The sequence below is a fragment of the Arachis ipaensis genome, chromosome B4 (assembly GCF_059453495.1).
Source record: "Arachis ipaensis isolate K30076 ecotype BB chromosome B4, ASM5945349v1, whole genome shotgun sequence".
Lineage (NCBI taxonomy): Eukaryota > Viridiplantae > Streptophyta > Magnoliopsida > Fabales > Fabaceae > Arachis > Arachis ipaensis.
Window position 1 is genome coordinate 140614932 of NC_142439.1, and position 72089 is coordinate 140687020.

Here is a 72089-nt window from a genome sequence, read left to right on the forward strand (position 1 = left end):
TTAGATGAGTAGTTCACATGACATAAATCAAAATTCTATATCTGAAAAATCTAAAGTTCAATTTTTGGTGAACTCTAAAAAAAAAAGAAAGTTTATGCAAAAATCAAGCAAATCTAAAAGAAACTCTTACTTGAAAGAGAGTATTAGAGATATAACTATTTATGTTATCTTCTCCTATCATATTAATCTTTTGGGAGGAGTGATTTTATGACAAATTACTACTCTAACTATATTAGATCTTGAAAGATCTATCTTAGAGTGCACAACAATAAACTTTGATGAACAAAGAGAAACTAGTGTAAATAAGAAAGAACAGAAGAGAGAAGAAGATTTCTTATTTTGGACTCATAAGTAAAATTGTATATTTTTAATTCATTTATCTATTACACACACACACACACATATATATATATATATATATATATATATATATATATATATAGCTCTGTAACACACAGCTAACTAACACATTAACCACCTGCAGTGTTAGTACTCCCAGTACTTCCAATACCCCTCTCAAAATGAAGGAGGGGTCACTAAGCACCCTCAATTTGTTTCGATGCTTAGTAAAAAATACTATAGAAAAGGGTTTGGTCAGGGTATCTGCTACCTGATCTTGAGAACAAATATGAACGTACAACATATAGATACTTAGTATTTGCCAAATCCTTTATAAAATGCAAATCTAGCTCTAGATATTTACATTGACTATGCAGAATTCGATTGGCTAATAGTAAAGAAGTGCTCTAATTGTCACAGTATATAGTAAGAGTTACTGGGTGAGGTATCTTGAGCTCTCTCAAAATTTTTGGATGGACATGACTCTACTTGTTCTGCTGCAACCGCTTGATATTCTGCCTCTATGCTGCTGCGACTCACCTTGGTTTGCTTCACACTCTTCCACGAGACTAAATTATAACCAAAGTAAACACAGTATCCAGTAATTAACTTGCGATCATCCAAATATCTACCCCAATCAACATCTGCAAATGCAAGGATACGAAGGTCAGTAGATTTTGACAATAAAATAACATAGCTTACTGTACCTTTGACGTATCTAAGTATACGATTGACACTTTTTCAATGTTGTATCATTGGACGATGCATATACTAAGACACTCGATTAACTGCAAACAAAATGTCAAGTTTGGTCATAGTCAAATACTGCAGTTCACCAACAATTGCTCAATATTCTTTCACATTGTGATACGCTTAAGAGTCATTGGTTGACAATTTGATGCTAGACATCATCGTTGTTGGTAGTGGGTGTGAATGTTCCATTCTTGACTTTTTCAGAAGCTCTTTGGCATATTTGGGTTGAGTAACCAGCAGTTGTCCCATAGGTAAATAGTTAGTTTCCAAGCCAAGAAAATAGCTAAATCTTCCCAATCCTTCAAAGAAAAAACTGCATTGAGTTCACGGATTAATAGAAAAAGTTCATTGGAATTGTTTCCCGTAACAATAATATCATCAACATAAACTAAGAGATACATAGCATAGGTGTTTGTGACTTTCATGAACAATGATACATCTGACTTAGCATTGGTAAACCTAAAATGGGTCAAAGTATTCGAAAGTGTATTAAACCAAGTTCGAGGAGCTTGTTTTAACCCATAAATAGCTTTGTTCATATCACACACAAGTGAAGAATTAGTAGCAACATAGCGCTTAGGTTGAACCATATAAACTTGTTCATCTAATTTACCATTTAAAAAGGCATTATCAAGTCAAATTATCTAATATCCTAGCCTAAAGACACTGATAAAGTTAATATAGTCCTAACTGTTATTGGTCTAATAACAGGACTAAATATCTGATCATAATCGATTCCCTTATTTTTGTGGAATCCCTTAGCCACCATCCTAGCTTTGTATCTGAACGAACTGAACTCTTGCGCGGTCTAAAATTTTCACAATTAAGTTCTCGTTGCAAGTATAGCTTCTAGACCAACAAGAAATCCTTTCGTGCAAAAGTTTTGGTTGTCACAAGTAACAAACCCCTAATAAATTTGATAACCGAAGTATTTAAACCTCGGGTCATCTCTCCAGGAATTGCAGGGAGGTGTATTTATTATTGATTATGGAAGATTATCTTTTTGGGGTTTTTGAATAATGAACAGGAAAAGTAAATTGCAAGAATTAAATTAATAACTAATAAAGCTCTTAGCAAGGTATGAAAACTGGAAATCCTATCCTAGTTATCCTTATCAATTGTGATGAGAATTGTTCATTACTCCCACTTAGTTAACCCTTACTAAATAAAGGAAAGTCAAGTGGACTAATTAATTTGATTTCTCAAGTCCTAGTCAACTCCTAAGAAAAGACTAGCTTTAGAGGGATCTAAATCAACCAGCAAATTCCAATTATCAATCAACAAGGAGTTTGATAACTCAAGTGTCACCAATTAATCAATTCAAGCTAAGAATGTAAAAAGCTAAATTAAAATCATAAACCTAAAATACCTCAAATTGTATTAAATATAAAATCAAATCTAACATTGGAAGATTCATAACCCAAATTGGGAAAATAAGTAATTAACAAGAGAAATAGATAAACCAAAGTACTAGAATAAATAAAAGTAGAAGAGAAATTAAATTAAAGGAACATTAAACCTGGAATGGAGAAGAATCAAACCTAAAACTAAGAGAAATCCTAAATCCTAAAACCTAGAGAGAAGAGAGAGCCTCTCTCTCTAGAAAACTACATCTAAAACCTAAATTGTGAATAATGAATGAATGATTGAATGAATGAATGGGTTCCCCCACTTTATAGCCTCTAATCTATGTTTTCTGGGCCAAAAACTGGGTCAGAAACAGCTCAGAAATCGCCCCCAGCGATTTCTGATACGTCCAGCATGCGGCAAAGTCAAGCGTACGCGTCGTCCATGCGTACGCGTTGATTGAATTTTCTCCAGGTCACGCGTGCGCGTGATCCACTCATACGCATTGCCTATCTTAGGGGCAGCTATGGCAAATTATATATCGTTGCGAATCCCCGGATGTTAGCTTTCCAATACAACTGGAACCGCCTCATTTGGACTTCTGTAGCTCAAGTTATGGTCGATTTAGTACGAAGAGATCAGGTTGGACAGCTTTAGCAGTTCCTTCAGTTTCTTGTATTCCTTCCACTTTTGCATGCTTCCTTTCCATCCTCTAAGCCATTCCTGCCCTATAAACCTTGAAAACATTTAACGCACATATCACGGCATCGAATGGTAATAAAGGATAATTAAAATTTGACAGTTTAAAGGCCTAGGAAACATGTTTTCAATTATATCACAGAATCAGGAAGGATTTGTAAAACCATGCAATTTATATGAATAAGTGAGTAAAGAAATGATAAAAACCACTCAAATGAGCACAAGATAAACCGTAAAATAGTGGTTTATCAGTATCTAAGAATTCTGCCCTAAGGGTCACTTTTAAATGCAAAGATCCATTTATTTCCTAAGACATTAGCATTTGGTGGGGCCTCTCTTAAATCCCAGTTTCCATATTTTAGAAGAGCTTTGTATTCTGAATCCATAGCAACCTTCCAATGTGGTGACTGTAAGGCCTATTTAACATTTTTAGGATTATCGTTAGCAAGATCAAGGACAGTAGTTGTAGAGGCAAGTAAGGCCGTGGAAGAGTTCTTTTTAGCTTTAGTTCTAGTTATCATTTGATGAGTGTTTTGGAGTGAAAGAGGAGGTGAAGGGAGTAATTGAATCTCAATACCCCTATTAGAATTATAGAACCTGGTGATGTGTGAGAACAAGACTGAAAGCTCCTGTCTGCTGATTTTGATGAACTGAGTGGGTGATCAGAGTCTAAAGACTCAATATGGATAGATCCTTCTGAAATTTGAGGAGGAGCAAAGGAGGGAAGGTGCTCTCCTGATGTAGTCATTGTATTAATATTTGTTAGGCCAAGAGGTGAAACCTGTGATAAAGGAGAGTTGGATGGAGTAGAGGTGCAGGAAAGCTGAAATATAGAGGTTGTAGATTGAGATGTAGTTAGTGTATGCTGAGTATCTATAGAATGATCAGTTGGAAATATTTTTGAGTATGGAAACAGCCTTTCATCAAATTTAACATGTTCGGCCATATACATTTTTCCATTTCTGGACAAGTAGTTATAGCCTTTGAAATCAGAATTAAATCCAAGAAAGAGGCAGAGTTCAGATTTATATTCAAACTTGGCCTTATTATAAGGCTGTAAAAATGGATAACAAATACATTCAAAGATCTTAAAGAAAATATGATCTGGCTTATGTTGAAATAACACTTCAAAAAGACTTATATTTCCCAATCTTATAGCTCGGAGTTTATCGATAATGTACACTGAACTTGCAAAAGCGTCCTCCCAAAATTGCATTGGGAGAGAGGTTGTTGCCAACAGAGAAAGCTCTATCTTAGTGATGTGATGGTGCTTTCTCTCAACTGAACCTTATTGATGGTGAGTGCAGGGGCCAGATTTGCGATGAACAATGCCTTCTACAGCTAAAAAAGTGTTAAAAGATTTTGAAAGAAACTCAACCCCCATATCAGTTTGGATGGATTTCAGCTTGCAACAAAGTTGTTTCTCCCTAACCAATTTATAATTTTGCAGGGCTGTTAATGCTTGACATTTGTTTCTTAGCTTGAAAATACTAGTAAATTTAGAATGAGCATCAACAAAACAAATGAAATACTTATAGCCATTTCTAGATGCATCAAGGGCAGGACCTTAAATGTCTGCAAAAGTGGTGATTTGTATGTAGTTTCAGTATTAGAAAAATGTAAATGATGCATTTTGTTCAAAGAAAAGGTTTCACACACATGATCAAGATTAGGATTAAAAGGTACAAGAAAAGGAACAATGTTTAAGAACAGTAGTGACCATTTTAATTGCATAATGACCTAATCTTTTATGCCACAATTCATTGTTTGATACTGAATTACAATTAAGAGCAGTAGCATTACAAGTAGATACAATATTACTATTTAAACTGGTAGGAGAAGTATGAAACCGATCGCTTTGATTATTCACTAAACTAGGTTAAGGTTTAAGAGAAGTAATTGAACAACACAAAGTAGTACATGATGAGGGAATAGACTTTGGCACAAAAAAATGATCAAAGGTATAGATGTCATCTCTAGCTACGCCTTGGAGGAGATGCTCCCGGGTAGCCTGATCACAAATTACAACAAAGTTAGGCCAGAATTCAAAGAAAACTCTATTATCAAAGGTAAATTTGGATACACTCAAAAGATTGTGTATTTCAAGGACAAGTAAGAGATTATTAAGTCTAAATGCAATCTTTTTATATGGATCATGAAGAATTGAAGATCCTTTATCAATTATACTAATACACATACCATTACCCACAAATAATTACTCAGAATCTACCTGACTTGAGAAAGATTTTATCAGATTTGAATCATTATTAGTGATATGGTGGCTTGCACCAGAATTTGGTCGCCATGCAGCCCCATAGATTGAAAAAGGTGTAGATATGTAAGCTTGGGGTTGATGGAAAGAAGATGATGTTGGTGGAGGTTGACAAGTTACATAAGGGATTTGAAGCTATGAATTATAGTTACTGGATGATGGAGTGAAAGAAGAATAAAAGCAATGGTAGCAATTGTAAACAACATGATCAAATTGGCCACAAAGATGGCATTAAGGGAGATTATTGATGAAACCAAATCTGCCTCCACCTTTTGAGTTGCGACCACCTCTGCCACGTTGCCCAAATACTCCTCGATTATAATTGAAGGTCATAGAAGATTGAGTAAGGTTTGCCATGTGCAAACTTGTTTTAGGTTTCTTGAAGAGATCCAACATGTCATATGCAAGAAGATAATTTTCAACTTTTACAACACGATATGACCCCAATTTTGACATCACAATAACAATATACACTGAATACTCATCTGGAAGACCATCCAAAATAGCTTGAATATGATCATTGATGCTCAATGTGGCAAATCCGAATGAGAATGAGTAAAGGAGAGTACTAGGCTCTTACTCTACTCCTACTGCAGATCTTTATGGAAAAAGCATTGTGGTGCCTCCTATAGCTGCAAACAACTTTGAGTTGAAACCACAATTGGTCACCCTAGTGCAACAAAGCTGCCAGTATCACGGTCTTCCCCACGAAGACCCAAATTAATTTATTTCTGATTTTCTGCAGATTTGTGATACTGTGAAGACAAATGGAGTGAACCCAGAGGTGTACAAACTCATGCTCTTCCCGTTTGCTCTGAGGGATAAAGCAAAGCTATGGCTAGATTCCCAACCCAAGGAGAGTTTGGATACTTGGGAAAAGGTTGTCACTGAATTTCTTACTAAATTTTTCCCACCAAAGAAGCTGACTAAGCTTAGGTTGGAAGTTCAAACCTTCAGGCAGAAGGATGGTGAAACTCTGTATGAAGCTTGGGAGAAGTACAAACTACTGACTAGGCAATGCCCTCCGGACATGTTCTCCAAATGGACCCAACTAGACATCTTTTATAAAGGCTTGGGTGAGATGTCCAAGATGAGCTTAGATACCTCTGCAGGTGGTTCACTACACAAGAAGAAGACACCAGAGGATACTATTGAGCTTATTGAATTGGTTGCAAGCAACCAATATTTATACTCTTCTAACAGGAATCCTGTGAATTCTGAGACCTCTCAGAAGAAAGGCGTGTTGGAAGTAGAAGCGGTGAATTCTCTTCTAGCTCAGAACAAGCTTATGTCTCAGCAAATAAATCTACTTACTCAGCAGATGGGTGGCATGCAAGTCTCAGCTATCAACACCCAAAATTGACCTCAAGAGGCCTCCTATGACATGGCAGATAATTTTGTGCAAAATAATAATTATGATTACACTCAATCCCCTTCTGAACAGGTCAATTACATAGGGAGTGTTCCTAGAAATCCCAATAATGATCTCTATTCTCAAACCTACAATCAAGGGTGGAGAAATCACCCAAATTTTGGGTAGAGAGACCAACCTCAGAGACCTCATAACTTCAACAATAATTCTCAGGGCGGCTTCTAACAGAACAATTACAATAACCGCCAATTTCAGTCTCAGCAGCAACAATCACCTCAGCAGGCAAACTCTAAATCCCAAGAAGATGCTAATTAGGAGATGATGAAGAGTTTTGTGCAGGAAACCAGAGCATCAATCAAGAATTTGGAGATTTAGATGGGTTAAATAGCCACAAGAGTTAATGAAATTGATCAGAGGACCACTAATAGCCTTTCTGGTAACACAATTCCAAATTCAAGAGAGGAATGTAAGGCTATCACCTTGATAGATGGACAAGTGGTGAGTATGAAAGCAAAAGTTAGTGAGGAACCCGTTGAAAAAGAAGCTCCAAAGGAGAAGAAGGAAGAAGTAGAGCATGTCCCTCCAAAGCGTGCAGACAACCCATTCCCAGACTATCTTGACACTTATCCTACATTGCCAAAGGCTCCTGAGTACAAGCCTAAAATGCCATATCCTCAGAGACTTCAAAAGGAGACCAAGGACAAGCAGTTTTCAAAGTTCTTGAAAGTCTTCAGAAAGTTGCAAATCAATATTCCTTTTGCTGAGGTTTTGGAGTAAATGCCTATTTATGTCAAGTTCATGAAGGAGTTGTTGTCAAAGAAGAAGCCTTTAAAGGGAGATGAGACAGTGGTCTTGACTAAAGAATGCAGCTCCATCATCCAGAATCAATTACCAAAGAAGATGCCATATCCAGGGAGCTTTCAAATTCCATGCACCATTAGGAGCACAACCTTTGAGAAAGCGTTATGTGATCTAGGAGCAAGCATCAATTTAATGCCCCTGTCTGTGATGAAGAAGCTGCGAATCCAAGAAGCACAACCTACGAAGATAGCATTACAGATGGCAGACAAAACTATGAAGCCTGCATACGGATTAGTGGAGAATATCTTAGTCAAAGTGGGTAAGTTCTTCCTCCTAGCAGATTTTGTGGTTCTTGATACAGGGGAGGATGAGAACACCTCTATAATTCTAGGAAGACCATTCCTAGCCACTGGAAGAGCTCTTATTGATGTAGAAGTGGGTGAATTAGTGCTTAGAGTGCATAATGAGCAACTGGTCTTTCATGTCTTCAAGGATATACATTCAATAGGTGAAGAAGAGAGGTGCATGCAGACTGAGCTTATTGATCCAAACCTTCAACAACCCCCTGATGACGGACAGCAGAATTTGCAACTCAACCCTCCTTTGGTGACAATCAATAAAATTTCTCCTGACATCAAACCTAAGTTTGGTGTTGGGAATTCATCATCCACCAAGGAGGAGGTTCCCAAAAAGAAGAAAATACCCAGGGGATGGAGAAACAAAAAGAACCCCACTGAAAGTTTCAGTAAACAGAATCCTCTCTCTAGAGCATATTGAGCTACTTTATGGAGACACAGGAAAGAAGTTCAAAGTAAGGGGTGAAGAGCTGAGCCCCTATGATCCTCCTCCTTAGAGGAGCTGACTGTCAAGCTAGTGACGGTAAAGAAGCGCTTGTCGGGAGGCAACCCGATGATTTCGTATTCTTAGTTATTTTTCCGTTGCGTTGATTATATTACTTGTTTGATTTTTATTGAGTTTCTACTGTTTTCTGTTGTTTTACTTGTGTTTTGATCATGCAGATATTTTAAAACAGGAACCAGACACTTAGAAAAATTTTTGAACACTCTGGAGGAGGTTGATTCTGCCAGTTCCACGCTGAACTTGGAATTTTCCAAGTTCAGCGTGGCATGTGCATGTAATTTGGAAGGAAGCCTCTGCCAAGTCCATGCTGAACTTGAAAAATTTTAAGTTCAGCGTGGCATACGACGTAACTTGTGTGATTTTGGTTGAAGACCCACGCTGAACTTGAAAAATTCCAAATTCAGCGTGGAGAACGACGTAAAGAAGAATAAAAAGACCAAGGTTCACGCTGAACTTAAAACCTCAAGTTCAGCGTGGGATTAAAAAAAAAAAAAAGAGCGTTAGCGCTGAACGTGGTATCTACCAAATTCAGCGTAGAGCATGCAATCCACACCTCAATTACCTATTTCCCCCCTCCTGATCCCATACAGCTTTCCACTCCCCCCTTCCCTTATATATATATATATAATAATTCAAAAAATAAAAATAAAAAAAATAAAAAAAGGATATATATATTTTAACCTCTCTTGTCCTTTTATCATTTTATTCATTTTTTATCATAATATTTGTTTTTACTCCTTTGCAAGTCTTATTCTGTCCCTTCCTGCTTTCAGTTCTTCTTTGCTTGAGGACAAGCAAACTTTTAAGTTTGGTGTTATCGCTTCGCTTGTGGTTTTTCTATTTATTTTAATGACACCAAAGGGAGGCGAATCATCTCCACGGAGGAGCACAGCCAGAAGACTGAGATGGCAACTCGGATAACTGAGGTGGTTAAGTTCCTTTCATTCTATATTTCCTCCTGTTCTTATTATGTTATATTCCAGTTTTTTGCTGTTTTGTTTTTGTTATTGCATGATCAATTTTTATTTCAATTTCTAAGTTCTAGTTTAATTTACTATTTATTTTGCTATTTGATTTTTATTCTGAAATGATGTCTCATGTATTACTCACTGAGTTTGAAATCGAGAAGAAAAGAAAAGAAGTGATGTATTGCTTGAGAAATTGAGTTTATATTAAAGAATAGTCTTATTTACTTAAATGTGGTGGTATTATTTGTGATTATGAATGAATGACATGAATAGTGCATATTTGAATTTGAATCAAAGGATGTTGATGTATAAGGAATGAGAATTTAGAGAACTATTATGACTTCTCTGAAATTAGTGAAAGCTTAATCCTTGAAGCAAAAGAAACAGCAAAAGAAAAATAAAAGCAAGGTCCAAGGCTCTGAGCATCAATGACTAAGGAGGTCAGACATGATTAAAAGCTCAAAGAGTTATTTCCTTAGTCATATGCTTGTGGTGTTCTTGTGTCAAGTAATCCTTGAGACAGAATATTTAGAGTCGAGACCAAATGCATTTGGCAGAGTATGCCCAAGGCTTTGAGCACCACTGTCTGAGAGTAACTGAAAGAAAAATCAGAACTTAAAGAGAGTTCCCCAGTTAAGTGCTTGTGGTGTTTTTGTGTCAAGTAACCCTTGAGACAAAACATTTAAAGTCACGGCTAGGCTCAAGGTGCAAAGCACCAAAGAAAAGAGAATTAAAGAAAATTTGTTGTGTTCAAGGATTAAACTGAAGTAGAAAGATCAGAGAATTCATAATATAATCCGGATTCTAATTCCGCATGACACTGACATTCCTCTGATTCAAAGGAGAGTGAGATGCTAAAACTGTTCAGAGTTACAATGAATAAACCCCACTTTAAGAATAGGCTTGAGCATAACTGAACTCTCACTTCTTATGCAAATTCACATCTTAATCATGCACTTATTTTGGTTGCTTGAGGACAAGCAACAATTCAAGTTTGGTGTTGTGATGCGTGAGCATCTTATCTATCTTTTTCTTATGAATTTGCACTTGAATTGCTAAGTTTGATCAAAATTTAAATATTTTTTGGCCATATAGATGCTACTTTTAGTTGTGCACAATTCTATTTATTTCAGGTAGCATTCGAATGGATTTGACGAAGTTTTGTAGCAGAGAAGGAAGAAAGCGAGTGATGCTGTCAACCCCGACCTCCTTGCACTCAAACAGAAATAACTTGAGCTATAGAGGTCCAATTGACATGATTCCAGCGGTATTAGAAAGCTAACTTCCGAGACTTTTCAACGATGTATAATAGTGCACACTTCTTCTTCAGAATTCTCGGCCTCCTCCACGTTGAACTTGAGCTTTCTCAAGTTCAGTGTGGAGTCCACGTACAAAGGAGGAATCACACATTATCCACGCTAAACTTGAGAATTCCCAAGTTCAGCGTGGAACTCAAGGAACTCACTCAAAGAGACACTGCCTCATCCACGTTGAACTTGAGAATTTTCAAGTTCAGCGTGGACTTTAATACACAAGTGATCCTAGCGTCCAAATTGAAGCCATTCAAAGATTTATTTTAATTTTGATTTAAGTTTATTTTATTTTTAAATAGAAAAAGATATTATTTTAGTTTTAGAAAATATATTTTACATTAATTAGGATTAGATATAAAAGAAAAAAAATCAGCCCTTCGGCTTCTCTTCTCCTCTAGCTCATTCCACAATTTACAGTTTTTCAGAATCCTTATTTTCTCTCTGAACCATGAGCAACTAAATCTCCATTGTTAAGATTAGGAGCTCTATCTATTGTATGGATTGATACTATTATTTTTTTATTTTAATTCATGTATTGATTTCTATTTCAAGAATTATTTTCGTTCTTTATCTTTTGAATTTGGGTGGAATGGAAGTATGACCCTTGTTCTAATTGAGTTCTTGTATAACTTGGAAAAGCTCTTTACTTGAACAACAGCTTGAAAATAATTTTTCCTAAACTTCTAATTATCTGGACTTAACGGGATACGTGACATATAATCCTCTTATATTTGGGTGATTAGGATTTTTGTGGCATATAAACTAGAATTGAACTTCATCCTCTAATTGGAATTAAGTGACCAAGGAATTGGCAGTTGATGAAAGTTAGAGTAGACTAAGAAGGTATAAGGAATTAGGGCTTAGTCATATATAGTTTTCCATGAATTGAATCTTGCATGATTAAAATAGTTAGTAAGAAAAGTCAATCCGGAAGATAGATATCTCTGAAATCTTAACTGTTTTCTCCATTTATATTTTACCTCAATTTACTGCTTGCTTTCTGAATTTTTGAATTTACTATTTATGTTTTTAAACTCTTAAAACATCATTCTCTGCTTGTCTAACTAAGTAAATTAATCAACCATTATTGCTTGGTTCATCAATCCTCGTGGGATCGACCCTCACTCACCTGAGGTATTACTTGGTACGACCCAGTGCACTTGCCGGTTAGTTTGTGGTTATAAATTCCGCACCAATCATCCTCCAGTATGACATAACCAATAGCAAAGAGAGAGTTAATAATGTTACGAATCTAAGCCAAATACTCAGATGCAGAGGCACCTTTCTTGATTGACCTCAATTGGGATTTTAGGGTTTGAACTCATCCATTTGATGCTCCTGTGAAGTAAGTATCAATCTTATCCCAAATTTCATAAAACCAGGCTGAACCAATTACTTTATTCTAAAAATTGACAGTCATCGATGCAACGATCCAAGAAGAGAGTGTTAGATCTTGGAGCTTCCAAGTCTTGAAAGATTCTGATTCAGCTTCTGTCTTCTTGGCTGGATGTGTAATGAATTGTTCTGGAACTTTGTCAGTATAGAGATGATCCTCCATGCTTATACTCTGAATAGTGAGAAGAGCCTGATATCTCCATGTTGTGTAGTCATTCTCGTTGAGCTTATCTAGGATAGGAGAAAATGCTTTCTTGTTGTTGGAATCTGATAAAGAAATTTTCATGATGGAAGAGAAAGAAATAGTGGTGATGGTGTGGGATGAAGGGAGGGATGAATTAGCCTTTAGATACCATATTAGATCTTGAAAGATCTATCACTATAAGAAAAATGCTGAGTACCATCGGATTTACCGTCAGACATTAGCAACGAGTTTTTCGTCGAATTTACCATCAGATTTGGCAATAAATTTGTCACCTTAAAATATTACTGTCAGAACAACAATTCCAACGGTAACGTCGACGGTAATATTTGGAGAAAAAAAAGAATTTTTGGCGCGCTTATTACCATTGGATTTATCATGCTGGTAGATCTAATCGTAACATTGTTTAGTGAAATATTGCGTTTTGGGCACACAATCTGATGGTAAATTTGGGGCTAAATTCAAAGGCAAAGCCATACTATGTTGGCCGGTTTGAGACCTCTAGGATATGAAAGGGAGCATAATTGGACTAAACAGAGTATATTTTAGGAGTTGTCTTATTGAAAAGATAACTTGGTTCGATATTGTCTTGATGTGATGTATATTAAAAAAAATGTGTTTGATAGCATCATGCACACAATAATGGATGATGAGCAAACAAAAGACAATGATAAGGTTAGGTTAGACATGATGGATATTTGCAGGTGGCCAGATCTAAACTTAAAGAGACTTGATTACAGGCGGTGGGATAAACCAAAGGCGGTGTTCTCTCTAACGAAGGAGCAGAGGCAAAATGTTTATAGGTGAATTAGAGGATTAAGATTTCCTGATGGTGACGCCTCTAACTTGGGCAGGTGTACAAATGTGTCAGAGGGTATGCTTACTAGGTTGAAGAGTCATGATTGTCATGTATTCATGGACTCTTTGCTTCCAGTCGCGTTCAGAGAACTTCTAACCAACATCTGGACACCCCTTACAGAAATAAGTGAGTTCTTTAGGGAGTTATGTGCTACCAAATTTAGTATTAATGACCTCATAGTCATAGACAAGAACATTCTCATCATACTTGTAAGCTAGAGAGGATATTCCCTACCTTCATCCTTTTTTGAGGTTATAGAACATTTAGCAGTCTACCTACTATACGAAGCAATACTATGTTGGCCGGTCCAATTTTGATGGATGTACCCATTTGAGAGGATGATTGATTTATTCAAACGCACCGTGAAGAACAAAGCTCAGATTGAGGGTAGCATCTACGAAGCATTCCTGGCTAAGGAAAGTTTCGCATTTTGCTCCTTCTATTTTCAGTCTCATGGTGAGTCACGTAGAACAAGGGTTCAAGGAACGATAAGAAGGGAGAATCCTCGACAAGTGAAACAACATTCCCAATCTTTTTGTTAGAAGGAGCTGCAATGGGTACGGGTAGTGACTACTGGTTAGAGCAGAAGGAGATCGACGCCACACATCTGCATGTGTTGCTTAACTGTGACCAAATTTTATCCTACCTCAGGTGAGTTTTTTAAGTCTTTGTAAATATTGTAATAAGTAACATACTAGATTCTTATTTTAATTAAAACTTCGTAATACATTCTATCATATAGGTTATTCCGAGAGGTGAATTCGGAGATCTCATTGAATAATTTTTCACGTTGGTTTCGAGAATACGTCAGCGTTGTATCTAATTGACATAACAGATTCAAAATTTGGGACCCAATGAATAAGTTCATTAGCTACCCAATTTACAATGTTAACGGATATCGGTTCCATACCTCACGATGGTCAATTGGAAAGAAAACAGATAACACCAGAGTTTGGGTTCATGGAAATTCAGGCGAGATCCATTTTGATTGGTTTGGTGTGTTGCATAATATAATTGAATTACAGTATTTTTGTTGCACTACATACAAGGTGTGCGTGTTTAAATGTGAATGGTATGATCCAAGTTCGTGACAAGAAACATGAAAGTACAAGGACTATGATATCACTGAAGTTAATATAACCAGAAAATATAGGCACTACGATCCTTTTATACTATCTTAAAATGTATGATATATATACTATTTGCCTTATCTGGATTCATGCAAGTTTAGTTGGGTGATTGTAGTTAAGACTAAGCCAAGAGGCCGCATCGAGTCTGGTGATACGGTAGAGGGTCAGGAATCTTATAAGATTAACTCCTTCGAAAATGGTGCTTGATATCGGTGAGCTAATCTCCCTTAGGTCTGCTGTTATGGATGATGACATCATTGACCTTGGATTAGATACCGACGCACTTCCACCAGAGGACGATAATCTTCAAGAAGAAGATGGGGTGGATGGCAACGAAGAAGAGGAAGACGAGTTCGATGATAATCAGAAAAATACATCGGAAAATGAGGATGGTGAACCAGATGAAGAAGATGATGAATCTGATTAGGGTTAATAAAACATAGTTCTGTAATATATATTTCAATGACTGTAAACATAGTTCTGTGGATGTAAATTAAAATAGTTAGCATTGTTTCAGATATTTCAATTACCATCATTCGGTATTTGTAATTTATATTTTTCGTACTTCACATCAAGTTTAAAGCACTATTTCAATTGTTAATTATTAGGGTACACTAGAGATGGACGGGAAAAGATAATTTAAAAAAAATGAAAACGCTACCGTCAGAATTTTTCGACGGTAACATTTTAAAAAAAAATTCAAAAAAATATTTCCGTCGGCATTACCGTCGAATGAATCCGTTGGTAATATAGTGGAAAAACGAATAATGTGGCGCCAATGTTAACATAAAAAATTTTCGACAGTAACATCCGATACGATCCGTTTTCATGCCAGCTATATTCCGTCGCAGAATCTGACGATAATTACCATCGGACTAAAAAAATCTGACAGTAAACATTTACCAGTGAGGTTTATCCGATTGTTTTTGACGGTAAATCCAACGGTAATTAATTTATTATCGAATTTTTTTCTATTTTCTGACGATAAATCAAACGGTACTCAACATTTTTCTTGTAATGTATTTTAGAGTGCACAACAATAAACTTTGATGAACAAAGAGAAGTTAGTGTAAGTAAAAAAGAACCGAAGAGAGAAAAGAATTTCTTGTTTTGGACTCACAAGTGAAATTGTATATTTTCAATTCTATTATCTATTATACACACAGTAGAGATACATAATTACATAACCACCTGCAGTGTTAGTACTCCCAGTACTCCTAATAAACTAAAAATAAGTGAGAACTACTCAAATAAAGACACTTAAAACATCTTTTTTTAAAGATGTTTTTTAAAAATTAAAATTTAACATATGTAATCAATTAGATCATGTTATTTCTGTCATAATTAGATCGGACAAACTAATTTAGTCAAAAAATTAGTGAACCAAATCTTAAACCGATCTAAATTAATATTTTTTTTATAAAAGATAACTACAATATTCTTATTATAGAAAATAACTAAAATACTCATATATATATATATATATATATATATATATATATATATATATATATATATATATATTAGAACATTAAATCTTAACTCTATGATGATGCAAAAAGAAGAAAAGGGTTAGAATTTAAGGTTCTCAAAAAAAAAAAAAATATATATATATATATATATATATATATATATATATATATATATATAATAAGAAGATTTTAGTTATTTTCTATAGTCATTTTCTATAAAAAAATTTTAATTTAGACCGATTTAAGATTTGGTTCATCGATTTTTTGGTCAAATTAATTTATTTGATAAAATTTTGACAAAAATAACACAGTTTAATCAGTTATATGTATTAAATTTTAATTACTAAAAAATATTTTTAAAAAAGATATTTTAGACATCTTTATTTGAGTGACTCCCAAAATAATTGTTATTAGAATTGAAATCGAGTGGATTTAACTCAATTCTAAAAGTTAATTCATAGGAGGAGGATTGTTTGATATTTATAAATTTTCTAAAAATCTTATTTTTGAGAAATGTGAAATTTATAATATATCACTTTCATACTTCGAAATGATTATTTGGAGTATAAATATTTACAGTCTAATAATATTGAATCGAATAGACTAATATAATAAAATTGAGATTGAATAGGTTTGACTTAATATTAAAAACTAATTTATAAAATAAAAGATATCTCATAGTTATTATAAACTTTTAAAATCTTATCCGTTAGAGTGGTAAGATTTGTAATATTTTGTAAATGAACAAAACTATAACTAGTAGTAAACCTACATATCCAAATCAGAACCCAAATAATTGAAGATAACAAACTATGTTAACCTTTTAGTTACTCTTCTTCAATTCTTATCGAAAGATTAGTGCATTCCAAAAGGTTAAAGTTAATTAATATGGATAACCTAATGATTGTTTTGGTCTGGATAACCTTATTATATTATAATTAGTTTCTATTATGCAATACATGCAGATAATTATAAGAATTTGATATGTAAATGAACTTTAATCTTTGCGCACTTTATCTCGTGTCAGAAAATATCCAACAAATCAAAATTCCAGTTGTACGATGTAATTAAATCTCAATAATCTGATAGTGCGTCCCACATCACACATGCATAATCTTTGGATAAGTGGCATCTTCATTAGCAGATAGATTAGCTTTATTAAATTATTAATACATTCAGCTGGCATCTAAATAATGATATTAATTTTGATTTTCATCATGTGCAACATGAACTATAAATTAGTGGTGACCGACCACAGCTTATAATTTAAATTACAGATGGAAACTTGATTTTCATCGTTAAGTAAAAATTTATCTTAATAGATATTGTTAAGGGTATCTCTAGTGAAAGGAAAGGCTAAAAGTGATTTTTCTTATGGTTAGTTATTGGTTGCTAGGCATTACTTTCCGATCCTTGTTTAGCATTGGTTTATTTTGCAGTTTTTTACTCTTCTTATACTTAAATTTTTCTTTATTTTAGATGAATGATAAGATGCTAATAATAAGAATCAAATTTTAAATTTTTTTAAAAACATTATTTATTCCAAAAATATGAATAATTATATATTATAAAATATGAATACGAACATTATTTCTGATACTGACACAACACATAGGTACATTAATTTTAATTTTTTGTTAGATATAATGATACGGTATATATAAAAATTATGAATATTTTTTTGATTGATTACGATAATATTAAATATTTTTTATTGATGTTAAAATAAAATTAGACACTAACAAAGATCATATTTGGATGTATCTATATATATTTAAAAAAATATTTTTTATTGTTTCTCTTATTATAAAGTTAGAACATAAAAAATAAACATGTCAAATAAATAAATATTTGACAAATATCATATCTAAAATGCATGCAACATATACATGAACACAGAACTTATTATTTAAGAAAGTATATGTGTCATACATTATATATGTAATAAGTTGCACAATCTTTCAATTTATATGTACATTGATGATGAGACACATTTTTTTTGGAATAAATTTTTTTTTGTTTCTATCTTTTTTCAATTTAGACAATAAATTGAAAATTTGCCTCCTATTTTTCCTTTTCGTTAGATGCATGAGCTCTTTTATAAAAATCTTTGATAAAAAATAACAAAAAATGCTTGCGTATGATATTAACTTGTATGATCTAGCATTCACCCGTCCTATATTTGATGATAATTATTTAATTGGGATTATTTATTGTTTATACAATCATCAAAATAATGTGATAAAGAAATAAAAGATAATAAAAAAGATAAGATTTCAAATTGAATAAAAAAAAGATACATTGAAATTGAAATAGAAATAAAAATGATAGATTGAAATTGAATACAAAGAGAATCAATCTACTTTCTACCCAATTTTTTGACGCAACAAGAAACGGACTCTTCAACCTAACTTGTCAATGCCATAGTTTGGAAATTGAATCGAAGGGACTCCTCAACCTTCTATCCAATTCCCCGATGCAACAAAAGAGGGACTCCTCAACCTCAATTGTCTACACCATGGTTTCATCACGAAATCAATGATACGTGTTTCAAATGTTCGAGATATGAAGAGTTCAAGTATTATTTAGAAGATATTAGTTTACATTTTTAGAATATTTTAATTTAATTTGATGTATTTTGATTTTTTTATTTAATTACTAAATTGAGTCTTATGTTTATGGGTTTTTCTATATTTTAACCTAATAAAAGGTTATAAATACCTCATAAATTAGGGTAGTTATAGTATAGAATGATTTAGAGATTTAAAACCCTTTTTTTGGTTTCGTGATGAAACCATAGTGTGGACAATTGAGGTTGAGGAGTCCCTCTTTTGTTGCATCGGGGAATTGGGTAGAAGGTTGAGAAGTCCCTTCGATTCAATTTTCAAACTATGGCGTTGACAAGTTAGGTTGAGGAGTCCTTTTCTTGTTGCGTCAAGAAATTGGGTAGAAAGTAAAGTGATTCTCTTTGTATTCAATTTCAACCTATCTTTTTGTTTTTATTTCAATTTCAATGTATCTTTTCTATTCAATTTCAATTCTTGTCTTATTTATCCTTTTATTTCTTTATCATTTGGTATCAGAGCAAGGTCGGTCCTTATGGCTTTCACTTTGCTTTAGTAGAATTTTATTTGATTTGTGGGTGCAGGTTTTTGGCGTGGATTCGTCAATAGAATCTTTTGGTGTGAATTCGTCAATGAGATCGTCTGCCGCCACGGGTCTGTAAAATTTTATCTGATTTGTGAGTGCGGGTCTTTGGTGTGGAGTCACCAATAGGATCTTTTGGTGTGGATTCATCAATGAGATTGATCATCTGATGTCACAAGTCTTTTCACGCAAGAGTTCTTTCAACCCAAGGAGAATGACGCAGGAACAAATAGAGTTAGTAGGTTAATTATATTAGTTAATTATAATAAGGGAATACAAGTCCCATATTATTTAGGATAGTGAATTTTGTGTTATGTATTAGTCCTACATCGTCCAAGTACCTTTTATTTATGAAATAGAGTTGAAGTTGATTTGAATATGAAATAAGCTGTGTGTTTATTTTCCTCTAGACTCTTTAAGAGTAAGAGGTGCAGGCTCTTTAAGAGTAAAAGGTGCATTCTTGGCTTGGCCAACCAAGGTGGGTTTATGGTGAAATATTGGTGAGCCCAAGTGACGTCCTGATGTCACAATGCTTCGGATAGATAATAACCATTTGATTGTGACATTGATTTGATGATTATGCATGAGCTAAATAGTCTCAATCGAATAGTTATTATTCACGTAGGTAGGACTGATGAAGGTTACATCATGCAAGTTACATCACATGTAGAGTCTCGCTAGGGAGACAATGGACTATTTGTACAATGTGAACAATGGAATATTGAGTTACAAAAGCTTAAACTGATTTTGGGGTTCACCCAAGGATTGAACTCTTGACCTTTTGGATCTAGCGCTCTAATACCATGTCATGATACCACTCATCCCAAAAGCTTCAGCTGATGGAAAAGGTAACACTAATGGTTATATCTCTAATACTCCATAAACCTTCATTGTACACATTGTATAAATATTCCATTAGCTCCTCATACTTTCTCTCACATGTAAGTATTTTTCATCATCTTTTGTCGAAAATTCTTACACAAGGGCACATGTATCTAATAAAAAGGAAGGATAAGGGCCCATGCGTCTAATAAAATGAAAAGATAAGGGACAGATTGTCATTTTCCAATCGTTAAGATACAAGTTGTGTAAATTAAAAAAGAAAAGATGCCAAAAAAAATTTTACTCATTTTTTTCATCAACTTCTCTCGTACTCTAGGAACTAAACATAATACATACACAATATATCTTTTATATCAAGCTTATCAAGAACAGAAATAGAATGGAAAGCTTGTTGCCAGAAGTTATGGGGAATAAGGAATAATTTCGACCATGAATCAGAGTTAAGCTCTTGATACTATATTGAAGTTCTTGAATTGATATGAAAAATTGAAATAGAACATAGAGAAGTGAAGAAATTGAGAGCAAATATGATTTCTTATAATGCAAGTAATATAGAGTTTTACACTATGATTGTTGTTTAATACACAAGTTAGGCTTTGGTATATATAGCAGTGAATGTAACTAATTCTATGGAAAGCCTAACTATCGTTAACTACCCTTGGCTATTCTAACTAATTCAATTAATTGGAGATGCATGGTTAGTTGTATCTCTCTTGTCAATATAAATATACTCATATATATACAATAATTAATTTGATGGCTGAATTTTAGTGTGTACATAGAGCATTTTGAATTACATATAGGAATTGTGTAATAGTTTAGTGTATAAACTTTAGTTCCTAATTCTTGGAATACCTTTTATCATATAGTAAAATGACAACTTAATCCTTAAAAAATTTTACAATGAACAAATAATTTATTTATAAAGAATGAAAATAATCAAAATAAATCTCTAATATTTATTTCTGTTGGATATATAATGTCTTTTAATTAAAAATTATATTATACTATAAGTATACATGGACTAATTTGTTTAATTTAAAGTTTTAAAAGACTACTTGTAGTAAAAACAGAAGCAGTTGTCATCAGCAGCAACTGTAAGACCAGTTAATACACTAGGATTGTAGTTGAACTGTTCTCAGTTGAGTGACTTTGAATATCAAACATTTTGGTGACAGATTAAATCTTCAAATTTTTTAAATTAGATAAATAGATTTTTCTCTGACGTCAAGTGATTTTTGACATAAGAATTTAACGTGTTTATCGAAAGTAAATATTAGAGACTTATTTAATCATTTTAATTATTTAATAACAATTTTTTTTACACAATTGATTAAGAATTAAATTGTTACTTTACTCTTTAACATATTATTTATAAGATTTAAACACAAAATCTATAAATTTACAATCTTAACTAATTAATTTCAGATTTGTTAAAATCATATTAAAAAGGTGGACACTAGTATTTTATTAAGATTATTGATGCCAGATCAGTTTAATTTTTGGATAAAAAGAAAATTAGTAATCAGGTAATCCAAGTTATCCTAATCCATTCCCCTGTAGGTCTAGTTGTCACACCCACCCACCTAAGCAAATCGAATTATCCAAATCTTAGTTGATTAGATTGCTTGATTCTCTTTCTTATTATTGATTACTTAATCATTAGAGAAGTCTAATTAATAATTATTCCAGATTCTAGAGATAGTAATGATGCTTGGAACCGTACAATGTTGACAAAGTTGCTTTGCTCATTCCTTTATGGAGGGCGTGATCGCCGAATAAGATACTTAGGAATCTAGATTTTCTTATACTGATGACGAAAGAATACAAAAGCTTTGGAAAACCACAAAAATAATAAAGTGGATTAGCACTTAGCATAAAAAGCCAATCAACAAAGTTTTACGCTAATAAAATAAGGTAAATTTTTTGGTATTTATAAATTAGTGTTTAATTTATTTTTTATGAAAAATTTTAAATATTTAATAATTATTTTTTTATATTCTAAAACTAAATATTAATTTTTAATTCTTTTTAATATGTTAGACAAATATTTTTAAATACTATAGCAATTACCTAAAATAAATAGAGATTAAAATTATATAGATATTTTTTAAATCATAATTGATTACACGAGTCTTCTTATACATTTCTATATAAATCAAATCTTATTTACACTATTTACATGTAATTGATTCGATCTACCATATATATATATTGTACTAGTAGTAAATCAAAGTTAAATTAATTTGATTTATATAAAAATGTTTAGGACATGACGTGTAACCAATTCTGATTTAAAATATTTGCGTAATTTTAAACTCTATTTATTTTATTAGTGTAAATTATCCAACAAAATATGTAATATCAAAAATAATTCTCCCATTAAATTGGTAATATCCTTTATCACTATTAATCTATTATTATTGATTGTTTCCTTTTCTTTTTCCCTTGATCATATTACATACCTTAAATTATGTTTAGTTTTGCTAGAGATTGGAATAAAACCTATTATATCAGGAAAAACGATATTAGAACAAGGGACTGACCGACTGAGGATGGATTTATTGAAAAAAAGGCCTAATATCTCATATCAATTTTTAAATTATTTTAGTTAGACAATTTAATCCTCAAACACATTTTAATTTTAATATATAACTAAATTAGCTTCTAACTTTTTATTCTGATAAAAAATTAGATAAATCAATTTATATATGTTGTTATTTGATAAAGAAACAATAATTTTTAAAAAAATTTAAAATTTTTGTATCAATCTCTGAATATAAACGAACAATTTGATGTAAAAATTGATTTGTTTACAAAATAAAATTTAGAGACTAATTTAGTGATTAAAATTTGTTAAAAAATTAAAATATTCGACCAAAAAATTTTTAGGAATTACTTTAGGTATTACTAAAAAATATTATACTCAATTTAATTAATTGAATTTATAATGGAGAATTTTTTAAATTAAAGAAACATGCAATTTTTTAAGGAACAATAATGAACGCAAAGGAAGATATTATTTGAACCGTCCTTCTCATTTTCTTTATATAATGATGCAGAATTTAGAATCGATTTCCACATTGAAAGAAACAGAGAATTGATGCTAATAAATAAATTATTATACTAAATGTTAGTCGGATTATTCTTCAATATCCAACAAATGCATGCTGACGCTAATTATTTTTATTAATTAATTAATACCTGTTCGTTTAAGAAAAGTAAAAAAGCAACGTGCTTTAATCCACAAATGTTATTCTTTATGGTGAACTTTAGTCCAAATAGGTAAGAAAAGAAAGACAGAAAAAAAAAAAAAAAAAAAAGGAAACATTAAGGGTCTCAAAAATATAATTAAATAATACTCTAAAGTGTGTACTTGTTAACTAGTTGTTAGTGAATAAAGATATGATGAAGGATAAGAATGAATAGTAGTGGCAATAATATTGAACCATCTTGCCAGCCCAATTACGCATTATTGAATCTCTTTCTTTTTCCTTGTTTAGGATTTTCCTTTACTGTTTCTTTGACGGCTTTTCTTTTTTTCCATTTAAGAAAACGTAATCTTATTTCGATACAGTGATAGAATTACATAAGGTTACACAAAATGTCTATGATAATGAAACAGAAATATCATAGTGCTTATTTAACAACCCCACAAAACCCCGTATGCCCCAATTACACTTGCTCCACATTCATCGCACAAGTCACAAGATACGATTCATGAAGCTTTGTTTTAGAAGCAATTCCGTTATGGTTTAAAATAAAATGTAGTAATTATCTATCAGTGCAATTAGGTATTATTTAAAAATTGTTTATTATTCAATTTTTAGAAAAAAAATTAAAAAATAAGTAACTTTTTATAAAAAAAAATAAGTAACTTCCTAAAAAAATAGATATTTAAATTAATTAAATAATATTATTTTAAATTAAAAAATTGATTAAAACTAAAAATTTAAAAGACAAATAGCATTTCTCATCATCTATATGCACATTAACATTTTATACATTATTTTGACAATTTTTTTTTATATTTTTAAATTTTTGTGCAATTTTCCTCCGTCCAAGTTTTTATTGGTTTATTGAGTGTCTTAAACACTTTTGTTTTAAGAGTGGGCTAATTATTCGATTAATCTAGACTCGTTATAAACACTTATTTTTATGAGTATATAAATATTTTTTTTACATATTAATTTATTTTTCTCATTTTGAATAAAGTAAAATTTTATTATATCTTTTTTATTTTCAATATCAAAATAAAATTAATAATTTTTATTCTTCTTAATATATATAAATTTTTTTTAGACATAAATTAAAATTTTCTTTAAAATGTTCTTTAAATGTGTAAAAATTGAAATTTTTTTGTTGAAAAGATAAAAAAAATATTTTCAATTCATTAAAGACGCCCTTAAGACAGTATAAAACTTTATAAATTCAAAAGAAAATGATGAATATTCTACATTTTTTATTTTTAAAATTTTTAAATACTGTTTTATTTTTTTCTGTCTTTTAAAAATTAAAAGAATTATTAAACATATTATTGACATGTCCTCCTATCACCACTCAATTTAAATATGGTGAATACAAGTATGCAGTAAGTTTTAACCTTGACTCATTCAATTCTTCAGTTTGACCATTGACTGCTTTGACCTTTTCTCCCTTTAACGCGGACAAAGCCGAGTAGCACTGTATTAATTAGTGACTGAGAACTCAAATTCTATTTGTCATTAATTATTATCCATTAATTGATGTATTTTGTTTTGGTCCCACCATTTTCCTCGAAATTATTAGCCACATCTCCGGCTCACCCTTATGCCTTATACAGTTATATATGCCGCCACTAATAATTTTGGAACATTCTATTTATCATCTTTTATTTGGTTTTACAGATTTTTTTTTCACTAAATAGTGAATACTACGTACTTATTATTATTATTAAAAATGATTTTTAATAATTACTGTATAATTTACTACATAAATTAAACCAACATTTTCTTCCGGTGTTAACAATTAAATCAATAATTATTATTTTTTCTATGATATATCTCTAAATTCGTTGGACTAAAAATCAATTTATTCTATATATAGCTCTATTTAAAAATTTATCACTCGTCAATAGATTATTACATATATAAGACAGAATTTAAATTTTTAAAATTTATTTAAATAGATTAATAATAAACTAATTATTAGACTAACTCAAATTAATTTAAACCTACAACTTTGATTTAATAATATTTTTCTGTTTACAAATTATATGTCACCGTTACTAAGGATGTAACTTTATTTTTATTTTCTTTTTTATTTTTTGGCTGGACAAGTAAAATTAAGCAAGCTCAACATTTTTTTATAGTTTCACAAAATCGTATCATAATGCTCATTTGTATAAGAAGAAAATTATAAATAGTCTTATATGTTCTATTTATTTGCAGGAACCAAAGACAATAGAGCATGCAATGCTATTATGTCTATGGACTAGGATGGTATAGTTTGAATTCCGAGTTTAATATAGTCCAACGTTACAGACAATTACAAATTTTGGTGCATGAATGCTTAAACCGATAAAAAGAATTAGAGAAGAGGAGGGAGAAAGTTAAAATAGGCTCATCAGCAAACTAACTTTCCTAACATGGGAGATATGAAAATTAAGAAATCACGCAGTTCATTAAAATATCAGTATTAATCCAAAGACAACTATAATTTGAACTAGGCTTATGGAACAGGACTTCACAGATAAGGAAGAACAACAAAGAATAAAATCACATAGGACTAAAAAGAATAGGGCTAGGAGGATTGCCTAGAGACCACCACCATTAAATTGAGTCAAGATTAATGTTGATGCAGCATATAACAAGAGTTTTAGAAGTGGAGCAATATCGACAGTAGTCAGGAATCACAGGGGGAAGATGATTACAGGTTTTGCAATGAGGATCAAGGCTAGTTCTGCATTAGCAGCAGAGGCAATGACAGTTAGAAATGTTCTGATAATATCAAAAAATTTGCAAATAGAAAATGTAACCATTGAGACTGATTCACCTACCATAACACAAGCTGTTAAATCCAGAGATAATATAGGTAAAATACAATCTATACTCCAGGATATTAAATTATTGATGGAGAACTCTGATAAATGTGGTATGACGTGGGTACCCAAAGAAGGTAATGTCTTAACCCATTATTCCATAGAAAAATTAGCTGCAGCGAATAATCTAGGGTCTCGATGAGATTTCAAACCACCAGGAAGAGTCAGCATGGTTTTAAATAGAGGCAATGAGAATAAGTCGAAGTCATGAAGAGCAGACCACAAGCATAAATGTATGCAATTTGGACACTGAAGATGACAGAAGAGGTGATAGCAAAGGAGGAAGCCAATCCCCAGTTAGGAGAGGAAGAAACAGCAACCAAAATTTATAGCGGTGCGACGTCGAATCTTATTATCAGACTCAAAACAATATGCAACAGCATCACCATCAAGAACTGTCAATGGTGGGCAAACTTAATGAAAATAGAGGAGAGAAAATTCTGCAAGACGGAAGAGATTGGAGGGTCATGAGCATCGACGACGAGGGAAGGTGGTTGTGGTTGAGAAACACTAGTGCAGGCAGCAAGAGTACTCATCGGCAGCATCAGGAAGATGACATCCAACTATGCATGCCAAGAAGTATAGGAGAAATTGAAGTAAACCCAGAAAATCCGATTAGAGAGAAGTCAAGAATTCTTCGCCATGGCCAGGATGGAATTGTAGCAAGTGGCGGTGAAGAAAACATGGTGATGATTTTCAACGATGACGGTGGTTCGCATTGCGACAACGCACATAATTAGTCGATACAGTGATGATGAGGTATGAGAGCTGCTTCTTCTTTGCATGGGGGAGGCGACATTGCGGAGTCAATTTGATAGAAGCTTCGGCCATGGAAATGGAGTGGAGTTGCAGCTAGCCAATTTTGGAGAAGAAGGGAGATCGATCAAGTTCGAGTCGAGTTGGGGGTATGGGTTTAATGTTCTGGTATGGGCTTTTTGGGTACTAGACACTGACCAAAATAAACTTAAGTGCGACAAATATGCAAATAAAATTAACAATTTTTTTAATTAAGTTGAGTTAGTCTGGTGGTTAACTCATTAGTTTACTTAAGTAAGTGTTGAAAGTTCAAATTCTACACTCCGTGAAAAATGAAAAAATTAATACTCAAATATATTGTTTAACATATCAGTATAAAACTCTTTTATATAAATAATTATAGTGAGTACTAATGTGTTTTGAAAAAAATAAAAAATATAATGTTTCTTAAAAAATAACTAATTATTAGAAATGTCAATTAACACATTATTTTTTTTAGATTTGAATTATTCATATAAAATATAAAGAATAAGATACTAAAAATTATTTAATTAGCAAAAAATATAATATTTTTATTTAATAAAAAATGTTTGAAGATGAACCATAATTACAAATGCTTTAAAAAAAAAAACTATAATGCTCAGTATATATATACGTAGTATTTTAATTAGTATGAGTGTATGACATGTCATGTAAAAAGCCAAGGGGGGAAAAAGATTCTATTTAAATCGAGCACAAATATATCGTCACTAAGTAGTAAGTACGAACCTCATCTCACTCGCTTATTCCCTCTCACTTTTTCTCGCTCTCGTCCACCACCGTCCACTTTGATCACTTTACTCATATAAATGCCATGCAATGCAAAACACCATAAGATAGCAATTTGTGTGTGATTATAAGGCACTACCAAAGATACATCCTAATCACAAATAGCAAAAAAGACTCTCTCTCTCTCTCTATATATATATATAATGAGGCTACTTGCATCTCTACCTACTCATCATCAACCAAACTCTACTATCCCCTTTTATTCTTCTATGTCTAAAGCCAAATGCAACCCAAATTTCCAAAATAATAATGCTACTATCACTAGCGACACCACTTCTACTAGTTTGTCATTCAACAAATCTAAGCTCTCATGGGGTCGTCTCAAGAGTCAATTTGAGCAATGCCACTCTCCCAAACTTGGCCATAAGTGGATGCAATACCAAGGAATCAACCATTGGGAAGGCTTGCTTGATCCTCTTGATGATAACCTAAGATGGGAGATTCTAAGATACGGCCAATTTGTTGAAGCTGCTTACCATTCCTTTGACTTTGACCCCTCTTCTCCCACTTACGCCACGTGTCGTTTCCCCAAGACCTCACTCTTATCTAGATGCGGTCTAAATAACTCCGGATACAAGATAACCAAGAATTTGCGCGCCACTTGTGGGATTCGGTTACCAAAATGGATTAATAAGATGTATGAACTGCCACGCAATCAGTCTAGCTGGATTGGTTACGTGGCAGTTTGTCAAGATAAAGAAGAAATCGCACGTCTTGGCCGACGCGACGTGGTGATTGCTCTCCGAGGAACATCCACCTGTTTAGAGTGGTTGGAAAACTTACGCGCTACGTTAACAAAATTACCTAATCATATGAGTAAGGATAACAATGTTGATGACAACAACTCCGGTGGTGATAATAATTCTGCTAGGGCAATGGTGGAAAATGGATTTTTGAGTCTTTATGTGTCTAAAACAGCTACAAATCCAAGTTTACAAGACATGATAAGGGAAGAAATTGCAAGAATAATCCAATCTTATGGTGATGAGCCACTTAGTTTAACTATAACTGGTCATAGCCTTGGAGCTGCACTCGCCATCCTTGGCGCGTATGATATAACCGCCACCTTAAAAAATGCACCAATGGTTACCGTGGTTTCTTTTGGTGGGCCCAGGGTGGGAAATGACGTGTTCCGGAACCAACTGGAACAAAGTGGGACCAGAATTCTGAGAATCGTTAACTCTGATGATGTCATCACAAGGGTTCCAGGTTTTGTGGTGAAGAATGATGACGTGGCAAGAATCGGGGATGTCCACGTGGCACGCTTGCAGAGCTGGTTTCATAAGCGCGTGGAGGACATGCAATTGGTGTATGCTGACGTAGGACAAGAGCTGAGGCTTAGTAGCAAGGAATCACCGTACCTCAAGAAAGGAGATGTTGCCACGTGTCATGATCTAAAGACGTATCTACGTTTGGTAAATGGCTTTGTGAGCTCTTCATGTCCGTACATGAATGAAGTGACAGAGTATCAATCAGAAGCTTTGCTTTGATCCGTTCTCATTAGATTTGGACCAAAGCTTATACAACCTAATCATAATTCTAATAATTGTTTCGTTAGTTGTAAATGAAGATGAGGCTGTGCTAATTATGAAGCGATTATTGTAAGAATATTAATCACTTCATTTTATATAGTGTAAGATGACATTTATTTGACTATAAAATGTACATTCATATTTTGATGTTCAATTATATAGATCAAACTGTTGGCAAAAAGAGATTTTTGCATTACTAATTATTTCATTTATTTGTTAACATGTTCATTATTCAAAAGATTGTAAAATTGACAAATAAAGAATCAATTATAATAAGTATTACATTTTTGAAACTCCAAAATGATAAATATTATTCAACTATACAAAGTATATACTAAAATTAGTTATTAGTATAAAATATATATTAAAATATAAAATACACATTAAAAATAAGTTAAACAATATTATTAAACTACTCTTCTACTTTAGTCCTAACAACAATAAAAAAGTCTTATGACCCACAAATTCAGTCCAACAGAATTCATAAATTCAGTTTTAATTTTAGCTTTTATCGTCTTATCTTATCTTTATGTTACCTTTTTATCTTATCTTTACTTTTATCTTTCGTAAATAATACTCTATATATATTTAGTTTTACTCTTATAATTCAATCAATCAAAAAATACACCATACACGCATAGTCCTTGAACTCCAAACACTTTTGGTTTTCTGATTAATCAAACAGTTGAAGCAATACATTATTATTATTGTTAGTGATGGGTTCGCCGTTGAAGAAGATCATGCTATGCAGTTCGGAAAAGGAGATTTTCAGTGTGGAAGAACAAGTGATGGTGCAACATTCGGTGATCATAAACAACATGATCGAAGATGGGTCGTACAACTATGAAGAGAGCAAGATTCCATTGGATTGCGTTGACTCCAAGACTCTCAAGAAGGTCATCGATTATTGTACATACCACACTCACCACCACAACGACAACCAAGAAGATCTTGAGGCTTGGGATGCTCAATTTCTCAATGTTGATTCTAACGGCCTTTATGATTTGTTGATGGCAGCAAATTATCTTGAGATTAGAAATCTCTTGGATCTGATATACAGAACTATAAAAAATATGATAAAGGGAAAGAAAATAGATGAGATACGCAGAATCTTGAACATTAAAGATCATGGCTTCACTCCTGAAGAGGAAGAACAAAATCGCAAGGAGTACCCACATTTTTATTAGAACAAATCTTGTCTACTCTTTAATTTTATTTGTTTTAATTTTTTTTTCTATATGATGATCAACACCTAGTATTCAACGTGGGGATGTTAGAGAGTGTTTTGGCTCTTTTGATATCGTACAATTTTCTTTTTAACTGTATATTTAGTTAAATCTTTTTTTATTGTTGTCCTGGGTTAAGGTGAAAGAGTAGTTTAATAAATATAGTATTTATATATAAATATATGATGATTGATTTTAGTGTATAAATAATATTTTTAAATATTATTAGATTAAAATTTTCATTCTAAAAGATAGTTACATATTGACAAATTTTAGAGAGTAATAAAAAAATTGCTCTAATTTAAAGACAATCATTAATATTAAAACTTTAAAAGAATCGGTAGTTTTAAATTCTTTTCTATTGTTCAATATTTTTACATTAAAACCTATATATATAATAAAAAAACACCCGTTAAGATTTTTTTTTTAAGGAAAAAAAAACATAAGGAGAAAAAGAGAGAAAAAAAAGGCCATTTTGACAATGAAACGCTGAGTAATGAGATATTAGAATTAGATATACCCGATAAGATTCTAATGTATATACGAATTGAAGGGATCTTGAAAAAAATATATATGACACAGTTTTTACAGAGCAATAACTATATATTATTGTTATTCATGTGAAGATAATAGTTATAAAATGTGAGTATATATTATTTTTATATTATATCAAATAATTTAATTAAATATATTAAATTATTTAATAATCTTTTTAATTATTATTTTTATATAAAAATATGTTCATGTGAATAAAAGTCTACATTTGTTTGTTTATTTTCTTTTACAAATAAAAATTTCATCATTTGAATATATATCTCTCATACATTCTCTCATTTAAGAGTTTTTTATTTTTTTTTAGTTTGGATGATTTTTTTATAGAAATTTTTTTTTCTTTTTATATACATGATAAATTCATCAATTTGGGATATCCTAATCCTAAACTTGCATTGCTCTTGTTTTTGTCGAGTTGTCAATATATATAGTGCTTTTATATTTTATTAAATTCTTTGTTGTTTAACCGATTTGGGTTGATTGAATAGTTATTTTATTCTTCTTAATTAAATATCAAGAATTTAAATTTTGCCTTGTATATATAATAATTTATTGACTAATAATAAAATAAATAAAACTCAAATTTACAATAAATTAATCCTAAACATATTGAGTTGGGCAATACTATAAGAAATAGCTAATAAGTTATAGCTCAAATAGCATAGTCTTTCTATACTCATCTAAGAAGTCGCGGATTCGAGTCTCCCTATCTTTAATAAAAAAAAATATACCATAAAAATAAAAAAAATCCGTTGTTGTTTAAGATATATATGAAAACCCTAAAGCTAGCATATACAGCAGTTTGGACCAAACAAATTAAAAGAAGATATTTAGACTTTTAAAGTCTACTAATATATATTGGAGATCTGGAAATTTTGAACCCAGCACATTTCCGTTAGAGTATAAAACACTTAAAATTTTAATTGAATTTTTATTTGTTATTGTATTACACATTTTTAATGAATAAACACATTTAAAAAGACACGTTACTGCTGCTAATACATTAATGTGTGGATGAAAAAGTTTAGGCGTCTTTATAAGGGATATATATTATTTCCAAACGCACGCATAAATACCAGAGAAATTTAGATATTTTAATTATGGGAAAAAGAAACATGAAAAGGTTGGTGGAATGAATACTGCTGGTGTCTTTTTGGAAGTTATAAGAAAAACTAACATTTGATTCACGATGGTTTTTGCAGGGAAAGGAATAAAGGTGTTTTAAGTGTGCCAAAAATTAAGGTGTTTATTAATTAAAATATATATATATATATAAATTAATGGCTAAAATTAATGAAATGATTTAATTCCACCTATTTGAAATGGTTTCTATAGTATCAATATAATTTTTATTCTATAATTCTGTGTTGAGCTACACAGAATGACGTGGTTGTGATCCTGTGGGAGACTGATGGTAGCACTGGAGTTGCCAGAAAATTAAGGTGTTTATTAATTAAAATATATATATATATATATATATATAAATTAATGGCTAAAATTAATGAAATAATTTAATTCCACCTATCTGAAATGGTTTCTATAGTATCAATATAATTTTTATTCTATAATTCTGTGTTGAGCTACACAGAATGACGTGGTTCTGATATTTTTATTCTATAATTGTTTGTAGCTTTTTATGTTACTTTTTTTCTTTTGTATGTTCTATTTTAATGTGTTGAGCTTTTTTGTTTCAAATTTTTTTTTTAAGAAGTGCTCATATAGAAACAAAAAAAAAAATTTCCTCGAGTGTTTTGAGTTTCTCCTGAAACAACTTACACTCTGTTAAAGCACAGATTTAATTTGAGTCACGTTCGACATTATTATTTATTTTTAAAAAGAAGAACTTGAATTTTTTTTTTTAGGATTTAATATTTATGAAAAAGAGCAATGCTAGGGGACCAGCAACTTTTGTGATTGGTAGCCATCAAATAGCCATCAATGATAATTTAATGGTGTGAGATTGGTATGAGATTTCATCTAAGACCATCTCCAGTAGGGAACTCATTTCAGTCCCTATTTATGGCCCACCTGTCATAAAAAGTAACTCCACATCAGATTTTGCGTCATAACCAATAAATAGAAACTCAAAGAATCTCTCTCTTCTCCATTAGAAGGAACTAACTTTATCTTAAATTTGATTAGTATTTTAAATTTTATAAATAAAAATAAATAATTCAACTAAAAATTATTTTATAATATATAAAAATTAAATTTATTTTTTATGTAAAATAAATTTAATTAATTATGATTTAATATAACAATATAAATAATATTTAATATTAATTTAACATAATTTTTTATATTAATTATAATTTAATATAACTAATTATTAAATAATTAATATAAATAATTAATTAAATAGATATATAAGTATTTAATATATATATTTAATATATTTATTATTTTTTTTATTAACTTATCACATGGCATGATTTTATTGGTTGTTGCAAGTCCCTGTTTAGAGGGACTCTCAACCTTGATCCCCGTGAAGAGTCCTCTTTCCCTTTTCACTCCAATGGTAATTGAGTCCCCATATGTCAGAAGAGGAACTCTATTTCTTAGCATTGGAGTTGCTCTAATGACTCACCTTTCTCTGCTGGTTACATGCTGGCCAAAATTCAATAAAATTGCTGGTCCCCTAGACTTTTCCTATGAAAAATGTTAGAAGATCAACATAAAATTTATTATTTTTGGCAGGTGATTAGTTAGCAATATTTGAAAATATGGTTTAAAAATATATTAATAAATTGTTAGATTAAAAAATTGGACTAATAACTAAAAATATTAAATTATGCTGACCCTTAAATTTTTCTCTTTGCATAATTTAAAATTTAAATTACAATTAAAAAATAAATAGTGCTTATTTCATTTCATAATAATTTTCCTAAAAAAAAAATACAAATAAAGAAAAATAAAAATAAATATTTTAGTAATAGTAGAAAATTTACATTATTTGAATAAATACAATCTTTTTTTTGTATAAAAGATAAATTTTAATTAATATTTCACTTATTGTTTGTCTGTAAATTGAAAAATCATTAGAAAAATTTGAGCAATTTATCATAAGAATTGTACAGGAAAGCATCATCAAAAAGAAAAGGGAGAACACTAGGAGTTTATAAACACAATACTTTAAAAGATACAGGCTAAGGAATTTATCGCAAATGATCAGAAATATTGAGTTTATATTGACAAATCCCAATAAATTTTCGTTGATTGAGAATTGAAGACAAGTAATAAAAGATGGTGATAAATTTTGTATGATTTAGTATAACTGATGATGATATGTTGTATATAATCTAGTAGTTATAATTATATATATATATAAATTAATGAAATAGTTATGTGGTTTGATTGAAGGAGAGTGTCTTTTAAGTAATTAAATATAATTAGTATTTAGGAATAGTCTTTTTGATATTATGTGTTGGTTGTAACTTGTTTAAATAATTCTCCGTCTCGGATCAAAATTCTTAACCATAATTGAAAAAAAAATTGTCATAATCAAAAGAGGCACATTATGAATTATTACTTTGGTGCTTTTATTAGAGGACCTTTTATCTGAGAAAAAAAAAGATAATTCATTGGGATATCAAGATACACATATTAAACATCCAAATTTTTTTACCAATTTTTTTCACTTTAAACACCCAAATTCAAGATATAACATACACATATATAACACATGTGGATATCTATTGCATATTTTTGTGGTAAAAGAATCTTAGAAAAGCTGGTGCAATGAACGTTACTTATTTCTTTTTGTAAAATGAATTATAATAATAAATAAAAATCACAATTTTGAGGGGCCCCTTAAAATGGGGGTCAACTACTAGTGAAGTCTCCAACAGCCGAAAATGGCAAATTAACTCCCAAAATAAAAGTTCGTTGTAACTGTAACAGATAACATAAACATTTTAATTTCCAAACGCGGATACATATGTATGTTTGAAAAAAGAAAGAAACAAAAGGGAGGATTGATTATACGTGTGTATCAAAGGCCATTATGAGACGAAATCTTGGCACAAGTTTTTGATGTTGCACCATAGAAGGACAACATTCAATTTCAACTCATTGTAATAATTCAACAACATAGGGAGAGGAATATATATAAGAAACATATTGAAGAAAATAATAAAAGCAACAATGTGGAGCATGCCACTATTGATATTGATATATAGATAGATACATATATATATGACTTTGAAAAAGAAGTGGCTCATTTTTTGCCTTTGCCCACAAAAAGAGTTTACTTTGTTTATAGCGTGGCCATTGTACGTACAATATTCCAAATTGTGTCACATTCTTCACTTCAACCATCATTTCAAATGAGAGAGAGAGGAGAGAATATTTCTATATATATGTGCTTGTTACTAGTAGAGAATATTAGGTAGTTTTATTGTTTGGATTAATTAAAACATTACCATGCTTTACTTTCATATTGTAATATGCGTAATTTATAAATACATATGAAACGTGTGCAAATAATAATGGTTAGTAATACAAGAAAAATCACAACAGTAAATGGTCAAATTAGTCTTTGAAAAATTATTCGTTTTTTAAATTGAACTCCGAAAGATTTTTTTAATCAAATTCGTCTCAATAAATTCATTTTTTAAAGATTTTAAATTAATTATGTTAGTCATTTCGTCACTTTGTTTGTTGATAGTGTCAAAATTTGCTAATATAATACATTAGGTGACACCCCAACATATATCTAGTGTCTTAATTGACCATTAACATGATTAGTTTATGAAATTAGATCAAATTAATTTCAAATTGAGATATTTCAATGCTTCAAGTTCTTCTCTGAATTATATTTTGATTTGATTTAATTTCATAAACTTATTATGTTAATAATTAATTAAAATTTTTAGATGTGTGTGGAATATCACTTAATATGTTAAATTAACAAATTTTGACACTATAAATAAACAAAATGATAGAAGGACTAGCATATGACTAATTTAAAATCTTTAAAGGACGAATTTGATTAAAACAATTTTTCGAAAACCAATTTAAAAAATAAGTGATCTTTTAAGTAGCGTTTGTTTTGAGATACTGAGACAGAGACTGGGAGACTGAGACTCAGTATCATGTTTATTGGTTCAGAGACTGGTATTAAAATTTCTGTCTCTGTCTCCAAAATTTCAGTATTCAATACCTCCAAAAAATGGAGACACAGGAGACTAAAATTTTTAGAGATGGAGACCGAAACTTTAATAATATTTTATACCTAAAATACCTTCATTTCAATTAATTAATTCTAATTTTACTCTTTGTACAAATTAAATTAGAATTTCATTCTTGTTTTAATTTCTGTCTCCCACTTTACACCAAATAGAATACTGAGATTTATTTCAATCTCTATCTCTTAATTTTTATCTCTCAATCTCAGTTTTTTCGTCTCTATTTCTCTACCAAACATTACCTTAAAGACTAATTTAATCATTTATTCAAAATAAAAAAGAAAGAATGGTGCGTGAATGTAGCAAAAACAATGAACCCGGGTATAGAAATAGGTATATGTGAATATATGCACGCTTATTCGAGAAATTAAAATGAGCCAAACAAAATTGGCAAAACGATAATCAAATCTCTCACCACTAATTAAAGTGATATATAGATAGAGTGACCCATTTGGTGGCACACGTCAAAACTCATCACAAGCAGAACCAATGAGAGATCGCGCATGTACAGAAAATAGGGCAACAAACATCATTATGATTATAACGCCATTTTTATAAGCTCACTATTGAAATACTAAATAATTTAATCTAATATATATTAATTTTTTAATTATTATTTTTATATAAAAACGTATTTATATGAGTAATTTTTTTTTATAAATTTGGTTTTTTTTTTAAGAAAATAATTATAATGAAATTAAACATATAGAATAAAGAAGTACAATTTTTTTTAATACAAAGTAATATAAATATCTAATCTAGGCTATTGAACAGCAATTTATTACTAGATTGTATGGTTCACAATACTAAATTAATTTCTAAACAACATTTTTAATTATTATCATACGAACTTAATTAGTTTAATTTGTTAATAAGCGTTTATTTTAAAATGATTTGAATATTAAAATTAGTTATCATCATTTAAAAATTAGATTAGCATGTTAATCCTTCAAAAGACCTAATTTAGTGTCTCAAAGGTCTTTCAAGGACTAAAAATATAGGTAGTACGTATAACAAATTTAAAATCGGAATTCAATAGAGTCCATCATAAAATATATTTGAGTAGTAGAGAAAATCATTTAATGGTTTTTGAAGCATACCATTTTGGCATTTCCTTTCTTTTTAATAAAAAAATGTTATTTATATAATATTTACAATTGAATTTTGTCTATTAAGTAATTGTTGCACCGGCCAAATATGGCATCTGAAGTGCGATTTGAGGGTGGTCCTTTATTAATACAACAAAAGTATGTATCATAAGTAAATCTCTAGTTTAATTTTGTTGAAGTAATAACCTTGTAGGATTATTGTTCTTGAGGATCCCTCTATTACTTTTTTTTTTTCTTTTAATTGGGTGTTTGTATTAATTTTTTTTTAATTGAGTCCCGATACAATTAAACCAATTACGGTCAAAAGGGACCTAATTGAAAAAAAAATTGATGCAGAGACTCAACTACAAGAAAAAAAGTGTAAGGACTTAATTGAAAATTTTGCAAAACTATAAAAATCAACAGAGTAATTAAACCTTTAAAATTTTCACCACTTATCTTTCTAATTTATAGTTTTACTTTTCTTATTTCAAATATTTATTACATGTAGTTTGGAGAAAATACTAATATTATGTTTAATAATTAGAATCAAGATTCAATTATTTTAAAAAAAATAATTTTGAGTTAATTTTATAATTATGAATATAATTTTTTTTATACTAATATCTAATTATATTTTTATGTACATAGACAAAAAAATATTTTTAAATAACAAGCATGAAAATTAATTATTTTTATTTGAATCAAATATAAAAGTATACAAATTAAATTTTTTAATTTCAAGTTTTAGATAATGAATGCTAAATTAATTATTAGGTAAAAATTCAACTCTTTTACGTGAAAATAATAACTAAAAAACTTATTATTTTGATCTTTTTAATCTAAGGCTACGACCTTCTTATAAAAGTAGTTTGACTCTATAAATTTTGTGTTATAATCTATAATGTCAGAATAAAATCGACATAATTTTAAAAAATTATATTCTCATAATATTATTATGGATAAAAATACTAATTTGCTTATAAAGTATAGCCATACAAAAACAAATACAATAATTCTGATGATTTTTCCTAGTATCTGTGGTTACAAGTGAAAATAAAGGGCAAAATTAACAAAAAAAATAAATTTCTCTAATTATTTCTCTAATTATGATCATTAAATGCAAAAGTTACCATTTATTATTTTTGGTGAACGAAAATTCAAACGTAAAATCATATTTGCGTCAAATGTGCGTTCAAGATTGTTGAACGTGCTTTCATGATTGCCATCTTGTAAAACCTTTGCTTCTTTTATGGTTTTTTTAGATAGATTGAACAACTCTCAATCTGAAGTATTACAACACCACAACATATTTATATTACATATTCATTCATACAACACTAAAAGATTCATAATCAACCATCAACACTAAAGGCATATGTTGTTTTATTTTAAATTTTGTTTTTGATCATTGTCAAGGCCGGGTAACCCCGCACAAGTGGGGATATTTCTTTATTGTTTTGAAGCTTTTCACTTTTCATTTAGTTCACGCACTACATGGGCCTCATCATCTTTCACTTATATCCTCATAAGGCCCAATTGTCCCAGGGGAGGATCGCTATCAAAAAGTTGGCCAACAAAATAGGTTGATCATGATATAAAAATACCCAAAACATACCCGACAACAAATTAAAGACCAAAAATATAAAGGAAGAATTGAAGAATTCATATATAAAAATTAAAATCTGAAAAAATAAAGAAAATATAAAAATTAATTTTTAATTAGTTAATATTAGCAAATTTTAGTGTTTAGTTTTATGGTTTAGAATTTAAGTTATAGATTTATTATTTAAGACGTAAAATTTTAGATAAATAAAATAAATTTTAAAAGAATTAACTGATGTTAATTAAAAAAAATTAGTTACGTAATATTGCACGGAAAAAAAATATTCCTAAGAAAACTATTTATATGTTTCTGCCTATTAACTTATATTTTTGAGAGAAGTAATTTTATGATAGTTTCAATAAATAAATTATATGGAATATATTTCAATCAAATGAAAAGTATGCAAAAAAATTCTCATTCACAAAAAATGAAAAAAAAAAAAAAAAAAAACTGAGAAAATAATGTGGAACTCTGCAATTTATGTTAACCAACAAGGGGATACAATCCTACCCTAAACTAGAACTCTAGAAGTATATCATTTCCAATTGAAATGGAATACAATTCTACAATGTGACTAAAACAACATGATTGAAATACAATAATACAAGGCAGATTGAGGAATCCAAATTCCAAACTAAAAGAACTCAAAATCCAGATATTTACCCCCAGACTTCATCTCATTTTTATTATTATTATTATTATTATCATTATTATCATTACTATTATTACCTACCATCCTCTTACTATTGTTGCCAACCCCAACTGTATTAACGGCTTCAAACTTTGTTGCCGGTAGCTCGGCTTCGACCGGTCTTGGCACTTCCGGCGGCGTGCTACACCTAATCAAAGCCCAATTCACGCCTTCAAAGAAAGGGTGCTGCTTGATCTCAGTGGCACCCCTCTTCACCCCGAGCCGGTGCTGTGGTTCCTTGACCAGCAAGCCACGGATAAGATCCCGGCTTGCATAGCTAGTGGCCGGCGATTCGGGGAACTTGAGCTGCTGACCAACCACATTGAACAATGTAGCACGGTTTCCTGAGCCTTTAAAAGGTGTCTTCCCATATAACAACTCATGCAAAAAAATTCCAAATGTCCACCAATCAACTGCGCTTCCATGGCCTTCTCCTTTGATGATTTCAGGGGCGAGGTATTCGTGAGTGCCGACGAAGGACATAGACCGAGCTTGAGTAGGCTCGGCAACGAGCTCTGGAAGCGTGTTGGCAGGAAGCCCCAGATCAGCTCTAGCCTTCCTTGATTTCTTGTTTTTCTGTGGGAAGAGCCGAGGCATGAAACAGGACGGTTGGATGCATACTGAAGTAGGCTCAATACAAGCCGGCTGGACACAGAACGCGCCACCACCGGCACGTTTTGAAGGCTCGCTATCATGGGATGTTCTGATAAGTGTAGGGGACACAGCACATCTAAGAGAAAGATCAAAGTCTGACAGCATAATGTGGCCATCGTCGCGAACCAGCACGTTTTCTGGTTTAAGGTCGCGATACACTACTCCAAGCATGTGAAGATACTCAAGTGCCAAAAGAACCTCGGCAGCATAAAATCTACATACAAAGAGTTTGGAAGATTTTAGTTCATTCATGGAAGAAAAAGAATCTACATATAAAGAAGTAATTTTCATGCTTTCCTTGATCTCTAAGTAATGCAATTGCAACCACCAATCTGTGTATATTCTCTTCAAGTTTAAGACTCAAAGCTAACTTACAACTAAGCCTAGAAGACAATGCAAAAACTGCCAAAGAATGCTAGAATCACAAAACCTTTGCTGTATAATATCAGTGACTTAATAACAATTTGGAATGAAAAATGTGTCTAAAGCTATGTATAAGTGAAAAATAGATAAGGAACAAACAGATTGTGGATCACAAATCATTTTGTTCTGAGTATGTGCTCTCTCTGTGGTCTCACTTTAATTATTCTATTAGAGTTTCTCTGTAATAATAAGAAGAAAAAGATTGTAGAGCACAAATCATACCGTGCAGCATACTCAGAGAAATGTTTCCCTGGTTGGCGTTGTCTTAAAGTGTGTAGATCGCCCCCGGGACAGTATTCCATTACCAAACACGAGAATCTATCAGTCTCAAAATGTGTATACAAAGTTGGCAAGAATGGATGATCCAGCAGCTGCAGTATCTCCCTTTCTGTCTGTGCCCTGTTCAGCTTCTTTCTGCTCTCTAATGATGCCTTGTCCATCACCTTCATGGCAAAATAACACCGAGTCGCGCTCAGCTCGGAGAGATACACGCTTCCAATATCACCACAACCAAGCCTTTTCAACAGCCTAAAGTGACTCATTCCCAAGATTCCATCGCGCGCTCGGATAGCAAGTATGGCATTCCACCTTGGATCATTTCCTTTGTGAGGCTTATTGGCACCACCAGTGATGTTACTCCAGCTGCTGTCATCGCTTAGACCACTGCTATCACTCACTCGACTCGGGCTGGTTTTCGCACTCTCGAGAGATTCTCCTCTTACACTCACACTTCCCTTAGTACTATCACAATTCCTGTCTAAACTAATCATGCCATCGCTTGTGAATGCATCACTCCGGTAAGTACTCGCGCAACTATTCGCAATGCTCATTGCTCTTACAACACTAATACTATCAATACTACTATGTGGACTAATATTACCACTTGGAGTTGGAGGCAAAGAAGAATCCCAAACACATTCTTTCTCCTCAGAATCTGGGGGAGGGATAGAGTGTTCAGTATTCTGAGGCGAGGACAAGTTCTCTGTGCCATTTGATTCTTCAACCATGTTTTCTGCAGGGGAAAGAACGGTCAGGGTTGGTTTCTTAGTAGCAACACAAATGGTTAGATCTTCTAGGAAAGGACCCTGCAAGGACATGTTTTTTGTTAAGCTCGCATCCTCAGCTTTGCTATGACCAATTGGTACATAAACAGTTCTCATAAGATCAGTATCAACTGGCTCTGGGGGGTGACTAGCGCCGGCGAATGAACTCGGAGCACTTTCTAAAGAAGATGCCTTAAGTCCTTCTTCTGATTCTGGCAAAGAGACCTTTCCTTTCAATGTTCTTGTAGGTGCAGGGGAGATTGGTTCTTGAAATCCCATGTCTTCTCTTACCAAAACAACTCTTGCATTTGATAATTGAGCAACTTCTTTGATGGATGCCAACCTTGTCACAGGGCTTTCCCTTGCCATAGAAAATTGATTCATCACATTCACTTCTCTTGATGAAATTCCTCGCAAATTCGGAAACTCACTTCCATTTAGTCTCTGACTAGCTTCACTTATTGTCCCCTTGTGTCCATTAGAAACCTCAACCAACACTGGCATGGTTCTAGGAAGCACCTTTGGCTCCGCGACTCGCTCCATATCCGAATATCACATATAATCATCACATATGAAGATTTCTAAGTTAAGATAAACCCTGTGAATAGAATAGAACAAAGGGCTAATTCAATAGGAGCTTCACTAAGTTTGAATCAAGTTATAACCATTCAAAAGATGTGCTTCAATTAAGCATAAGCTTAAGATTCTGAAATGACAAGGGAAATCAGCAACCATAGACACAAAGCTTTAATATATAACATCTATTTCCCATTACTGACTAGCTCTAAATTACTCAAGTTAGAAAAAGTGCAAATTGATTTGAATTGGGGAAAATAAACTAAAATGGGGGAATGTAATTAAGCTTGTGTATTCATATTAGAACATATAATCACTCAAAGCATTATTAACCCATGAATCAAACGACCACAAAGTATAAATCTTTTACAAAAAATAACCTGCATGGTGACAAAAAATACCAAAAAATTGCAAAAGCTTCTAACATTATCTTAAATTTCCATGGCAAAACTACCACTTTTAAACACCATATTATATATAACCATAAAAACAAAATCAAAGACAGACAGATTCTGAAATTAAATGGAATTAAAAAAATGAAAGAAAGAAGAGAGATCTAGCAGCTAAAAGAAAGAACAATAAAAATGAAGCAAAACAGGGAAAAGTGACACCTACCACCATTGATTTGAAATGAAGAAAAACAATAAGAATGGGAAAAATTCCTTGGTTTTAGCCTCTTGTTCTTCCAAAGCTCAAAAACACAGTCTTCACTTCACTGATAAACTATAAACATTGTTGAAGGTGTGAAAAACAGGGAGTACAATGAGGAAAAAAGAAAAAGGGAAGAAGATGAAGCCAAAAGACAAAAGCTTGAAGAGTTTAGTTTCTTTCTTTTTCTTGTGTGTATCTAGGGAAGAGGCTGGTTGTGTTGTGCCTGCTAACTCTGAAACTAAAGTGCTGTTGGAGAAGTTAGCTTTTTCTTTCACTTCTTTTATTCATTTTTTGAAAAAAAAAACTCTTATTATGATTATTCATTATTGTTTTTCTTAGAATGGGAAGAAGCTATTGATAGGTAGGTGTAGTACTTTGGTTTGTTGTGAACACTTTGTTTAGAAAGAAGGTGATGAGAGAGAGAGAGAGTGGGGACCACATATGTTGGATCTTTGAGGTACAATGCTTTTCAAAGGTGGGGACTCAAAAATGAAATCAAACAAACAAAAGTGAATGGCCAACTCCTCCTACCCAATTTCATTATTGTTCTTATTATTTATTAGGTCAAAAAAAATTGATGGATAAAAATTTGGTGCAAAGACTATTTGGTCCTTTAAATTTAATTTGATTTTTCAAATTTATGTTAATTTATTTAGTCTTTTAAATTTGAAATCATGAATAAAGTTAGTCTCTTGATATATTTTCATCACTACTTTATTAGTAGGATGATAATCTTGACTAGAGTGTTACTGTGTTATAAGATAAAAATGTAGAACACGAAAAATGTATACATAAAATTTTACACGAAACTAGTACAACTAAAATTTATGGTTACTTTATCTCTCAACTAAAAATACACTAAAGAATAAATATACACCTAAAATGTTAAAAAATAAAATAAAAAGAAAGATAGAAATAGCATAGTTTATCCAAACAAAAGATGTGAAGTGGAGTCCACCAGAATATTGGCATGATAATATGCATTTTGTGTGTATAATAATGAATCCATGAGGCTGCTGACAAACGACTACGATGCATGTAAATCAGATAGAAGGCCGTTTTCTCCCACTTTATTTCAATGCAAGAGAAAGTAAGGGTGTACATGGCCGGACCCGGTCCGAAAATCCGGTTCGAACCCAAATATTTTAGGAACTAATTTAGTGTGATTTTAACGGATTTTCGATCGAACCGGCCGGATCGAACTGGATTTGATAACTATGTCACTTTCTTGCATTTGGAAATGAAACTTACCGTAACAAACTAATCATGTTTCCTCGTCTAGCACTATGAAATCTCCAAAATTGGCTCCAGCAACAAGCAGAAGGGGGATATTCTCTGCAGCATGTTAAATAAGATGCTACAACCAATTTGGTGTCCAATTGGCTATTGATATTTATTCCAAAACAACAAACACAAGTTTTACAAAAGGTGGGCTCAGCTTTTTATTAAGAGAAAAGCTATTTCATCCCCGCATATGAAGGAAAAACAAAACCCCAGCATCAATGATCAAATGCAAACGCCATCATGCCTCTAAAAATTAGAATCTCAAGCTTTGGGCTGAAGTGACTTGATATGTTGGATTTGCTTTCCGGGGTTCAAACCCTTTGGGCAGGCGCGAGCACAATTCAATATGGTGTGGCAGCGATAGAGCTTGAATTCATCATTAATGGCCTCCAATCTCTCCTTAGTGTACTCGTCACGACTGTCACTTATCCACCTGTAAATTTCATCACAGACAATGTTTTAGGTTTAAACAAGACTAAAGTACCAAAACTGACCATGAAAGATTATGACGCTGACCAATCCGACCATAAAAGAATTAAAACTAACTTGTAACCATAAAAAATGAGGTTCGACAGACAAAATTACCCGAACCCTAAAAAACTAATAAAAATTCCTAAATTGCCCTTCTACCCTAATATAATCATTCTCAAACTCTAACCCTACCACATCCCCATTCTCCAATCCTCTTCACCTTCCTCCACAATGGAAGCCCCCTCCTTCAGATGCTCGAAATTGAAATAATACCAAAAATCCTTCCCTTCCTCATCCTTATGGCTAGGATTATATGTTGCAGCTAAGCAAACACTCAAATCCATCGCAAAAGTCCTATTCAAAAACATAGCCTCACCCAATCCACACAAGAAACTCCACATATAATGATTCATTCCTTTGCAATAATCCCCATTCCTTGAATAATACAAATACTTGCCATTCCTAAAGTTAATTGCCAATCCCAAAGTAGGAATAGTATCATTAATCTCATCATCACGGTTTGAAATTTTCGGCAAAGCCTTATCCTTATCGTTGGCACCACTGTAAGCACCTTCATTTTGCGGACGGATGGGTTCCGCTGCGCATTGCTACCTGAATGCCATCGGCTGGCATGCACAGTACTTACAATGTCGGTGAGCTAGAGCTTGAACCGCCGGAAGTCGCGGTACTTCTGCCAAGATTTCTCCCTCTTGTTCCGGAACCGCCACGCGACATCGCCCTTGTCGGCTGCAGAGCCGTTCACCGGAGTCTGGTCATCAAAAAGAGATTGGGAAATTGGGGGTGGTGAAGAGGATTGGAGAATGGGGATGTGGTAGGGTTAGAGTTTGAGAGTAATTATGTTGGGGTAGAAGAGTAATTTAGGAATTTTTATTAGTTTTTTAGGGTTTAGATAATTTTGTTTGTCTGTCGACCCTCATTTTTTATGATTACAAGTTAGTTTTAATTCTTTTATGGTCAGATTTGCCAGCATCATAATCTTTCATAATCAGTTTTAGTACTTTAGTCTTTAAACAACAAACAAATCAAATGACTAGTAATAAAGCTAACAAAATACACAAGATACAGCACAATGAACTAAATGTAAAATAAACATCTTCTAACAATTATAAACCAGCAAGTAAAATGGAGATATAAATTTATCCATTCCTAATAAAGCATGATTTATTTTTAAATCTTTGTTCATCTGTCACATTGTTTGTTAACTAGAACTACTGTAGAACCTACCATACCTCTTATACAAACGAGAAGAAAAGCAGGGAGCTAATAATTCGTGGGGCATGACGATAAGTTTGTGCATGCATTATGTGCAATTCTCATACCAAAACTCATGATAAAATATGTACAGCACTGCATAAACATAACATGAGTGACTAAAAACAGAAACAACATTATGCTAAACTACCATACGAAATGTCAAATAAATATCAAAAGTAAACAAAACGAATATAGGGAAAACAAAGGAAAGGTGCATTGGCCACCTACAACTACAATATCATATTCATTTACAGAAACTCCTAACTCTTTCGCCTCGATCATTTTCATCAAGAACTAACCAAAACTCGGACATACTTGCTCAATAACAAACCTCACAGCAGCAACAGATAACCTAACTACAAAACAAATTAAAGCATGCACAACAGAAACATAAATTGAGAAGCAACCATTGAACTACATACTTGCTCAATAACAAACCCCACAGCAGAACAAAAAACCTAACTACATAACAAATCAAAGCATGCTGCATGCACAACAGAAATATATATTGGGAAGCAATCGCTGAACCTAGAAACTACTGATTATTTTAAAGGCCACATAACCATAATTTCTTTCTCAATGAAAAAGTATGTTCTTGTTACCTCAAAAATTTCTCTGATCAACAACAACAACAACCATACAATCATAACAACAAACACTTTACAAGCAAGAAAACATACTTAAGGTGTTACCTGTTAGCGTGGAGCAACGCAGCAGGTCCCAAATAAGATTCAGGGTTCCACCAGTAACTAGGGCAGGATGTGCTACAGCAGGCACACAGTATACACTCATACATCCCATCAAGCTTGGAGCGGTCCTTCTTGCTCTGAAGGATCTCCTTCCCGGGCACCGTCGGTGGGTTCTTCCTCTTCAGCCACGGCTCAATGCTCTTGTACTGGTTATAGAAATTAGTCATATCTACCACCAAATCCTTTATCACGAACATATGCGGCAGCGGCGTGATTGTCGACACGTTGGACGAAGGGATCTTCGTCAGGCATGCGAGGCCGTTGCAACCGTCGATGTTCATTGCGCAAGAACCACAGATCCCCTCCCGGCACGACCTGCGGAACGTGAGGGTTGGGTCAATCTCGTTCTTGATTTTGATGAGGGCGTCGAGCACCATGGGCCCGCACTCCTTCAGGTTGATTTCGTAGTTCTTCAGCTCCGGCTTCGACGGGCTGTCCGGATTCCAACGGTAGATTTGGAACGTCTTCATCGTGGAGGTGCCGCGGGCCTTGGCATCGACCTGCTGGGCTTCAGGCTCCGATGCGTGAGCCCGAATTAGGGCCAGCTTGGAAGCCGGGGATGACGGAACCCTAGACAGGGATCTCCTCAGCAGCCCGGTTGCCATAGTTGTTGAGAAAGGATCAGGACAGAACAATGGGGGAGACTGGGAAATGAGAAATGGAAACGTCACTAGTTATCAGAACCGAACTAGTAATTGACCCGGTCGGGGTCACTGGATCACTGGTTCAACCGGTGGATCGCTAATTCACCCGGTTGACCCAGTCATAATTAAATAAAAATATAAAATTATAAAAATAAAATTAAAACTTAAAATATATGTCTTCATAAATATATTAATAACAATCAACTATCAATTCTTAGACATAACAAATGATGCAAAAAAAAAAATAATAAACTAGTCAATAGTACAAAATACTTTCTCAATTTAAAGAACAAGAAAAAACAAATTTGAAAGTCGACATCTATATCTTCATAAAACAAATTTGAAGCTTGACCAACATTTCCTTCATTTTGATTTGCATCTATATCTACATTTGTGTGTCTTTCACAAATCAATACCAAAAATAATTCATAATAATACAAACAGAAAGTATGGGACAACAATTTATCTGAACAATTGCATAGAGCATGAACCTCATTTTCAACAACAAATTCAACTATAATAATTTTTAGCAACAAAAAATTTATCTCGAGATGATCTATATATTTACAACAATAAAAAATTTAGATAGGTGATTATTTCAGCAAGACAACAATAGATTCAATCTTCAGTGAGGATAATAAGTAACAAATTCAACATGATTTAACAGATTTACAACAATAAAAAATTTAACTAAGTGATTATTCAGCAAAACAGCACCAAATTCAAGGTTCAATAAACTCATAGATTTTCGGCAACGAACAAACTTAATCTAAGTCAAGCTAAGTGATTATTTTGGCAAGTCAACAACAAATTCAAGGTTCAGGATAATCGGTAACAAATTTCAGCAACACATTCAACTTTCAGTAACAAATTATTTTCAGCAACAAAATCAAAGTGCAGTTATGCAGCAACAAAATTGAAACAGAAAGAACAGGGGGAACTCACCAAATCGGGTTGCACGAAGGAAGCTGACGGCGAAGGAGGAGCTGATGGCGAGGGAGAAGCTGACGGCAAGGCTCGAAGCAAGAAGACGACAACCAAGACCAGCCGACCGGGATCTGTTGCCTCTGCTACCGGCGACGAAGGGCGCAGGAAAGGGAGAGATCGAGACCAGGTGCGAGACAGAGACTGTGAGAAGCAAGAAGATGACCACCACCACCACCCGAGGAACCAGATGCGGTTCCGTTTGCTTATGCCGCCGGCGAAGCGAGTGCAGGGAAGGGAGAGCCTGACGAGAGCTTGAGCTCGTGGGAGAGAGTGACTAGAAACTGAGAAAGAGAGTCGAGAGAGGAGATAGCGTTGGTTGGGGGGGGGGGGTGATCTTCACCAATTAGGGATTCAGAGGGGGAAAGGGAGAAAAAGGGGGGGAGGGGATGGAACGACGCCGTTCATTAAAAAAAAAAAAAAACCATGACTCGGTCCGGGTCAAATAAACCGGTCGTGCCTCCGGTTTGCTGAAAATCGGACGGGTCAACCCGACCGGAGCTCAAAAATGAAAAAAAAAAACAAAAAAACAAAAGTGAATGGCCAACTCCTCCTACCCAATTTCATTATTGTTCTTATTATTTATTAGGTCAAAATAAATTGATGGATAAAATTTTGGTGCGAAGACTATTTGGTCCTTTAAATTTAATTTGATTTTTCAAATTTATGTTAATTTATTTAGTCTTTTAAATTTGAAATCATGAATAAAGTTAGTCTCTTGATATATTTTTATCACTACTTTATTAGTAGGATGATAATCTTGACTAAAGAGTGTTATAAGATAAAAATGTAAAACACGAAAAATGTGATGTACATAAAATTTTACACGAGACTAGTATAACTAAAATTTATGGTTACTTTATCTCTCAAATAAAAATACACTAAAGAATAAATATACACCTAAAATGTTAAAAAACAAGATAAAAAGAAAGATAGAAATAGTATAGTTTATCCAAACAAAGGATGTGAAGTGGAGTCCACCAGAATATTGGCATGATAATATGCATTTTGTGTGTACCTTCTTTGAGAAATTGTTGCTTGGCACACAATAAATGTGGCCTAATTACTTTGACCGTATTCTCATTTGGTATAATAAAAATAAGGAAACCGAAAATTAACCAAAATTTTTTATAATTTATTTTATTTATATAATTTAATAATAATTTTATTTTTTATCTTATCTTTCTATCAATCTACTTATCATATTCTTATCAGTCTCATTTATTAATGACTTTAATTATAATATTATATTTCTTATTATTAGGTATTCTTGTAATCAATACTTAATATTTTTTTATAATTTAATTTTTATATTTAAGAATACAATAAAGACTAATAATAATTATAAAGAACGGTAATGATAATTTGTATTAAATGAGTTAATTGTAATTGATTTTTTATTTTTGTTAAATAATTTATCATCGTTCAATGGAGATACAAAACCTGAAAGCTATCCTAATATGGTTTTGTTTCCATTAATTCAATTATTTTTATTCAAAATTCACAACTCTAATACCATTGCAAGCACAATTAGAAATTTAGAATAGGCCAAAAAATTTTACAAGAAGTCATCTTTATCATTGCAAATAGTATGGCAATTGAATTCGACCTTAATACAGTACTTACAGTAGAAGGTGCTGACGAAGAATTTGAACAACAGAGTGAGCTATGTTCATAAACCATTTTTTTTATGTGTATTTTTAACTATATTGTACTACTATGTTCATACACAGGTCAAGGACTAATCCGTCGCGGATCTGAGCTTCATTTAAGGGTCTGCCGTTGGCCAATGGGTTGTTGCATACACAAGGCGGGATTCGAACTCCCGACACTTGTTTAAGTGGACGAGTGAGCTGACCACTCGACCAACTCAAGTTGGTTGTTTATTAGATATTACATCCATACACGTATCATTTTTTAGTTATTGCATAAGTAACTATAAAGTTAACACAAATGTTTTTAAATTTTATCATAATTGAATTTAAAAAAATGTCAAATTCTTAAATTAATTTATTCAATTGATAAATTTACTCATAACATCCATAAATTTATACACATAATATTCATAATTTCATATTAATAACATCCATAATTTATATTTATAATATTTATAATTTCATACCTATGATATCTATAATTAATAAATTTTTATAATTAATATTATCAAATTTTAAACTATACATCTTATTGTATTCTTCAAATTATCCCATATGTGCACTAGTAGGTCATAATTTTAATTATTTTAATATTTTTATTTAATATTCATATGTATGTTTATTTATTGATTTTAATATGACGAGTTAATAATTATTTTTTAAAAATTATTTTTAAATTTTTGTTTATATTTTATATTTTATTTTTTATTTTTTAATAGTCTATATGTAAAATATAAGTTGTATAGTAAAAGTTGTTAAAATTTTTTAATTTAACTTTCATAATTTTTGCAGAAAATTATTGCATTTAATGGATAATAATGTGATTGAGAGATGTTAGGAATTTGATTGAGAGAAAGTGAAATTAATTTTGGAAAGAACATTAATGACTCTAAACATGCAGTAAAATGGTAGGTAATAAAGATGATAAATAATAAAAAAATATATGTCACTTACTTATCAAAAAAAACAAAAATTTTTACATAACATTTTTATATTATAATTATTCTTTAACTATCTAGCATCACTCCATATTAATGAATCCATGAGGCTGCTGACAAATGACTACGATGCATGTAAATCAGACAGATGGCCGTTTTCTCCCACTTTATTTCAATGCAAGAGAAAGTAACGGTGTACATGGTCGGGTTTGATTCGCCGATCCTCAAAAAAAGAAATAAGCAAAGTTCCGTCGTTAAGTCAAAAATGATAAATTCATGAAAAGTTAGAATTACTACCGCGTAATAATGCATCTACACGTCTTCATCGACGTTGTTTTTTGACCGGAAGACCAAGAGCAAATTATCGGGATTTTGGGTTATCTGGACACATACTTCGTGAAATGGTTAATGCATCTTTGTTGCCTGGTGCAACAAGATCGAGTTGGTAAGGGTAGGTTGAAAAAAGCGGTGAAATTGAAAAACACAAATTTGATGTTAAAAGAATTTCAAAAACGACAAAAATTGAGCAAAAAAAAAAAGATATCTTCGAATCCAAAGACCCGATTTGAATCTAAATATTTTAAGAATTAATTTCATATAATTTTATTAGATTTAGAGTTGGATAAAAATCTTAAAAATAAATTTGATCATTATTTAGGGTTGGATTCAGGTCAAGGCGAATTTGATTTTATTCGACTTATGTGTACTTTAAGAGAACTAAAAAATGTATATATGTTTTAAATTAATTCCACTATTATGTTATATTAAGGATTAAGTATGATTTTGGTCCTTAAGGTATAGACTGAAAAATTTTTTCGTCCCAAACCTTTTTTGCATACAAAATCGTCCGTACGATTTAACTTAGTTTAAAAATCGTCCTTACCTTAGGGACCAAAATCGTATGGAGGTGGCGGCATAAGTGGAGGCAGAGGTGGATTGTAGATAGCTGCTTCTTCTTCTTCCCTTCCCCCTTCTTCTTCCCTTTCCCATTCGCATAAGCAGAAACACTCTATTTCTCTTTTTTTTTTTTTACTTTATAATTTTTTTTGTTATGGATAATTTGGTCCAAAATTATAATATTAAGTAAAAAAAAACTATTTTAAAAGTTAGTTTTAAACGTTAGGGACGATTTTATATGAAAAAAAAAGTTGGGGACGAAAGAAAATTTCAGCCTATACCTTAAGGACCAAAATCATACTTAACCCCTATATTAATTATAAGCTTATTGTTTTATTTTTAATCACGCTTGTTGAATTAGAACATGGATCAAAGAAACATCAAATTAGAATTTATGAATACATTTAAGTTCAAATATGGATATCAATTTCTCGATAACACGTTTCTTCTTTATAAATAAGTGCATCATAAATGAGTTTCTTTATAAATAAATTTCTTTATAAATTATTGTTAAAACTTTCAAGGTCCGATTTTTACCCCGTTTGAATCTAGTATAATTGTGACCCAAAAATGTTTAGGTTTTATCGGGTTTGAGACCGGATTAGAATAAAAAAAAATTTAGTGTATATTTAGGATCGAATCTGAATCAGGACAAATCCAATTTCACCCCACTCATATACACTGTTAAGAGAAAGTTCACATGATGGGGAAAATCAAAATTATTCTCTTATTGCTCAACACAAAAAAAATGTAGTAAATAATCTCGGAAAAAATGATATTGTGGTTTTAAAAAATTAAAAACTCTTAAATATGTACTATTACTTTTTAAGTGGTTTAGTTAAATAATCCAGCTACACATTCAAGTCTTTTTGATAACCAAATCCAATCAAATTTACCTAAACTCAACAAAAACTATTTTCATTACACCAACGTATACACACGCGCGCTTCATTAACGCAATATATATATATATATATATATCCTTCTTCATCTTTGCATTCCTCCTCCTTCTTCTTCTTCTTTGCATTCTTCCTTCTTCTTCTTCTTTGCATTCATCCTTTTTCTTCGTCGAGTTCCTTATTCTTCTTCGCGTGTTTTCTCTCAATCGTCGTTCTTTTATTGCTACTATTGTTGCTACATTTTTTCTCCTCCTTTTAATTAAGGTTCATTTGGATCCAGGAATGAATTCAATGTATTTTTGTTAATGATTGAGTCTTTTTAACTGCTTGTTCAAAACTGAACTAATTTCGGTTCATTTATGTGTTAACTGAGGTTTACTTGATGCTGCTGATAAGTATTGACCAAATTTTTTATTCCTTAAGTAATTTCGGTTCATTTCTTAGTTTAATTGAGATTCATTTAGATCCATAAATGAATTGGATATGTTTTTGTCGATGATTGAGTCTTTTTGACTACTTGTTCAAAACTGAACTAATTTCGGTTTATTTGTATGTTAATTAAGGTTCATTTGATGCTGCTGTAAGTATTGACCAAATTTTTTATTTCTTAAGTAATTTTGATTCGTTTCTTAGTTTATTTGAGGTTCATTTGGATCCAAAAATGAATTCGATGTATTTTCATTGATGATTGAGTCTTTTTTACTGTTTTTCAAAACTAAATTAATAGAATGGAGTGGAGTGGAATCTAATGCAATTGAATAAAGTGATCATAAATAATTTCATTCTTCTTTGCTAAAAAATTTTGTCAATACTTATCCACTGTATCAAGTGGACATCAATTAACACACAAATGAACCGAAATTAGTTCAATTTTGAACAAGTAGTCAAAAAGATTAAATCATCAATAAAAACACATCGAATTCATTTTTGGATTCAAATAAATCTCAATTAAACTAAGAAATGAAATAAAATTACTTAAGGAATAAAAAAATTGGTCAATGCTTATCAGCAGTATCAAATGAACCTCAATTAACACACAAATGAACTGAAATAAACTAAGAAATAAATTGAAATTATTTAATGAATAAAGATGTTAGCAAAATGTTGGTGTTGTTGGTGATAACGATAACGAAAAAGGAAAAGAAGAAGAAGACACAACATCAAAGGAGGAGGAGAAGAAAACGGAGAAAGAGAATGAGAAGGAGAATGCGCGTGATTTGAAAAGCGGTTATAATAATTTGGTTAGACTTGATTAAGTATTTTGCTTGAATGTAGAGTTTTATTCTTAGTTAAAACTATATGTTAAAGTTATTATTAGTAAAATTAAAAATAATCTTTTAATAAATATATTAAAAATTTAAGTTTTATTATTTTTTTTATAAAAAAAATTTCAATCGATAACCTTAAGACACGCATTTTAGCTCAACTCTTTGATTATTCAAATTCTTTTTGAAAATTTTTGGATAATTATTTAAGAGATACATGCAAAAAATTAAGAAAAAAAAATTAAGTTTTTATTTTTTAATTTTCGGTCATTTGAAATAAAAAAATCACAAAAGGTCCAATTCATAAAATCACTAAATTTGAAAATTTGAAACATAAAAAAAATAAAAAAAAAAATCAAGTGATTGATCTTTAAAATCTTTTTTAGAGTATGACCCTCACACTTAGGATATACGTCTGATTGAATCGTCATAATGGAAACCATTCTATCAAAAACTAAATATTATTATGTTGACAAAATGGCAATTTATTTCAATTCACCTAAACTGTATTGTCTTAAAAGTTAAAACTTAAAAAATTCCCACCAAACTCTATGTACATCTTTAATGAATGAAGCAATGCATGCTACACGCAGTGTGTGTAGATTAGTAAGAAAATATGGCGACATAAAATGTGTCACTATTTAGCAGGTAATTAGTATTTATACACGTAATAATATTATTACTAAACTATTTACTTTTTTATTTATTTGATTTTTATTATTTTATTAAATTTGCCAATATTTAATATTACATTAAAGTTTATTATGACACCTTGATAGTAATTTTACAATTTTTAACAAACAATTAAATGATTTCTTAATTAAATTAGATAAATCATGAATGAAAAAACAAAATTAAAGAAAGATTATGATGTAAGATATTTTAGACCTTTTAAATTAAATGATGAATATTTTTTAAAGATATTTTTAAAAGTGAATAACTTTCTATAAACTTTTAAATCTTTAAGATGAAAATCTTTAAAATATCTTTGATAAATCAATTATATATATGAAATTTAGAATTATATTAATTACAAGTCATATCTTAATATAATTAAGGGATGCGGTTTCGAGTGAAGTAGAAGACGAGCTTCGCGGGGAAGGGGGTGGTTGCGAGCAGATCAAATAAGGAAGAGAGTAGACATAAACAAACCAAATGACAACTTATCAATTTCAACAAAAATAACGGTTAGATTGGATAAAGCTAAGAATCCAACTCCAATCAAACTATTAAAAGGATTGTCAAACTTGTCAGTTAGGGAAGAAGGGAGGCAAAAGGGGAGAGAAGAATAAAAAGATCAGAGTGCAATAAATCTAGGAGTACTAAGAAGAGAAGACTCAACATCAAAGGAGGTTGATTCTATTGAAAATGCATCAAACAACTTCAATATTGATGGTGTAGCACATGCAGAAGGTGGTCAAAAGGCTGGTCAGCAACTACAATTCACCTTTTCCAGCAAGGGAGGGAAGGAGAACCACCTAACAGTGAAGAAACCGAAGCTAAAACAGATGGCTAGAAAAAGGTCTACTCACATGGATTGATTTCAGGTGCAAAAAGGAGATCGGAGGAGGAGGGAGAAGGATCGAAGAAGAAGACATTGTCTACACAGAGGAAACTCAAGTGAAATTGGAAGAGGGTGCCACCCAATACTTGGCACCCAAAGGTCCATAAAGATGTTGATGTAGAATTGTCGAAGTTTGGAAAAATCTCTGACAATTCACAACATGAAAGGGTTGATGAAAACCCATTTTTCCGAGGTAGTGTTTCTATGTGAAACAAAGAACACTACCCCAAATGTGGAGAGAATTGTTTTAAGTTTTGGGTTTGAGTATGTTCACTGTGTGCGTGTGGCGCCAAGAGGATTATCTGGTGGTTTAGTTGTGACATGGAAGGGAAGGAGTAACATTCAAATAGTCTAACAAAAAGATTACTACATCCATTTTAGGTGGGAGGAACCATCACTGTAGCAAATATAGGAGATAGTTGGGGTTCATTTGCACACAAAAGAGAGGTCTCGGGAAGCACAATTTGATAGAATCTTGAGTATTATTACAAGCATCTGACGGGATCACTGTCTTGTAATTGATGACTTTAATGCTATAACGGCTTACCATGAAAAGAAGGGAGGGAGGATGAAGTCAAGCTCTTTCATTCAACAATTCAATGATTTTATTAATAGAGGAAGATTGGTGGATGTTGGTTTTAAAGAGAGAAAATTTACATGGAGCAACAGACAATTTAATGGCAACTACATCAGGGAGAGATTGAATAGAGGTCTCATTTCAGCAACTCTAAGAGAATCTTACCTGAGGGATATATTGTCCCACTTGGAGGATATCGGATCAGACCATAAACCAATTTTTTTTAATTCTGATTCTGGTCCTAAACCTAAAAGGAGATTTAAGTTTCAAGAACGCTGATATGATAAGGAGGAGGCAAGAGAGATTGTCAAGGCAGGGAAGGAGGTGGAGGATTCACCAATGTTCCAACTGCATCAAAAGCTAACATGGTGCAGACACGCCCTGATGGACTAGCAAAAGACTAGTAGTTATGGTTCTGACACTAAAATTCAGATCTTTAACCTCAATAACATGTTAGTGGAAGAACAGAATCGGAGCCCCGATACAAATGGAGAGGTTATAAGGCATATTGAGGCTAAATTGGAGGATGCGTATGAAATGAAAGAGATGTATTGGAAGGAGAAATTTGAGTTAATTGGCTGCAATGGGGACAACAATACTAAGTTTTTTCATTCCAAAGTGCAAACAAGGAATCGGAAAAATAAGATCTCAAGGTTGGAAGATGAAGATGGAGAATTTAAAACAGATTCAACGGGTATTGTCACCATTGCTCAGTTGTATTTTGAAGCCCTCTTTAGCACCTCTAATCCTAAAGACTCTACAGATGATTTGGAGGATATGCCATGAAAGATAGATGCTAATAGCCTAATACGAACAAAATGTTAACCAGACCAGTCACAGAGAAAAAAATTAAATTGGTTACATTTTCTATCAACCATTTCTCTGCCCCAAGTGAGGATAGATTTACAGCTAATTTTTTTAATTCTTTTGAAAAATAATTAAAGATGATGTTAATAGAGCAGCGGCCAATTTTTTCTTTGGAGGTCATATGCTATGGTTTTTTAACCACACTAATATTTGTCTTGTCCCTAAAGTACCAAATGCGAGATATATAAAATAAATTAGACAAATCAGACTCGGTGTGTTTTACAAGATTGTGTCTAAAATATTGATTCACCGTATACAACATGTGATGAACAAGATAATTAGCTCTAATCAAAGTACATTAATTAAAGGCAGCCTTATTAGTGACAATATTTTAATTGCTCGTAAATATATGTGATGAACAAGATAATTAGCTCTAATCAAAGTGCATTAATTAAAGGCATGCTTATTAGTGACAACATTTTAATTGCTCATGAATATATGCATTATTTGAAGAATAAACATTATGATAATTAAGACTTAGCACTGAAGTTGGATATAAGTAAAGTATATGATAGGGTGGAATGGAGTTTTGTGTGAACTATAGTGGAGAAAATGAGATTTAGTAAGAAATGGATAGACTGGATGAAGAAATGTGTGATAATAGTCTCATATTCTGTTATTGTGGAAGGTCAACCTCATAGTTTTTTTTCAAATCATGTAGAGGGTTTCGTCTCTTTTTATTTATTTTTGCTTTGTGCAGAGGGACTCTCCCATCTGCTCCACAGAGGAGAACAAAGACGCAAAATTGTGGGTTTGAGACTCAATCGTAAGTGTTCTACTATCAGTCATTTATTTTTTGTTGATAATTCTATTTTATTTAGCAAGGCTTCACAAAAGAACTGTGTTAATATACTTAATGTGCTAAATAATTATAGTTAACTAAGTGAAAAAGTGGTGAATTTGGATAAATCTTCAATTTTCTTTAGCCATAACACCCTAATGGTTACTAGAGAATATTTATCTGGTATTCTATAGGTTCTTCATGTTTGGAACTAAGACATGTACCTGGGCCTTATAGTAGTTATTCACAGATCAAAGAAGTCTACTTTTAATTTTATCAAAGACAAAGTGGTAAAGAAGTTACAACATTAGAAGAGATCTATACTTTCGGCTAGTAGAAGAAATCCAGAGAACGATTATGTAATTATGGTGGGGACAAAATGATGAGGAAAGAAGGATGCACAGGGTGAATTTGAGTATTATTTGCAGACCGAAAAATAAAGAGGCCTAAACTTCAAAGACTTAAAAAGTTTTTAATTTAGCTATGCTGAGGAAACAAGGATGACGACTACTAACGAAACCTAATTCTCTGATTTACAAATTTTGCAAGAGTAAGTACTTCAGACACTCGAATATCGTATCACACAAAGACAGACAGGAACCCCTCTTGGGGTTGGAGAAGTTTGTTAGAAGGGCAAAAGATACTAGAGAAAGGAATCTTTTGGAAGATTGGCAGAGGACACTGAGTTAGAATCACATAAGATCATTAGATTAAAGATCACTACCCACCAATTACCTTCAGTAACCCCAATTCCAACTCGAAATTAATTTGGATCTCTCAATTGATTACAGCTAATGGGCAGTGAAATTAACAACTACTTTCAGATAATTTTAGTGCAGAACAATATCAAATAATCATGCAGACACAAATAGATGGAGATGAAGTCACACCTGTTTGGAGAAAGGAAAAACACGATCAGTACTCAGTCTCTTCCGAATATGCTCTACCTTTCCATTTCCTTCACTCCCCAATAGAGCTACTCCTAGAACGATGTCGCCAGGAGAAATTATAGTCTTCTATTTAGGAATTGAAATGCCAAGCTAAAATAAAAAATTTTCTATCGAAAATAATGCATGCCAGTTAGACAGAGATTGAACTAAAGAATCTCTTCAATCCCACCCATATGCAGTAGATGCTTTCAAAATGATGAAAATATTTTACACTGATTGATCAATTGTCCTTAATTCTCAGTAATTTGGTAGCATTTTGGACTCACAATCCCTAACTTGAATTAAGATACAGACCTACGAAAATAGTGGTTGACCCTAATTGAAAATTTCAAACTTTAGAGACATAAAAAAATAAAAAGATTTCGTAAGCGGCTTACTTTTTATGGAACATATGAAAAACTAGAAATACTCATATTTTTTAAAGGTAAGATGGAGCTTCCTGTGCTGATTGTTGAGGAAGCATGGAAGTTAGAAGAAGATTTAAAAAAAAAAAGAAGATAAAAAAGAAGTTGTTTCTGTTTTTTGTCTTGGTTGTATGTGCATTTGAGATTATGTTAAGACATGAGAAATTTGGTGGATATTCCATAAATAATGATGATGTATGAGACCCATATTTGGATCCAATTTTTTCATTTCAATAAAATTTTCTATCTTAGTTAAGAAAAATATAGAAAGAAAATCAAATAAATAATTGAAATTCCGGTTTGATATTTCCTGATAACGAAAATATTATATACACTTTTAATTTAATTAGGATAAAAGCCAATGAAATAAAATATAAAAAAATCAAGTCATATTATTTTAGTTAACATTTTCTTTATAAGCATCTTATTTATTATTAAGTGAAAGAGTTTAATTTTTTCCTATCATTAATTATTCTAACATGTATTATTTAAAATATGAAGGATTTTAATTGATTTATATAATTTTAATTTATAATGATATATTCAGTTAAGTGCTATTACGCAAACAAACATAATTAACTTTCATGCTCATTATCTTAAAAAATATTTTATATAAAACAATAAATATTTAATAATATTATGGAAACATTTTGACTTTCTCATTTATTTATATTTTTTTATTATGAATTTATTAGTATATATGCCGGTCAGAGGTTTATAGATTTATTTAAATTATATTCTTTATTATATTTTTTTAAATTTCAAACTATTTTCAAAAAAAAAAAAGAAAAATAAAAATGAAAAACACTCCAAATCAGGTAAGGAAAACCAGGGCAAAACATCATAAATGAAATGAATTGTAATTTAACATAGTTGAATTATCCTATTAGTAATAATAATAAATTCACGGATAAAAGAATAAAAAATTCTTAAAATAAGAGTAAAAGATCGTTTTTGTCTTTAACGTTTGGGATAAGTTTTAAAGTTGTCCCTAACGTTTCAATCGTCCTATTTAAGTACCTAACGTTTCAAAACTGACTCAATGTTGTTCTGCCGTTAGGGATCCGTTAACAGAATTGACGGCGGGACAAAATTGAGACGATTTTAAAACGTTAGGGACTCAAATAGGACGAAAACGTTGGAGACAAAAATGATACATATGAATAAATTTTAATTTTATCCTTCAATAATATCAATTTTTATTATAAATAATATTCAATTATTTTTTAATCACATCTAAGTAAATTACACTTAATCATATTACTTTCATTTTAAATAAATAATTTTTTTTTATAATTTTACTCTTAAAGATTTTTAGTTATCATGAAATATTTGTAGAATGACTAGTATATAAACTTGTAGAAAAGAAAAAAAAATATATATACAATAAAATATAAATTATACCTTTTGTTTCTAATGTATCAAAATTCTTTAAAATTATCAGAAAATAAAGTTATTTAAAAAGAAAGTAATGTGATTAAGTGTAATTTATTTAGATGTAATTAAAAAATAATTGAATACTATGTACAGTAAAAAAATTAATATTATTGAAAGATAAAATCAAATTAAAATTTATTTTTATGTATCGTTTTTATCCCTAACGTTTTCGTCCTATTTAAGTCCCTAACGTTTCAAATCGTCTCAATTTTGTCCCACCGTCAATTCTGTTAACAGATTCCTAATGGCAGACAACATTGAGTCAATTTTGAAACGTTAGAGACTTAAATAGGACGATTAAAACGTTAGGGACAACGTTGAGACTTACCCCAAATGTTGAGGACAAAAACGATACTTTACTCTAAGAATAATAGTAAACAACTAGCAGAAATTTTATTAAAAAACTAGTTTCCTTGTTTTAAAAAAAAAAAAAAAAAACAGCAAAGAAATATTTCTCATTTATCCGTTGCAAATAATTTAACGAATCTCTCCAATGTGTTTGCAACGGTTAAAAGCGTGTGTTGTCTTGGTATAGCGAGCAACTATTTTCTCAATAAATTCATCACTAAATGATGCCAATAATGGTTAAAATGAATTAGCAAAAGTAGTTATAATAGTTGATATAACCCTAGCAATAATTTCTCATTGATTTATCGAAAGAAAGAATTTTCTCTCCAGAGGGAGATGGAGAATATAGACAAAATTTGCAGGTGCATACAGAAATATTTATTAATGAATATAGAGAAACGATAAATGAGAAATTGGTAGTGAAAGAAGACGAGGAAGAAGCCAATGAATGAAGTGTTTGTGGGCAGCTTCTTCACACTGTCCCCATGCTGTAGCCGCTTCAAGACAATTTTATTTCTCTAGTACTTTTTCTCATCTCATCACTATCTATCCAAGAAACCAACAACTTTTTTTATTTTCTTGTTTCTATTGGAGAATATATATATATATATATATAAGGTAAATAAAAAAAATTATGCAAAAATTTAGGAAAAAAAATTTTACGTAAAGAGACATGTTAAACGAAAGAAAAAGTATGGTAAATTAATTTTTAATCAACTAATTTTAAACAACTGCAATTAATATATATTGATTTTATATTTTTTAAAAAAATTAATTAATTACTAATTAATAATAATTTAAAAAATCAAAATTATTAATTAATAATAAATTAACTGGTAATTAGCTGGTTGAGTGTTGGTTACCTATCAAAATTCTAAACAAAATTACTTAAAAGAAAATACTAAAAAATTACAATCTTTTATTAGAATTTTGTAATCAAATAAGGTATATATTTTCGTTCTTAATTAGTTTTTAGATTAAAAAAATGAATTTCAACACTGATTGTTTAATTATACATGAGCAATTTTAAATAGAATATAGTGAATCAAGTTAGTTAATATACACTAGTTAATTTTTTTTTTTTAATTTTAACAATTCTCATTTTTAGAGAATTTAAGATTTATAATTTAAATTTTAAAGTTAATGATTTATGATTCATTGTCTATAATTTTAAATAAATAAAATAATTTTAGTTATTGTTCATAGAATTATATAATTCCATGCATAAACCTAGCCACTCCTATACAATAATTAGTAGATTTCCCCAGAGCTAACACCATATTAATGAGAAATTAACATTAACCAAGAAATTAAAATTAAATTAATAATTATTTTTCACATACAAATCATTTACACATACTCTACATACAAATTATTTATCTATATAAGTCTATATAAGTCATTCATATTCACGCACCCTGCATCTCTTTCTTCGTTATTTTTCTCTTTTGTTATTGTCGTCACCACCACCACCACCTCCTCCTCCTCCTTCTTTTCTTGTTGGACTTTTTTCTCCTTCTTCTTTTTCCTCCTTCTCCTCCATCATCTTCATAATCATGATCATCATCGCCGTTATAGTATCGTCGTCTTCTTCTTATACGTATCGTCGTTATCGTTGTTGTCGTTATTCTTATCGTAGAAATTTTGCCATATTGATGACGTTACCTGATCCAAAATTTTTGCCATAGAATTTTCTCAATTTGTGTAGTTGCAGCAAAATTTGGGGTAAAACTATTTTTTGTGTTGTTGCAGCAACTTTCGGGGTAAAAATAAGACATTTAAGTGTATTATTTAAGAATTTTCAATATATTTGTATTGATAAATTCTGCATAATTTAAAATTCTTCATCTTCTTCCTCTTTATTTTTTGCTGTTTCTTATTCATATTTTTTTTCTTGTTTTACCTTCTAAAACAATATATAGTATTGCAAAATCAATAGAAAGAGGATGAGAAAAAAAGTGCAACAACAACAGCAGCAATAAAAAGAACGACGAAGAGGATGAAATACGTAAAGAAGAAGAAGGAATACGAAAGAAAATTAAAAGAAAGAAGAATACAAAGAAAAAGGAGAAGAAAGAAGAGGAAGAGGAGAAATGCGGGATAAACATTAGAGGAAAAAGGTCGTGATTTCATGCGCACATTATGAAAGTAGATTTTGTTGAATTATAGTTAACTTATATAAATTTATATGTCAAAAAAATTTGTATATGTAACAGATCTCGTATAAAGAGTCAAACCGATATCATATACATATGTATATAGATTGGATCAATAATATTGAAGTGTCACCTTTCGAAGATTAGTGCAAAACTTTTCCTGTGAGTAATGAAATGAAATGAAAGTGACTTATCATGCATGCATGCTGATTTTTCTCATCAAGAATGTGGATTGGAATTTCTTACCTATAAGACAAAAACGCTGTAATTAGAAAAGCAACCTAAGATAGATACATTGTCGCACAAATGGTGTAACATTTGGCGGCAAATCCAAGATTTTAAGTTGGGGTGTCATACCCTAATATATATAATAGCATCTTTATTTGGACTATAGTCTAGTCTCTATACTACAAAGATCAAGCATGTAATAGTAGTGAATTTTGTATTTAACAATCACGTGACATGATTCTCACCATAAAGTGAAAAAAGATAAATTGAAGCCGAATAGAGAGAATTATTTTATTTTTTATTTAATTTTTTTTATATAATATTAACAAAGAATTCATATTTTATTTGATTAGTTCATATTATAGTTTTATCATAAATTTTTTTTTATTTATCTGATTTCTGCAAATTAATATAATTTAGGAGGTACTTATATTTTTTTTATATTAGATTAAAGAAGTATCTAAATCCACTTACAAAAGTTTAATCTACTAATTAAATTAAATATTCTAACAACTTAAAATTATAAACTAATAAATTATTAAATAATACTTATAATGTTTTATTTTTATTATAACAAAATTATGACTATTTTTCTCATGTCATAAAATAAAGGTTTAATTACTCTGTCAGTTTATACAGTTTCATCAAATTTTCAATTAGGTGTCTATATTTTTTTTTTAATTAAGTACCTATATCATATCAGATTTTGTAATAACTAAGTCTCTATTATGACAAAAACGTTAAAATTAACAGAATATTTCATTGAATTATACAGAATATTCAGTCAAGTGTTATGCATATTCGTTTTGCTTAACAGAATATTCCGTTAATTCCAGCGTTTTTATCACGATAGGGACTTAATTACAAAATCTGATATGATATAGGGACTTAATCAAAAGGAAAAAAAATATAGAGACCTAATTAAAAATTTAATAAAACTTTAAGAACTCACAGAGTAATTAAACCTAAAATAAACTCAAAGCTAAGCTTCAGTACCAGTCAAAATTAACTATAGTGACATGTCTTAAAATTTATTGTTGAAGTATTTATTTTGTCTTCTAAAGCACATATCACGACAGACTAATAATATTTGTTTTCATGATTTCATTTTTTTTATCTTTTTATTTCTTTTGTTTTAATATTTTAAAAATTTTATTGGAAGAAATTAACAGTAGAAAAGAAAAAGGAGAAATATAATTTAAGTATTTTAACTATTTTCTTAAAATTTCATACTACATCTCTTAATTTGTTCCTTTTTCAATGCTTTTAGTCATGGAAATTAAATAGAAAAAAGTTGTTCTAAAACAAGTAATCTCAATTTCTATAGTTGAATTATTAATAAGGGAATTTAAATACCACTAATAAATTTTTTTTTTAAACAAAAGTCTTAAAGCATGGTGAAATTAAACATGTTATAGCGAAAACTATATCTTCTACAGTTCTACCTCTCCAAAAGTCTGGTCCGTTTAGGATTATTAGGTCAAAATACATCATCACATAGGTAGTTAATTAGCATCTTCCCCTCCCATAATTATATTTGTTTCATCTTTTATGATCAATTCAAAACAACAAGGAGTGGCCTTTATTTGATTGTTTTTATATACAATAATAGATAGTTAGAGAAGAGACAAGTCCATTGACCTATAATTATAGGTCAAAATCGACAAAATCATTAGAGAATATATAGTTAATAATGAAAGCTAAGGTATAGTATATATATATATATATATATAAAAAAATCCAGGTTGAAAGTGGCACAAATGTTGATGGATGCATGATACTAAATCATCAAATATCGGTTATTGGTTATCTTTTGTGGCGCGCATAATATACGCTTTTTAATTTGTACATGTAAGTCTAGTTGGTGTTGCACTCGGTTATGGGAAGGAGTGAGACTTTACATTGGTGTGGTGTCAGGGTGGAATGGAAATCGGATCCTGCGATTTCATAATCCATTTCATAAAAAAATTACACACTATTAACAACACGGAGGTTCGATTACCACCTTTCGAAAATTCAAAATTTTACCAGCTCCAAATCGGACCTTCCGATTTGTGGAGCCAAATTTGAAATTCAATGAACTCGCACGGTCCGAGTTCTAGGATCTGACACTAACAAAAAATCTGCCCCATAGATTGGTCTGGTACCCCATAACTCTATATCTAAGAAAGACACGCACACGCCTTCTATATCGAAAAATTTGAGCCCATAATATATACATTTCTATAATATAATTAATTAGCTAGACCTATAGAAAGAAAAATTATTCAAATCCATGAAGATGATTATTACGTATACTCATTGTAATTTACTATAGAAGCTCTTTTCCTCACATTTTATGAAAGACAAATAATACAGATTTTGTGGGGTTTTTTTTTTTTTTTCTTTTTTTTTTTTAAAAACAAAACATTTGTGGTTTTGCATTGCACTTTGTTGCTCCTTGCTTTTGGAAAAGTTGCAAAATTTTGATAAAGTAGTGAGGGGGGATGGGGTTATTGGAATTAGTAAAAGGAGGAAGAATAAGAGATTCAAAGCCGAAGGTATTGGTTTCTTTAATTTCTTGTAGGACATTGAATTTTCTCCACAACGTACATAAAACCTTTTCTCATAGGTTGTGTTATACTGTTATGTCATTAACTAGTTAGTGGCACTTTAATAATGTAATAAGATAGGCCACTTAGCTTATTTTGTATTGGGTAAAGTATACTTTTTGTTCTTGAAGTTTGACAAAAGTTTTAAAAATATCCATAAGTTTTATTTTGTTTCAATTTTGTCCCAAAAGTTTTCGATTTGCATCAAATATACCTTCGACAACTAAATTTTCAAAAAATTTAAGACCAATCTAACAATAATGCATGAAAATTATGCTTGATTTGCTTGTGTTGAAAGTTGTTCTTATGAAATTGTTGTTGAATTGATTTTAAATTTTTTGAAAAATTAGCTATCAGGGGTATATTTGATGCAAATCGAAAATTTTTGGAACAAAATTGAAACAAAATAAAACTTAGGGGTATTTTTGAAACTTTTGTCAAACTTTAGAGATAAAAAATATACTTTACCCTTTTGTATTTTATTTTTGAGTTTTGTTTTTGAGACATGAGAATTTCGAATTTAGTTTTTCTTCCGGTAGATTTAGTATGTGAGAAAAAGGATTTATTGTTGTCATTATGCAATATTTATTTGAACCGTTAATTATCTGTACACAAAGTAATCACTCTATATACTATTTAGATTTCTCAAAAGTAGATCAATTATTGCAATGATTTTTAACAACTCAAGCAACAATTGTTTTGAGGGTTTATTCATCTTGTGTTTTTATTTTATGTTATTTTGGTAAAACAACAATCCACAACCATTTTTATATCCATGACTTGAATTTGAAACTATTATGAAATCACTTATCTTAAAAAGGAAATTTTTTTTTCTTTTTGGATTTATATGTTTGTCTTATGCTAAATTTTTTTAGATAATAAAAATTAAATTATAGATTTTTAAGTTATAAAAATTCTAATGGAATATAATAAAATTATTTATTTTAAAAATTTAAATAAAAAAAATATATAAATAATTATATCTTTAACAGAAATTAATAATAAAAAATAAAAGAATATCTATTATTTCAGAAGACCATGTGTTGCTAAGTTTTTTTTTTTTTGGAAAAAAAATTGTTTGGTGTGTTATTGTAAGGTTTGTTCATCTTAAGCTAAATTTTTGGTGTGGCCTGTTATTTTGGGCTTTCAAGTGTGAATATCTAAAAGGAAAATATTCCATTGCACATCTGTAGTGGACAGAGACCTAGATATTCTAATGGGCCATAAAAGGCAAAGTTATAGCCCAACCCACTTCATTTAAAGAGCTGAATTAGCTTCTCCATTAAAAAGGTGAAAATCAGTTTGGGGACAAAGGAAAATGGGTAAGGATTGAAACAAGCAATTGGGTCAAGAAAACCTAACACTAAACGGGGCAAACAATTTTGTACAAGAGTTTTCAAGGAACTAGGCTGCACACGGATCGGATCGGATCGGATATAGTCTAAAATTCTATTCGATCTACATTGCACTCATCGGATCGGATCGGATACGATATCCGCTTTTTTCCAGGCTGGATCCGATCCAATCCGATCCGCATACTTGCAGATCGGATATCGGGTATATCCGCATAATTCAAAAAAACAATTTTAAGATTTTGTTTGGCTGTTTTTACAAAAAAAAAAATCCAGAAAATTCATTTTTCACCTGTTTAAGCCTATTTACTTCTAAAATATTATTAATAAAAGTTCTCTTAAATAACAAAAACAAAATAATAACACAAGATTTAAGTTTAATTATTCTAAGTTGAAGTACAACATAAAAAATTAAAAACAAGATATCATAAAATTCATAAAATAACACACTAAAATTCATATCACATTAGGGTTTACTTTCTTAAACTATGCTATTTATATGAGATGTGCGGATATGCGGATTTGCGAATCGGATCCGTGGATATCACTGCCAAATCCGCAATCCGATCCTATTATAGTGCGGATCGAATAATATCCACAAAATTCAGATCGGATGCAGATAATTACAGCGGATATGCGGATATTATCCGATTCATGTGCAGTCCTACAAAGAACCATAAAATAATGTTATTTTAAATCTATAAAGCCATTATTAAATAAAGCAGCAAGCCCAAAATAAATAAATAAAGCAATGAATCAAGTTGGGTTAGACAATTAGTTTACTAGTCTGCTTAAATAAACATTGGAGGTTCGAATCTTGTGTATACCAACTTATTGGCAAGTGCAAAAATGTAATAAGAAGCAATTAATTTAAGAAGTATCGCTAAGGCATTCATTTTTGAAACCCAACGTGAAGATGAGTGAAAGGGTTGGCAGTTTCCAAAAGGCTATTGAGTGGGTGATAAGAGGGGCATATATATTACCATTCTTCCACATGCCATGTGCTTTGTGGAATTTCCTCTTCAAGTTTCAACTTCAATTATCCTCCATCTATTTCTTGTCCACATTAGCTGTCACCCTCAATCCCCACACCATTTTTCTTTTTCTTGAAATGAAGATAAAAATTGATAGTCCTAAAATCATCACAGGACCAATCTAGAGACTAGTTTTATCATTTAATTTTATATGATCTTGAATTACCAAGAAAGATGTTGACATAGTAAGAAAGACAAAAGTACTTGAATTTTACTTCTACTTCTAGAAAGAACACCTGTTTGAAGAACAAGCCACTTGCAAAACAAGTTAGTTAACTTCTCAAACAATGAGGGAAACTCCATTGGAAAAAAAAGGTTTTAGTATAAACATCACATCTTTTATCATTAATTTTGTATTGTGAGACTACAAAAAATGTGATACAATATCAATTGTGAGAAAAGTGATGTCTATATCAAAGTGAGTCCAAACCTATTTTTATGAATCTGTGTATCATTATTCATATTAAAATGAGTCAGAACTTGGTTTTCACACTGTATATTATTCTTCATACAAAAGCACACGTGCATAAAAACCAGATTTATGTAAAGAAAACAAATCTGATCGAGGAACCTGAAAGCAAAATACGTATAATTTATTGATATATTGTAAATTGCAATTCTCAGGTACAATAATAAACCAAGAAATTTCCCTGTACAATAAGAAAATTCCCCTTCCCATCAAAATATAAGTTGAACCAAAAAATTCTTCATATTTACATTTCAAATTTATAAATGAATATAGTAAGAGCAATAAGAGCTTGCAACCAAAAAAAAAAAAAAAAAAAGACCCCAGCCTTATGAAGAACTTAAGATCCCAGAACAGAACAAATAAATATAAAAAATACCTACTACTTGATGGCATAGGAACGGGTACACACAGATTCAAGAGCCTCAGTGAACAATGAAGAGAAACTGGTAAGTGCTTGGAAAACTCCAGGCAACCCTGTCTGCAGATTGTTGAGTGTCATTGCTCTTGTCACCTCCACAGCCTTTGAGTGCCTCAGCATTTCGTCTTCGACTCGCCTCTGGCATGTTGCAAGTTCCAATTTCTTCTCAGCTAGGGGGTCCCGTGCGTCCAGACCTTGTCCGTTATCCGGTCCGGTATCAGGAAGACTAATGCCTACCATAGAATAAGAATTATAAAACTTCCTCTCTAAGGTTCTCAAGGACGAAGACTTCTTCTCGAGTTCCTTGGAAGCGCTCTCGGTTCGCTTCTTGATCTTGAGCTCCTCAGATTGCTTGGTGTATATCACATGGACAACGTTGATGAAGCTCTTGATGGCCTCAGATGCAACCGTGTCGGGGACACGTTCAAGGGCGAGCTTCCATTCATCAAAAAACATGTATGCATCGTTGGGTTCCCTGCTGATGCTGAGGTTGACATTATCATTATGGACTGGAACAAGGCTAAGCTTGAACCAGGCATGTAAGGAGACGATGAAGTCGCGCTGAAATTTTATAAGGCGACAGAAGCTGGAGTGCCAAGCCGACACAGCGGATTCAAGATCACGTGTCGCCTGTCTGTGCAGCTCAGAAGTTGAGTCGCCTCTGGAAGATCTGTTCACAAGGCCACGGACTTGCTGTACTATGTTGCTTTGAGTTTCATGGTGCTGGTGCATTGATCTCCACATGTACATGAATCTACATTCAACACATCATAATCATAAAAGCCCAAGACAGTAATTAGATAATGCAGTTTCATATATTTTGGAAAAATTGTCCATGCTAATCAATGATCTTGATTAGTTAAGCAATGAAGAAGAGTAACAGTAGGAAACTAGCAACGATAATTGTTTAATTCAACACATCATTCGTCATGAGTTGTATTATCTGAACATAGCAATCATCATACCCTATATCGACACATCATTCATAAACCATTGGATGGGGGTGTAATGGTGGATGAGTGGTATGTTTTATAATGAAAGTTATGTACAGGACACATTTCTCTTATAGCATTACTACTGCTAACATATATCTAGCTCCATCAATAATTCAATTTTTGCTCAAGTGGGGACTAAAACTTAGGAGCCAAAATAACAGTTTGACAGCTACAAAAGGTGGGCCAAGGCTTGATTACAAGATGTAGGAGTAGTTGGACAGGTTGGTACAAAGAGGCACATGCAATTACGCAGAGCTGATTGATCAAATGTGTATCCGAACGATAAGCCATAAAGATTTCACCTACCACCAAAATATTTTATTGATCCACACCAGCATATGCACACTATATAAATGAGAGAAAAAAAGATAAGAAAATATATTTGAATAGTTCACGGTTAAACATTTTTTCAAAGAGGTTTTGTTCCGGTTCAAAGTCCTTAAATCCCTTTGATTATTAAGTCTCAAATGCAAAGTTCAAAAAAGATCACGCATTGATGATTTCTTTGTCCAATTCACTTGATTATATGAAAGTTCTCAGGGCCTAATGACTCTTATCAAAGTTCATTTATTTATAGCAGTAACAATGGCAAGTTGTTATTAAGTATTAACACCATAGTTCCATATTGATTAGTGATTTCATGGCCTAATCAAGTAATCTTATCGATATATCTAAATATAAACAAAAGAAAACAATAAACAATTGCATAAGAGATATACATACCCATGACAAAGGTCAACAAGCTGAGGAACAAGATCAGAGTCCCTAAGGCCAATAATGGCGGTTGAGGTGGCAGTCACAGCCTGAGATGTGACAATAATTAGTGATTGCAACTTATTTATGGAAGTCTTGGTTTTGAATATCTTTGCTTCGTCCTCTCCTTTGTATTCCTGACTCTGCAGCGCTGACAATTTCTTCTCATGATCAATCTTCCAACCTTCTCTAGCCTAAATTTCGAAAAAAATCAACATGGTCTGAGCTAAAATTAAATGCAATAGACCAACCTGAATTCTGTTTGGTCAAAAGGTAAGGTAAGTTTGGCACAGCATTTATGGGAAATTTCAAGCATTCACAACCAAATGAACCAATATTTGTTGGCACATACTTTTTTGCCTGCTTGTGTGTGTTCAAAGAAACCTGCCTCTTTTTGGCAAGTGAAAGAAAGATATTGCCTTCATTCATAAACAAGAAATAATTATGAGACCCAAATTGAATCAATCCCATGTAAGACAAAGTTGAAGAAAGAGGCAAGTGCTGAAATTAACTTAATCTGTTAATGACTTCTTTTTCCTTCATATCTTTATTGTTGCTTTCCTTTGTACAAGCCTAGCCAGTTTGTCTCACTAGGGAAAGAGTAAATGGGGTTATATATATCATTCAATATATACATTGAACTCCCTTGGAAGCTAGGTAATATTAAAGAAGATAACCACCACAAAAGAAAAGGTTACATGACCTTCAATAATTTATAGTGTGATAATATGACTAAACCTTTAAGGAGTTTGCCCTATATCATCCATTCCACACACAATAAAATACTAATGTCACATAGCTAATATTTTACACAAGCAAATGGAAAAATGATTTATGAACTGTCATATCTAATTATAATATCATTCAGCTCATCCATAATGGTTAATTATAGATAGCAAAAGTAGATTGCTATTTGCTAACTACAACAAATACACTCAAAATAGTTATACTCACTAAGGCTAAACACACCGTCCAAATCAGGATATTTACCAGAACCACATGGGCAGAATAAAAAGGCTGGTCCCATCAGGGGCTATTTTGGTAAAATCAGATGGAAAAGAAGAAAAGGGAGTCTTTTTCTCACACACTAAACAGTCAAATACTGCGGTGACCTCACGCTACCAAAGTCCAAAAATTGTCTCCAAAAAGATTATTTAATTTTTAAAAAAGGAATAAGAACCACGTTCTTCTAAATGCCAAAAACACCCCCGGAAATTAAGTACCTTAACTTCCTCGTAGAGCTTCTTCTCCCAAGCCAGTAGTCGCTCCAGAGTGGAGCAGAGACTCTTCAGACCGCCTGGTTCAGCCAGCGAACCAGTGTCCAGCCGGTACTTAACTGCCAATGGTGGTTTCGAGGACCAAGTGGAGCTCAGGTTGCTCAATAAACTGCTTGAATGATACACAGTTTCTGCAACGAAAAATTGTAAAGATCAGAATAAA

The 72089-nt window shown here is 31.6% G+C and overlaps 3 protein-coding genes and 2 pseudogenes across 4 annotated transcripts in view; 2 read left to right on the forward strand and 3 right to left on the reverse strand.

Annotated features, from left to right (window-relative positions):
* The first annotated feature begins 27488 nt into the window (after window positions 1-27488).
* On the forward strand, window positions 27489-28936 carry LOC107637230 (phospholipase A(1) DAD1, chloroplastic pseudogene; annotated as a pseudogene).
* A 746-nt stretch (window positions 28937-29682) lies between these two features.
* Window positions 29683-30155, forward strand: LOC107637232 (SKP1-like protein 12 pseudogene; annotated as a pseudogene).
* An 8930-nt stretch (window positions 30156-39085) lies between these two features.
* LOC107635259 (serine/threonine-protein kinase D6PKL1) lies at window positions 39086-44033 on the reverse strand. 2 transcript variants are annotated; one of them, XM_088483458.1, is made up of 3 exons: window positions 43916-44033; window positions 40617-42035; window positions 39086-40185 (listed from the first exon to the last, which is right to left on the reverse strand). In XM_088483458.1, the coding sequence occupies exons 2-3, from the start codon at window positions 41978-41980 to the stop codon at window positions 39261-39263; spliced, it is 2289 nt and encodes a 762-aa protein (XP_088339584.1). In that variant the 5' UTR covers window positions 41981-42035; window positions 43916-44033; the 3' UTR covers window positions 39086-39260. The 2 variants fall into 2 exon arrangements, with proteins under 2 accessions (XP_088339584.1, XP_016194163.1); XM_016338677.3 differs by lacking the exon at window positions 43916-44033 and adding an exon at window positions 42629-43051.
* LOC107635261 (succinate dehydrogenase [ubiquinone] iron-sulfur subunit 2, mitochondrial) lies at window positions 44032-48451 on the reverse strand. The gene is made up of 3 exons (XM_016338678.3): window positions 48033-48451; window positions 46387-47087; window positions 44032-44381 (listed from the first exon to the last, which is right to left on the reverse strand). Exons 2-3 carry the CDS (start codon window positions 47046-47048, stop codon window positions 44210-44212), a joined length of 834 nt encoding a protein of 277 aa, XP_016194164.1. The 5' UTR covers window positions 47049-47087; window positions 48033-48451; the 3' UTR covers window positions 44032-44209.
* A 20135-nt stretch (window positions 48452-68586) lies between these two features.
* LOC107637233 (nitrate regulatory gene2 protein) overlaps window positions 68587-72089 on the reverse strand; it is a 5485-nt gene continuing 1982 nt past the window's right edge. Inside the window, exons 2-4 of the mRNA XM_021121966.2 lie at window positions 71873-72057; window positions 70620-70843; window positions 68587-69655 (exon numbers count right to left, since the gene is read on the reverse strand). Coding sequence (XP_020977625.2) covers window positions 68863-69655; window positions 70620-70843; window positions 71873-72057 — 1202 coding nt within the window. The 3' untranslated portion in view covers window positions 68587-68862. The remainder of the gene's footprint in view (window positions 69656-70619; window positions 70844-71872; window positions 72058-72089) is intronic.

Coding starts and splice junctions, on each gene's coding strand:
- LOC107635259 (XM_088483458.1), bottom strand. CDS start 41,980: ATGGAGCGAGTCGCGGAGCCAAAGGTGCTTCCTAGAACCATGCCAGTG. Junction 40,186..40,616: donor TTCTCTGAGTATGCTGCACG/GTATGATTTGTG, acceptor CTTTGTATGTAG/ATTTTATGCTGCCGAGGTTC.
- LOC107635261 (XM_016338678.3), bottom strand. CDS start 47,048: ATGGCAACCGGGCTGCTGAGGAGATCCCTGTCTAGGGTTCCGTCATCC. Junction 44,382..46,386: donor GCGTTGCTCCACGCTAACAG/GTAACACCTTAA, acceptor TGAAATTTACAG/GTGGATAAGTGACAGTCGTG.